This window comes from Manacus candei, unplaced genomic scaffold (assembly GCF_025592945.1).
Source record: "Manacus candei isolate 608988 ecotype Guabito, Panama unplaced genomic scaffold, ASM2559294v1 h1tg000092l, whole genome shotgun sequence".
Taxonomy (NCBI): Eukaryota; Metazoa; Chordata; class Aves; order Passeriformes; family Pipridae; genus Manacus; species Manacus candei.
The window spans coordinates 299,408-371,063 of record NW_026138140.1 but is presented as its reverse complement, the minus strand read 5'-3'; the positions used below and the strand labels follow the sequence as shown (position 1 = coordinate 371,063).

The window sequence follows — 71,656 nt, the reverse complement described above, 5'->3', positions numbered from 1 at the left end:
ACTAATGATACAACCTAATCACAGGATGCTGTTTTGCATGCATCACTGTCAAATGCTTTAATAGTTTTAGTCAGAAGGTATTTCAGTGATTACTGAAATCACAAGCTGCTTGTGATTAAAATTAGTACAATTACACTGAAGGAATGGGATTTGTGTAGTTCTCCAAAGGCACATTCTGAAAAATAGAAATAAATTTCTTATATAAACAAACCTAAGGCAAAGTTTATTTGAAGGCAGTGTTGTTCCTAGTGACCCATGTGTCACTGTCCCTGCCAGTTTGTTTACACCTCTTGTATGTTGTCAAAGAACATTTCCCTTTGAAATACAGACAGACTTCAAAACATAAAAATAGCGTGCCTGACAAAAAGAAAGATAAATTTTATTGGTAAAAATAACCGGAGAAGGATGTGGAGAAGAGATGTTCATTTTTCCCACTCTATTATTAAGCATGCACGTTTATGTTATTTTTTCTGGAAAAAGCAAAAAAAACTCAATATTTTTCCCCAAAACCCATGGTGTTTACTGAAAATTGACAAGTTAGTGGGGTGTGGACTGATTCAAACTAAGGCCACAGTGTTTAAGGGACAGTGTGATTCTGTTAACCCCTGCCTAGCTGACACTCTCCTGCCCAAATTCTAGTGGAGTTATTAGGTAGGAACCCCTGTCAGGTAGCAGCAGGGTATTAATTTTTGTAAGCCTGAGGTCAGGCGAGAAGTCTTTATAAGAACCTTGTCTGGTCTTTTTATCCGTGCTGATTTCTCACCATGTGTTCTTTTGAACATCAACACAGTGGTAATGGGCAGGGGTACAGAGGGAATGTCTCTCTTCTGTGTCTGATGAAGGGATGGTTGGGGGAGATGTCAAGGAAACAGCCTCCTAAATAGCAGGAAGCCTGGCAGAGAGGAGGAGAAAAGCTTCTTCTGCTACAGGAATGGGGACAGAGCAACCTGGGACTGTGTCAGATAGGGCTGTTTACAGAGAAGAACTCTGCAGAGCTTAGTTCTCTCCTTGCCCCTGTGTCTGTAGAAGGTTAATTTGCAGGACTATCAAGCTAAGCAAAACAAAGCACCCTATATATTTTCACTCAGTCCAGCTGAAGGCCAGAGTTTTTGTGTCAAATAATTGAGGACACAAGAGAGAAAAACAGATTCTGCTCCTCTGAGATTCCACTTAAAAAGACAAGATACGCAGTTCCTGGCCTCAGTTCTTTGCCTTGATGTTAAAGCAGTGCAGGTTCTTTTGACTTCAATTTGAATGTCCTGGTAACTTGCAATTTGCTGGAAATCTTAGCTCCTAGAACGATCTACTTACATGAGAATCTTAGTTTGCATGTTTGTTTTGTTTTTCTGAAGCAGGAAAGGCATTTAAAATCTCCAAACTATTAACTAGAAAGCCTCAAAAACACAAAGATTACTACATACATTTTTTAAAAATTGATTGGTAAGTAAAAAATTAAGACTTTTTTTTCCATTCAGGCTCCAGCTTTTGCATCTTGGGAATTCTCTTTTTTTTTTTTTTTTACTGGGTAAAGGTAGAAATGTTGTTTTAGTTCTAGCTTTCTTGTATTGAGGAATATTTAGTCTGTGTTTAGCTCTCTTTCTTTCAGACATTGCTGTTTCACAGGCAGTTTATCATAAGTTTCAACCCCTGAGGCTTTTCCATTTTTCAGAATCTGCTTTCCTTTTCAGTTTTGTTTTAACTTGCTGGGGATTCATCAGAACAGAGTCTCGCTTGCAGAAATAGTTAGGAAGTCAGCTGACTTCCCTCCCCAAAATATTTTGCTGAGCACAGGATTATGAGTTATGAATGATTATGAGTCTTTGAAAGGAGATTCTGAGATCCAAGCATGTTTATGTGGATAGGAGAAGGTGGCAGAGACACTGACTGGGAAGTTGAGATGCAGGGCAAGGGTGCATGCATTCATGTTTTGATTTAGGAATAATCTTCTAAACACTTTGCATTTTGGTAAATCTCATGCATGGGATAGTAATTAGAACCTTTCCACTGACTTCCACAAACTTCTGTTAATTCATACTAGTGGAAGACATGATTCAACAAGTGGAGAGCAAAATTGATCTTATTTAGCTAGATCAGCTGCTGAAAATAGCTCTTGTATGTTCATGTGTTCCACTAGCTATTTGGGTCTTGGTGTTTGTTAGTTTAGGGTTGTTCATTTGTTTGTTTTATGTTATTATGATTTCTCAAAAATATTTCATTGACATTATACCTGACATAAAGTTCAGTTCTCAAATGATGACAGTTGAGTGGGACATGTTTTGGGATAGACAGCATGCTCCTGAAGAACTTCCTGATCCAATTGTGTGTGAAATCTTACTTGGTTAAAAGTCCTGACAGTTCAAGTGCTGTCATGAAATTTTTTAATTGCACTTTTCTTAGGATAACAGATGTCCTTATTGTCCTGTGACTTGCATGCTTGTATGTACTGTCCCCAGTGAAGCTTCTGCTTTGTGGATTAAGGGAAAAGGGATAACACACTCTAATCCTCAAGATTTGGATTTAGAGCATAAGGTAAAACAACCTGGAGACTGCTCTTATTTAAGCCAGTGACTCTGTTACAAGTAAATATTCTCGATATGCGCAGCATAAGGGCACGGTTGGATAAAAGGTAATCCAGCACTGTTAGCTGGGCAGAGCTAAACTGAGATTGTTCTCTGCCATTTGTGATCTGCCTCACTGGTTTTGGTGGAGTTGCTCCTACCTCACATAGTAACATCAGGATGGTGCAAGGGGAGACCAAAATGTTCCTTGGGTGTCGTGTAACCTCACCTCTGTTACTTAAGCTGGGACAACTATTTGGCAGGAAAAGGCCTCATAGTGTTCTGCATCCACAGAAATTCAAGACTATGAGCAACCTATTGTGAAGGTCATTATTAATGTGACCTAATCAGAGTGACTTTTCAGTACTTGATGATGGAATCAATAAGACAAGCACAGGTTTTCTTCCCCTAGGAAGACACACACTCCATTTCATGGCAGCAGATCTTCAGTGGAATGAGCACAGCACTTTGGATCCATCAAGTACCTCAGCAGTAGCTCAAGAGCCTTTTATTAGTATTTTGTCTAACATAGGGCAAAATCACTACTTTACTCTCTTGTAAAACGAAAAATCAGTGCTGTTTGGGTGCTTAGAACTTTGCTGTAGTAAAAAATACAGAACAAATCAGCAAATAAAAGTTCAATGGTGGAAGCAATATGTGAGAAACCATTAGATTTTGTCTTTGCTACACAAACAGAATTGTCTGTGACATGAGAGATAACTAAGTGTAACCCAGTATCCCACTTTAGAAACTTTTAGCTGCTGGGCTAAATTCAGGACAACCCATACACCTTCATTTCTTGTGGTTTCTTATACTGCTTCAGATTTCTTCAGGTAGAGCTGCTGTTATTGTTATTAATCAGAACTTTATTTTCTGCATTTCTCTGTATCATGGTTTGTGACACGATGGTGCTCAGCACCATATGAACATGTAACAAGAACACAGCTCTTGTATCATAAGGGAACTTACGACCTGAATCGGTGAAGAATAAACTGATATGGTCAGAAAAGGAAGCTGGAGCACCAGGAGCTGGTGCAACCAATACCAGCTACAGGAGTCTGTGCACATCAGGGCACATCAGTGGCCTGTTCACTTCTGAATTTCCTTTACTCATCACTACAAAGGAAAGTTTTGAGATGTGTTTAAAGGAATGTAATACATTAGTTAGGAAAAATTCCAGAAAGAGCTTTTCCAGTACCTGAATTACAGCTCAGGAAATAACCTGTCTGTATGTTAAGAAAGGCAGAAGGAAAGAGATGGAAGTGGGCTGGACAGCAGGGCCTGGCGGTGACCTGGAAAAATGGAATGGTGCCAAGTCAGATTTCTTCAATGAAAATTATTTTTGTCTGTTTAGGGGCAAATAATTTTAATGGTTTATCATTATCCCTTTGCATATTATAAGTCATTATATTCTCAGTAAATAACACAGAAATATTACTTCCTCTACCTTACCTACCTGAGGGGAAAGGTTGTCATTTCAGCTCTCTCCCATGTCCCAGTAACATCCTTTACTTTCAAGCAGTAGATTGGAGGAAGGAGGTATTTGATGTGAAGATGAAGTAAGCTCCTATTTGCATTGAAGCTTTAAAAGCACACAGGCTTAAAAAAAAAAATCTTACATTTGTTTCTGCAATAATGTTAATCAGAAGGTGGATAGTGGTGGTGGGTATTTTGATACCATGTTCTCCAAGTCACCTAACCCAAAATAGCCAATCTAAATCTAGGAAGAAAAAAAATCATTTTATCCTTCAGCCACTTAAATAATTTTTAATGAGAAGTTTGATCTTGCTTGGAAAACAAAGAAGGAAGCAAACACGATCTGCAACAGTCTGCTCTCAATGTACCGTACAGTTTAGCAGCTGTTCTACTGGACAGCATAACCTTGAAACCATCATTTCTGAGGCAGAAAAAGTTGCAGTTTAGTTAAAAATATCAAGTTCAGGCATATCTGGTGGCTGTTGTATTGATAGTGTTGTGGGGTTCTGCGTAGATTGCTGTGAGTGCTGGATTAAATATGTGCAGTTGAGAAGTAAAAGGAATAGCTTTCAAATCTTCAGCCTTAAGAACTTAGTGTGCTCTTCCTGAAACACCAGATTAACTCCTTCCTGTCTCTCTGTCCGCATCACTAGTTACAGGGTTCTGAGTGCCAAGTCTTTGCCAGGGACAGTCTTCTGTGCCCTTGCTAAGTTCTTCATGGTGATGTAAACACACGCTCAAAACCTACCCACTAAGCATTTTGCCAAGTTTTCTTTGCAGAAGAAAATAGGTATGAAATAATTATTCAGAGTTTGTTAGCAAACCTACAGTGCTGCTGTATAATCTTCCTTAAATCCTGTGAGTTTGTGGGAGTGTGATATAGCCAAGCTGCCAGGCCTCCTCGTGTTCATATTTCAGCCATCCTGCCATCAGCACACCTCCATGAGAAGGTGGTTAGAAGAATGCATTAGCAATATCAGTTGTGGCATAACACTTGGCTGCCTTTGACTCCAGTTCATATCGAAGTTCTAGCAGACTCCAAAAGTCTAGGGGTTGACCTTGAGTCTACTCTGGTGCTTTCTGCCAGAGCCTCGGGGTAGGACCATTCTCCCCAGCTGTGCTGTAGAGGACATTTTTTACATTTTGCCCATCAGGACTGCAAGGTATGTATTCCATTGATGCATCTGCCCCTCAAGCCTCAGAACTGCCATTTGTATGATGTGGCTAGAATAAAAAGAAAGGGATTTTTTTTATCCCAATAGATACTGGTATTTGGACAAAGCTCTTCATTTGTTGTCAGAGTTTGTTCCAAGTACCAGCTTCCAAAAAACAAATATTCTTTTGGAGAAGAAGAAATTTCTTATGTTTAAACTGTGTTTGAGGAACTTCTATTGAAAGGAAAACAGATAAACTCTTTGCCTTTGTAATAAGGTTTTGTTTTCTCCTGTTTGCTGCCAATGTTATCCTTCAACATGTGGGTTTTATCTGTGACACATTTCTTCCCAGCTTTTGAGAGGCCTGGTCAATAACTGGGGCTGATGGAAGAGACTGTCATTGGGTCAATGAAAATTGTCTATGAATGATTATATGTATACCAACTTCCCTGCCACAGTAATTCTCAGAGTTACTACAGCATGAACAAGCTCTGTGCTCTCTGCACTGATAGGGAAGTGCCTGGGTACAGTGTTGGTTTGCAGTGTGGGATGCTCAATGCTGCTCTATTCTACCCTGTAGAAAAGAGAGTTGGTTGAACATCAGTTTGTCTCTCTCATAGTCATCAGTAACTTGACAAAAAGGGGTAGGAACTTGCATTGGGAAAAATTCAGCTTTTCCACCATAGCTACTCCACACTTATGTTGTGATCTCATGTGGATTTGAAGACAGTGATAGGTTGTGTTCCACCTAACTGAGGTTGCAATGTTTCAATAATGTGTTCAGATAACTTAGGAGTTACCCAGTGTATCAAGTCGTTTTTCTCTCTCAGAAGCCTATTCTGGAATTTTTATTACAGGGATATTACTGCAGCTCTTCAGCACTCCATGTAGGTATCCTTCCTTTGTAGAACGGTCTCATTGCCCCTGAGAAACTTTGTCTTATTTCCCAGGGGCTTCATACCAAAGCACATGTTATTCTCCTTTTATGAAATGTATCTGTGTTCCAGGCTCTGAAGATACACTCAGAGCATACCTATGCAAATCTTTTCCCTTCAGAAATTTGATCCTGAGCTCTCTGAAATAAGTGTGAATATAAAAGAAGTGCCTCTCAGATTTGGGATTTGAGAAGCAAGACCTGCTTGTGGGTGGAATTTGTGTGCTCAGTTTAGTTTTTGATACTCCAAGGAGTTTCCCAACCTGGTTTGTTTGGCTTTTTTTTTTTTTTTTTAATCCTAACGCTGCATACAGCTAAACTTGACTGTTATTTCTAAGTTCTGGTCTCCAAAATCTCCCAAGCTGTAGTAAAGCTTCTTACCTTTTGTCCACAAGCATTATTGTGGAACAACAAGCAGAGAACTCTGCAGGCTGTCTTCCTTGTTGGTACAGTTCCTCCCACATGCATGGGTATGTATACTGCAAGGATGTTGCTCTGAGCAATCTGAAGGTTGGTTGACAGTGCTTCTTTATTTCTTGCATAACAGTTCTAGATGTTATCAAATGCAAAACATATTTGAACTTTCTGGTAAACATTTGGCATCTCTTTGAAATGCAAAAAAACCCCCCAAACATAGCATGGCCCCATTCCATAAAAACTAGCAGCAGTGTTTTTAGATGCTTGGCGGCAAAATCATGTGGAAACATTTGGAATGTTCTCCTTCATTTCAACCACTGCAGAATAGTCTGCCAAATTCTATCCTTAAAGCGTATAATTAATGAAATCACATAAAGAAATTTAGAAACAGGTATTCCAATAGTCATGTGAAGTGCTGTAGCTACAGTCATGTTCTGAAAGGTGAAGGCTATAATCTTAAACCAACTGGGTGACTTCTGTTTGCATTTAAAAGTGTCAGAAATGTGAACGACTGACAAAACATTTCCAGTGGCTCGATTCTAAAAGGCTCAGCTCTGAGAGCTCCTCTGTGAGGAGCAGCTTCACCTGCCACCCATAAGATATGAACACAGGCCCACGGTGACTCTATATGCCAGCAGTTCTTTTCTTGGGAGGTTCTTATTGTGACTTGCAGTTCATTTACCCTTATGAGTAAGATGTTTTCATTCCAAGTTGTAATTGGTGATATGAGCTACAGAGATAAGGGTCTTTCCGTGCTGTCTTTTATGTGATTGTTCAAGGTACAGCAGACAACATAAAATGACAAATGATTTCCTGGTGAGGAGACTGATCCAGGACTTTTACCCCTGAAATTATTGGAGTGAACTCACTCTGATGAATTTGCCAATCACTGGACTGAACTGAATCTACTCAAGAAGGAAAATATGGACAGCACTGGACTGTATATATAGAGATGCTCTCTGATGAAAGTGGTAATGGAAAGAATGTCAGCATGTAGAGGAAGGGAAAAAGAAAAAAATATCTCTGTGGTTGAGGATACAGGATGTCATTTTTAAAGTTACATAACTTAGTTTATTTGGGAGTTTAGGCCACTCAATTTAAGTTTCTGATAAACTCTGCATAATTTGCAATCTGTTTAGTGGTCACTGCTTGGAGGCAAAAAAACCCAATCCTCTCCTCTCTTTTCCTTCCAAAGGCAGAAAAAGTGATACCTGCCTTTGAAATAACATACAGATGAAAGACTACCAGCCCAGCAGATGGGCTAGGAAAGACAGCCTGAGAACCAGAGTATAATCTTTCTAAACTCAGTATTTTTTATTTGATCTGTGGATTTACATGCCTGAAAGCTAGATGGATCTGACAGGATCAGATAGTCTGTAGCCCTGAGTTTCATTCATCAGGTTGTGCTCTCCCAGTTTGAAATTCTTTCTTGGAAGGTAAGAATCCATAATCCAATTGCCATCAGCTCACAGAAGATTTATGACACCTCCCCAGACGCTTATGTGCACTTTTGCTAAATCCCACTAGCTGTCAGAGTTGAACTCTGAAAAATAAATTGAAGAGTAAAGGGTATGAGAAGTTGTTTTCGTACCTCAGTCCTAAACAGCATTGGAAAGTTTAGGATGTATGCAAAGTGGGTAACTCCTGAATTTACTATTTATATTTCTGGAAGCCTTATTACACCTCAAGAGTCTTAGGGATCAATGAACCTACATCAACTTCAAAATAGGAGCTCTTGTCTGCACTGTAATAGTTACTGTCACAACAGTAGCTGCAGTACAAAACAAAGGGCACTTGAGAGTTGGCACTGGTGGGTTTCCCTATTATGTCCAACTGGACAAAGATAGAAGAGTAAGAATTGAAAACCCTGCTGAATTTTCTTTGAAGTTCAACATGAATTGAAGGGGCATTAGAAAGAACCACCTGTTCCTAGCTGGAGAACTTAGTAAAGCACCTTAAGCCTACTCATGGCAATCTGTATCCAGCTCACGTGTTGAAAGGTGTAGCTTTAAGCTTATGGGGGCAAATGAGGTTGCTGGGATGGAGGAGTTTCTCTGCCCAGTAAAATTTTGAAAGTTGCCTTTGTTCTGTCTAGCAAATTTTTCCCTTGCTTTCCACAGGGTAAGTGTATTTTGTAATCAGGGTACTGTTTCCTCAGTTCCTCTTTCTGCAGTGCGTAGAAGTAGCAGTTACTTGTGGCGAAGGCAGCTCGCGTGGGATTTACAGGGGTTACTGGGAGGCAAAAGCTGATGGAAGAGGAAAGCAGAGAAACTGAATTAGTACCTCAAGGGAAAGTACAGTTCATCTTAGTGCTGGCATATGTGCACTGTCACTAACAAAGCAGCTTGCCATGTCCACCCCCAAGCAGGGCTGGAAGGGGTAAGAGACAGAGCAAAACAGAACCCCTCAGAGATCACAGCTGTGGGCATGACTACTGCAAAAGCTGGTTCATCTCCCAGGTGTTGTTCCATTTCCTCATGTCCAGATTGGACCTTTGGCATTACTGAAGAAAACAGCTTAATCTGAAGGACTAAGGTTGAGGGTAAAGTCTATAAAGCATTAATTGACTTAGAGCCATTAAGCCTCACCCTGTCTCGTATCTTCAGAGCCAACATCCCTGTGGCAAGGACCCCTTGCAGCATCCCTGTGGCAAGGAGAGTGTGCTGTTCAGTCCAGACCTGGGTTGCAGAAATAAAACTTTCCCTTTGTGCCCAGAATGCAGACAAAGTTTGGGAGCTATTAAGCTGAAGGAAGTGAGCAACGGAGAGGGAGGCAGGCTTTCAAAGGAAGTGTGTGGTGGGGTGGTAAAACTCGAGCAAAGCAAGTATGTGATATCCAGAAGGGATGAAGACAGTGATTGGATCCACATGTCACAACAAAGGGTAAGAGAAAGAAATATGCTTAAATGTGGGCAGATAGGGAGACTCGGCATGTCTCTCAGACAGATCCTGAACCCCTAGAAGCAAGAATTCAGCTCCATCTCTCTAAGACCTCCCTCTAAGACTGCCTTCAGCAGTGTGTTCTGCAATACAGGCCATTTTAGTTGGGGAAAGATAACTGATGGTCACAGAATGTAAGCACCTCACTTCTAGTCAGGATTCAGCTACTTCCTATTGTTGTTTTTCCTTGCTTTTTCTCTTATTACATCTACAGGGCCACACGTGGTCTTAGGAAATGGCTGGAGAGCATGATCCTGTTAGAAGCAGAGAAGTCACCTTTTCTCTTCCGTGATTTGATTTTAGCCAGGAATTCCAGAGTTTTCTTCTTGCACACTGCAAATAATTGCACATGAAGATGTTCTGTTCTGGAGTACCTTATAGTTTTAGTTTAGCATTTTTTTGTAACTCTCTGAGTTAGCTTCAGAACACTCATCCCCGATTTTTTGTGCTTGAGGGATGGTTTGTCTGTCTGCTTCACAGCAGCAGTAATGACCTTGCAAGGCAGGAGGCAGAGAATGGTTGAAACTTTATTTCCCCTGTGGAGCTTTCTGAGAAAAACGCTACCTAACTCACTCTGCTGGTACTTGGCGAATCAGTGGGAAAATTTTATGTTGCTAGTTTATATTAATAGAAAATACATCCCAGACAACACTGTGTTTTACAAGCCTCTATGCATCTCTTTGCCTGGTTGCATATGCCACAGAAAACCAATTAGCTCCATTTAGAGCTACTGAGAAGTACAACAAAGGAACAGACTGCAGTGTTTGAAGTAGCGTCTATTACTCTGGAATAGTTTCATTTGTTCATGTGCTGCATGACTTTTGAACTCAGAAGCCTCTATGTAACTTGAAATTTCATTGTCCTTAATACCATTTTCACCAAGAAAAAATGCTGCAAATGAAAGCGTTTATAATTACAGTCAATTAAAGAAACCTTTGAAAAGTCTAAGCCAGATTATTTTTTCAATAATTTTTTTAAATTGCTTTTGAATAAGCTATTGTGTTTCAATTGATAATTCCATAGAAACTCTATCACATTATAGTTCTATATATTTTTTGCAGAATAATAAGATTTTTCCTATTTCTGAAACAGTAGCTGAGCAGTAATTATTCCACAGATATGTGGTAATAACACATGGTGGTGAAGGAAGGAGGGACGGGGAAGTGTATGCAGGGAATCCTGTTACCCAAGGCAGTGTGGTAAACTCTCATACTGGACACAAGCCAGATTTGGAAATGCACAAGAGGCAGAAGGAAAAGTTCCAGGAGTTATATCTGTCTTCTGTGAGCAATAAGTTACCCATCATCAGGCAGTGGGGTAGGAGGACCTCATGGGTCTTGTCTTGAGCTAAGCTATCGAGTTCAGCACTTTGTGGTCTGTGACCCTCTTGGCCTCTGGAAGGGAAGATGTCATTAGCAAGTCAGCCTCGGCATCAGAAGACTAGAGCTTAAAAGTGCTTAAATGATTCATGGGTAGGTGTTTTTCCAATACAAATAGCTAGTTCTGAGAGCTCCAGATAGTAGAGTGTCTTAACTGAGAAATGATGTCTTGAGTGGTGTGTTTCTGATGAAGCAACCGAGCACCCTCAGTTAGTGCTGCTGCCAGGACCTGAAGGAGAAGGATGCCACACCTGAAGGAGAAGGATGTGGGAGCCATGGGCTTTGTTCCCCTAACGATTATTTGTTTCTGACTGTGTTAATAGTGAATTGTAATCTCCAAAGAGTGTTTGGAGAGGTGGACTGATTAATGTGCTACATTAAACTTTAATTAAAATTTATCCCCTAATTCTCATTGTTTGAGTAGGGCAATTTGGGAACTATATCCCTCTGGGTAACACCCACCTGGGTATTTTTAGCTCCCCTTTAAAACAGATCAATTTGACAACTTCAGAAAATGTTTGTAAGGCCTTGACCAGAAGGGAAGTATTTGCGTACCATTACAGGACATTGTTTTAATATTCCTGGTAGACATTTGTGCTTACCTTTGTGTACAAATTTTGAACAATTTTTAAAACATGAATACGAGTTGCAGTGCCCCTTTTGAGCCTTTTCTTCCTTTGGATGAATGCAGCAAAACTCCTGAAGCTTTCCGGGTTACTTCTGCTGCGTCTGATCATTGTGTTTAAAGCTCATTGCTGCCTAATCCTATGGAGAGTCCAGCAGACTGGAATGATGCTTGTGAGCTGTAGGTGAAGGTAAAACCTCTTCCATTATGGGTGGTATTGGGAGCCTTTCCTTGTTCAATTTAGTTAAAAATAGGCACAGCTCTTTGATGAGACGTCGAGTATGGTTTTGGTTTTTCTGCCTTGCAAAGAAGAACACACAAGAAGTTTCATGGCAACTACAACCAGCTGCTGGAGCTATGAATTTTTATGAAGAGATTTCTGGCAACCACATTAAATAATGCCTTTAGCTGACATATCGGCTCTCTGAAGTAATTTTTATATCAACAGCACTGCAGATGGGGGATTTGTTGCAGCGCTGGCTGACATTTGAAGTTATGAGCTCCTACAACAAAAGACCCTTCTACTTGTCCATGTTTTCAAGTTTGCAGTTTCTCTTCCACTCTGGGCGATGGTAGTACATAGAAGAATTGTGGAAGGGAGAGGAGGAGAGAATATTATTTCACACCCCCCAGGACTCAGTTGGAATATCATTATTAATACCAGTTGAACTTCTTTCCATCTTACTACTGGTTCCACCTTCTAAGCTATTGGAATTCTTCACACCTGTGGCTTGTTTAAAATGGCCTCTAAAAATGACAGTCATCAAGAGTTCACCCCTCAGTGACTGATATCTCAGTCCAAATTAGCCCATATTATGTCATTCAGCAATACTAGAAGAAAAAGTTCTGTTTCCCCTTATAAGCATCACGTGCAAGCTTTCAAGACTCAGGATGGGAAAGTCTTCAGTGTTGTAGCAAAGGTTGTGTGCAGGCAGATGAAAACAGAATCTATTCTGTAGAGTGCAGGAGACACTTGTTGGTAAACGCTTCTGAAAAGACATGCCACAGGAAGCAAGCCAGTAGGTTCTTTTTATTACAGTCATTCTTCTCCATGTTGTTTATTGAAATATGAATTCTTTGATTTTGACTTCCAACTCCATGGCATTGAAAAATACCAGAATCCAGAGTAAGATTCTTCTTCTAGTTATAGATTTAAAACTATTGTAGTGATTATTCACCGAAGCTATAACCACCACCCCACTTTGCCAGCACTGTTTTTATTTCAAGGGGCTGTGTGCCATCAGTGTTCTGCAGCTCGTCCTAATGCTGTGAAGTGTTGTGGTTGCAGTTGTAAAGGATGCTCATAAATGTTCTGCTAACTGTTAAAACCTGGTTCAGGTGGTGGTTTTAATTTCTGGTTCTATTTGAAAGCACCCTGAACTCAGGGTGCATGATGATGCTCCTTACTTTGGAATTGTGGATTGTCTGATAGCTACATAGAAATAAGCTGGGTTTGCACTTAAAGGCTTATCCTGTGTGAAACTGAAAAAGGGAAACAGGGGCATAGAAGGGAAATGATGCACATGCAGCTACAGAAAGCACTGGTGACAGAACCAGGAAAAGAACTTCACACCTGGTTCTCTAGGTCATCAGTACCCACTGGCAACATTATCTTTCAAGGTTTCATGAAGCTGCTTTTCCTTTGACCATGTTTCCTGACAGACACACACCATTTGGTTGTGGTTTTCTGCAGGGTGGACCAAGCCTGTGATGTCTATAAAGCTGAAGTCCACTAATCTGTTATATACTCTAGGAGAACAGTATGTAATCACCTACCTGCCTTTGCTTTTGAAGCTGCTCAGTACAGGCTTGCGGTTTTTCTATGTGGGTGATCCAAAGAGTTTTAGCAGACTGTCAGGCACATGAATTTCACACTGTTCCTTGCTGGTGTTCTTCCTGTTTGATTACAGCACAGCTATACAGAGCTCAAACTGCAATAAAATGGTTTCACTGAAAACTGTACATAATGATCTCTGATTTCCTCTTAGGAACTGCAACCCTACTTAATTATTTTCTGCATCCTGGAGTTTTGTTATTACTTTATGCTTGGACTTCTCTTTTAGCCAGTTCTCCCTGTTTGTCCAAATGCCCTCACTCCTTCCCTTTTCGGAGGCATAATATTTGAGGGCATTTCTTAAGGAGTTGAAACCTTCCTGGAGCTTTGTGCTGCCTTAGTCAGAATACTTTTAAGGATAATCTCTGATCTGTGTGAGTGAGTAACTGAAACAAGGCCCATATGTCCCAAGGGAAGGAGAGCTTGGAAATGGGAGCCAGCATTGACTGTTCAGCAAATAACAAAACCCTTTTGGCTTTGTTCACATCAAACATTTGTGTTTGCCAAGAGAGGCAGAAACTTCTGCATGACTATTTAGAATGCCACCTGCTCATTTAGCACTATGAATTGCATCTAAGCCTACTCTTAAATTAATCCTGTCCTCAAACTATGGCTATTAATTTTGCAGGAGGAAGTGCTCTCTTACACAGATTATTCTCAGCAATCTGTACATAATTCTTAACTTCTTATTTCTCCCCTATGCTGGAAAAAGGAAGGTATAGGCTTGTCTCTTGATCAACACAATAATTAATGCTTATTTTTCATAAATAGAGAGGTATGCTAATATATAGTTGACTCTTTAACTAATGGGTAAAAATCAATGTTGTATTGAACCCCTCTAGCTGGAATCAAATGGAAATTGTTTTGCGCAAATATTTTATTTATTTTGAAATAATGAAATAGAAATCATTATAAAAATCACAAAATATTTTTCCTACGTGATCCTAAACAAACCAGAGTAGATGTGTTTTGCCAACTTTGCTTTCCTATGCCTAAACCAAGGCCAACTACACAGGCTGTGAGAGGTATGAAGGTGAAGTGGATAACACCTAATACCACACCCTCCCCTCCGCTCCCCATCTGTTCTTTCTCCCAGACAATTGACAGATGAGCTGAAATACCTTGATGTAAAAATAGGGTTATTTTTATGTGCCTTTTTCAGCCTTAAATATATATTTTGGTCATGTATACATGCTTCTTTCAATAACCATGAAACTTAGGTAAAACAAAATGAAGGAAATATTTGATTGTTTGCCTTATAAACTTTGTTTCAATGCAAGGGAGCAAATATTTTCATGCTATAACCTTTCTGATAAAATCTTTGGAGCTGGCAAATTGAACTGAATTGCTGAAAAATGGCAGGACAATTCCAGCTTTTGTTGCAATGGGAAAGGTGAGTACAGTGTTACTCCAAAATCCCAGAAACCTGGAAATTGTGGCACTGCTGAGTCCTGGAGTGCACCCCCTCTGTGGGGGCCAGGAGGTGGGGGCGGCTCCGGAAAGTTTTATTCTGCAGAGCTTTGTAATCCTCCTCTTCACTGGAAGCTGGAAAGGGACAGCTGGGGACACAGCAGGCAACCTTTCAATTAAGTGGAAAGACAAGGAAATTTTCTACTGACAGTTTTATCCCTTCTTGAACTGACAAATTTGAAAACCTGAAAACTGGTAGGAAAAGAAAAAAAGAGTTAGTTCTTGCAAAACCAAGCTGATAATCTTCTCCCATGGAGTGAATTGAAAAAGATTTGAGATTTTTCTACTTAATTATTTCTGAATATTAAAAATTGGGGCTTTTTTCCGAAGCCAACCTTTTTTTTTCCACACTTTGTTTAATTGGTTAAATAAGATCTTAAATAAAACAAAATTTTGGATTTGAAATTTATGCTTTTAAAAACTGTATGAATAAGAATTTCAGCCTGAAATATGTTTGGAATTGTGGGTTCATGAATATGCAATTTGGGGGCGATTTCAAATTTATGTTCTGATTTTGAAGGGATTTTCAACACCTTAGAAATACTTGTGGAATACAAAAGCCATTGCCCATGCAGCTGCTGGATGCTGTGGTGAGAGTTTGGAAAATGTGGATCCATTCCCTTAACTTGACAGAGGTTATCCACCAAATTCCTTTCACTGAGGCTGTCAAACTGCTTTCACAGTAATACATCTTCCTTTTTCTTCACTGACCAGCAACTGAACTAACACCTGAAACGTAGTAAAGTCTTAATTTGCTTAGATTTCAAGACGTCCTTTCTGTTGAAGTATAAAAGCCTATTTTGCAGCACATAAGGGTAGAAAACATCCCAGCTCCCTTCAGAAAATAGTATGCACAGAGAAATGTGTGTGTATACTCTAACCATACTTCAAAACAAAAGCCATGGTTTATGAAGTCTTTGAATCCTTTGTGCACTGGTTGTGGGCAGAGATGATTGAACTCTAGCCAAAGATTTTAAGAGGGCACTGTTAAGTTTATTAAACATCTGGGAGGCATACCAGGTTTCCTGCAACTCATCTGGCACAGAAGCTTCTTACTATTACCAGTGCCCTGAGGTTTGCAGTTACAGTTACTAAGAGCCCTCACTGCTGCAAGTTGAAAGGATTAATTTCCTCCATGACATGCTCTGACATGGTTGGTATGGTTGGAAGTGACAGAAGAGAATGTCTTTCAAGCTAATAAATCATCCATTCTATTAGAGGCCGTGCCTGGCTACATGCCAGGCACACACACGAGAGAAATAAACAGTGCCAGTAAAAACTTAGAGCAAATATAGCAGGATCAATTTCTCAGTTTGATAATCCATTAAAACAGAGGCTATTTTGTCCTTGTGATACTTGCAGTACAAGACTCTGCCCTCCAAAAGCAGTTTAGAGCTCTCCAAATGCTCTTCAGCAGCCCAGAGAGTGTTTATGAACATTCCAAAATTCTGAAGAAGGATTGGTTTTGGCTTTGGGAGAATTTGCTTTATTTGTTTTGATCCAGGGTTTGGGTTTGGGGGTGGTGGTGTTGGGTTTGTTTTGATTTGATTTGTTTTGATTTGCTTGTGCTTTTTTTCCTGAAGATTTCCTTTTTTTCCTCTTTGCTCTTTCCTGTTATTTTCCTAAACCAGCGAGTTTGTTCCTTACAACCCAGATCCCAATTATGTTGCAGTACAGGAAAAGATGTTCAAAGCTTCACTGGCCAGAGGTCAGGTCTCACTGCCTGGAATAGCAAAATGTGGCTGTTCATCCGTGCAGGATGAATCTGTAGCTGAAGTCACCCCTCCAGCAGCCTTTCCCAGCCCCTTGGATGGCAAAATTTAGTGCACAGGGGGGTCCTTTTGGCTGCCTGTGGGAGTGTATTGAGTCTGCATGACATTATTATTCAAACCCTTAAACCTCTGTCAGATCGTTAATGTCTTAATGCTTATGCAAGGGTCAGAGACTGCTGGCAGATGTCAGAGTAAATGGGAGGCTGTCAGTAGGAAAATGGCTTACCATTCACAGTGTGATTGCTGCAGTCTGTCAGGTGGCATATGAGAGGATGTCGGACTGAAAGAGGAAAGGACGGGGAGGCAGGAGAAGTTGCAAATGTTTCCTTATCTTGAGGAAGGGAGGGAGAAGCCTCCAGCAATAGCAAACATAAATCAGTAACTAAACAGAAATAAAGATCCCAATATCAAGCTTTGGAATAATGCTACTGAAGGAGAGGTCTTTTAAAGCTTGAGGCAGATGGCATTGACACATTCAGAGGCATTTGCAGTTATCCACCAGGAACAGAAGCCAGACTATGTTTGTCAGTACTCCCATTTCTCCTGTGTTTGTACATCATGTGTATAAAAGGAGACAAGGCCCTAAATGAGAGATTTTACCCATAGTTAAAGGCAGTAATTGTGCAAGAAATGTTATTTCTTCTAGATAACCTGCTTTACAGTCAGGGGTACTTCCCAGTCCATGAGGTTCTGACCCCCCAGGCCACAGAGGACTTGGGGATCAGGATTTAATTCTGCTCTTGGTGTTAGGTGTTTGTGTGCTGCAACACTGTGAGAAAATTCTCTTCTATCAATTTATAGAAACGGCAAAAAAAACTTTCGCAGGACAAGGAAACTTACAGAAAAGGATCCTTTATTTGCAGCGCTGGGTGCAGTCCCAAGCCGCCCGCCTGGAAAAGCACACCCCTCCCCGAGCCCGTGTCTTTCTTATACTCTTCAGTTACCCAATATCTTGAATATTCAGCAGGTAACAAGTATTTTACCTTAAAAGGGTACTTTTCAAACTGGCGGGTGGGTGTCACCCTCCCACCTGATTGGCTCCTCACTTGATTGGTCCCACCTGATTGGATCAGGGCATACCCCCTGTACAGTTTGATTGATTGGTGACGTACCCCTCTGTACATGTACAGGGGGACCCCCTTGTACAAAAAGACACGTGGCTGATATTGTATCCTACCTCGGCCGCAATATTCCCTTGGTGTACAGCCCTGACGGGGCCTTTCACCTTACAATCTTCGCGAGACGCCTGAAATAAAATTAAATGGGAGGTAAGAAGGAAGTCCCAACACCCCGTTTCCTACTTACATAACTTTACTTATAATAAAACCAGATTATTTTATTTCTCATAATCCCCCCTTTTTGTCTTTATTCATGGTTTTATTATAAGTCTGTTGTTTTGTTGATTGTCTTTAGGTTTTCCGTGTTCGTTCCCACTCAGTTAGTATATCTTGTGCCTTATTCATCTCTTTCGTTTGCTTGGCAAGTTCCCACTCCAGCAGTGCTTTCCGTGCTTTCTCCATGCCTTTCGTCTGTCTGGGGGTTGGTCGCAAGATCATGATTTTCTGGATTTCTGGGTCTCTAGCTGTAGTGGTTTTCGGGTCCATTGGCATGGCAGTTAATTGCATCCCTTGGACAACACTAGAAATTAATCTCATAAAACATGGGATTAGACAGGGTATGAACAACAGTCCAGAGACAGCACATAATAAAAAGAATCCCACTTTTTTCCACCATACCCCCCCAAAGAATTTAGCCCACCATTCTCCATCAACTATGGAGTTCCATTTTTGAACAGGGACATGGGTGATTTTTCGGATGTTGGAGGCTATTTCCATGACAGCTTCATAGTTATCATCAATTTGTAAGCAGCAGTCTGAGGTGTTGAATTTCCCACAGACTCCTCCTTCCTCTGCCAAAAGGTAGTCTAGGGCCAATCTGTTTTGGTATATGGCTGCTCTACTTTGGCGCTGTTGTTCAGCTATTAGTTCCAATCCCTTTGCGGTTTGATTTATAACTATTTCTACTACAGCTTGGAGTCGTATAATTCGGTTGAGCATATAAATGGGTGTACGGTAACCCCATGTACCATCTTGTGCCCATGTGGCTGGTCCATAATACTCAATAATTCTCTCAGGAGGCCATTCTTCCTCCCCCCATTTTTGGGTTCCCCCTATTGAGTGTTCTTTGATCCCAATGTAAGGTGTTCTCCCTTTTACTTCTCTTTTTTTTCGGTTAAGGGAGTCATATAACGGGACTCCCAATTCATCTCCACTCTCCAAGGGCAATAGGAAAAATCCAGGCAAAATTATTCCTATGGTACAACAACCGCTCCAATTTTCTGGTAGGACTGTATATGCCCTTTTTCCACAAATCCAAAAAAGTCCATTTGGTGCTTTCCAAAAATGTTTGGACAGGCTATCAGCATTTTCCCAAAATATTGATATTTCCGTTATTCCGGAAAAAGGGTTTACTTTGGTTTTATTACATTGATATAGTTTTTTGTTCGCATCCCACTCACAGTTGGGGCTCCTTTTTTCTGACCAATAGTTAGTTGGGGCTTGTGGGAAATACCCACTGTGAGTGGAGTTGGTTTTTAGGGTTCGCTTGCAAGGGGTTTCTCCGACTGGGTACGCAAAATGTGGTCCTGTTCTCCGTATACAATCTCTCCCTATTACTGTGGAGCTTAATATCCATCCTTCTGGCCTATTCACTTTATTATGAGAAAATGTGTAATTTCCTTTGAGTATTTCTTGGGCATCCAGACTAAAACCTCTCCAGGGCCATTCTTCTGCCATTAAAGGCCCTCCGCATACCCAACATCGACTTACTCTTAACCCTTTTGCAATTTTTTCTGCTAGATCAACAAATAGATTTTGTCCTATTGCCGGGAGCTCAAAATTTCCATCTATCTCCCCTGTCAGTTCAGAATATAGGCTGCTTAACTGTGACAGCGGGTGGTTCTTGGATTGTTTTCTCTCAGTATTTTCAATGATTTCTTCTATTATTATTTCAGGGGCCCCCCATTCACTAGTGATATCCCAGCAAATCCATGTTTCTTTTACGGGACAACTTCGTCCTAGTCGTGTCCCTTCTGGTCCTAAGTTTTGTGCTATCCCATAGCGTCTGTTGCCTATCACACAGGTTTCTAATTTTTCCTTGTCATAACAAACTTCGTTCACATACTCATGTGCCATAAAGATGGTTACCGCACCTGTTTCATAGTATGCCTTTTGGTAACATTTTTGGCAGTGGTCATTGGCAACAACCACTAGCAGGAGCGCAGCTAAGATAAGCAGAGGTCCAGTATAGCATATACCTCCACTGTCCATGCCTATCGGATTGCAGCCGACAGCAGGATGGGAAGATCTTCTTGTGGCAAGTATAGAGGCTAATCTGGTCTTGCCCTCTATTGCTCTCTATTGCTCTGTCTTTGCGCTCGAGTATAGCTTGGCACTTAATAGCACAAAAAAATTTTGTTGGTTGGTTATCTATTTCCTAATGCGCAGTCGTTCTCTAAGAACTATGGGTCTTAGTAGCGGTAGTCACTCCTTCGTGCTGGGTCTCTGATTTCGTTTGTTGGGAGTGGTGTTCCTTGGCTGTTGTCCTCTCCTGGAGACTGTAAAAACAAAATTTTACTTCCGGGTTATTTTCAGTTTTGGGTACTCTCCTTGGCATTTCCACTCGGGAGTGGAGGAAGGGGGTGTTATAGGCCCTTTGACTCTTGTACTATGGGTCCACCCCTTCTCTATAGTTCGTATTGCTGTTTCAGTGGTTAATACCACTTGGTATGGCCCCTCCCATTCTGCTTTGAGGGGCTCTTCTTTCCATGTTTTTATCAAAACCCAATCTCCCACTGAAATGTTGTGTATTTTCATCTCTAGTTTAACAGTTTGGGGAAGTAGTCCCTGTTGCCTGAGGTCGTCTAACCTCTTGGCTATTGTTGTGACATATTCTCTGAGGTATTTTTCGCCTAGTTCCAGAGTTGGACTTTGGTGGGTTTTATGGCACGATGGATAAGGCAGCCCAAATAACATCTCATAGGGAGATATATTTAGGTCTCTTCTGGGGGCTGTCCTGATCCGGAAGAGTGCTAAAGGTAAACATTTTGTCCATGGCAACCCTGTTTCCAGGGTGATTTTGGTTATGGTTCGTTTCAGAGTTTGGTTCATTCGTTCCACTCTCCCCGAACTCTGGGGGTGCCACGGGGTATGATGTTGCCACGAGACCTGTAGAGCCTCGCACGTTAATTTTAAAATTTTTGAAGTGAAATGTGATCCCCGGTCCGAATCTATGGTTTCGGGTAGTCCAAATCTGGGAACCACTTGCTCTAATAATGTTTTAACTACACTTTGGGCTTTTAAGACTGGAAATGCTTCTACCCAATGGGTTAAGTGATCTACAATTACCAATAAGTATTTCCATCTTTGTACAGGAGGAAATTCGGTGAAATCTACTTGCATTCTCTGAAAGGGTCTAGTTGCAAGTTCTCGCCCTCCAAGGGAGCGAGCTCTTTGTACCCTTTTGTTTACTTTCTGACAGATCATGCACTGGCTTGTTATTTGTTTAGCAACAGTATACACCCCCAGGTGCCCGTAAGCTCTCAAAAATGTTTCTACTAAGGCTTGGGTGCCCCAGTGTGTGCTGTTATGGAGTTCCTTTAGTACTTCTCGTGTAACTGCTTCTGATAGTATCTGTCTCCCATCTGAGAGAAACCACTTTCCCTCCTCGTCTTTCTTGGCTCCCATTTCAATCAGTTTTTGTTGTTCAACTTCAGTAAACACTGGCTGGGATACTTTTTTTGGAACTGGTATCAGGGCCATAATTTTTGCTTCAGGTGTCCTGAGGCTGAGAGCGGCCTCTTGGGCAGCCTGGTCAGCTCGAGCGTTTCCCTGACAGATCATATCTTTTCCCCTTTGGTGCCCCTTCACATGTACAATGGCAATCTCTTGTGGTTTTTGGATTTCTTCTAGCAAGGTTTCTAGAAGTTCACGATGACTTAAACCTTTCCCCTGGGAGGTTACCATTCCCCTCTCATGCCAGATTTTCCCAAATATATGTGCAACCCCCCAGGCATATCTAGAATCAGTATATATGGTTCCCATCCCACTGCCAATTATGCGTAGGGCACTGACCACTGCATAAACTTCACACGCTTGAGCAGACCAGTCCTTTGGCAGAGTCCCTGACTCCACCACTGTGAGATCTTCTCCATCAACTACTGCATAACCACTTTTTCGTTTCCCTTCTATGATTTTTGATGATCCATCTGTAAACAAATGTATTCCTCCCTCTATAGGGATGTCTAATAAGTCTTCTCTGATCTTTGTTTGGTAATCAATAATGTCTAAGCAATTGTGTGCAGTTATATCATTCTCGGTATTCCCTTGTCCATACAAAAATTGAGATGGATCTACACATGAGTTAGTTGTCAGGCTTAAGTCGTCTTTTTCCATTAATATAGTTTCATATTTTAGAATTCGAGAATCTGTCATCCACCTTCCAGATTTCTGACTTAAGACTGCTCTTACTGCATGTGGAGTGTGTACTTTAATCTTTCCTCCAAATGTTAATTTTCTTGCTTCCTCCACCAGTATGGCTGTAGCAGCCACCGCCTGGACACAGGTGGGCCATCCTCTGATTACTGGGTCTAATATTTTTGATAGGAAACCCACCGGCTTTCTGACTCCCCCCCAGTCCTGGGTGACCACCCCCTTGGCAGTCCCTTCTGAGGCATTCACGTAAAGATCGAAGGGTTTCTTTAGATCGGGCAAAGATAACACTGGGGCTTGGGTTAAAATTTCTTTCAATTTGTTAAATTCCTTCACCTCTTCTGGGGAGTATTCTGCTTGGTAGGCTTTTTCGGGTGCTGTGTCATTTGTCAACTTTTCGTACAGGAATTTTGTTTTACTGCTATAATCTAGAATCCATAGTCTGCAGAATCCTACTAATCCTAAAAATTGTCTGATCTCTTTCTTTGTTCTTGGGAGAGGGAGGTCTAAAATTCCCTTTATTCTTTCTGGGGTTAGCTTACGTCCTCCATTCTTTATAATGTGTCCTAAGTACTTTACTTCTTTTTCCACGAATTGAAGTTTATTCTTTGATACTCTCAATCCCTGTTCCCCCAAGAAATTTAACAGTCTTACTGTTTCCTTCTCTACTTCTTTTTGTGTTTTTCCGGCCACTAGTAAATCGTCTACATATTGTATGATGACGGTTCCTTCTTGTGTATCAAACTTGCTCATCACAGTTTCTAGGGCTTGTCCAAATAAGTTGGGTGCTTCTGAAAACCCCTGTGGAAGTACTGTCCACCTTAGTTGTTGTTTTCTTCCTGTTTCTGGATTTTCCCATTCAAAGGCAAAGATGTCTCGAGAATTTTCATCTAATGGACAGGTCCAAAATGCATCTTTCAAGTCAACTACTGAGAACCACTCATACTCGGGGGATATTCTACTCATTATGGTATAGGGGTTTGGAACAACTGGATGACGTACTCTAACTATTTTGTTGATTTCTCTCAAGTCTTGGACTAATCGGTAAGTTCCATCACTTTTCCTCACCGGTAAGATGGGGGTATTGTATGGTGACATACAGGGTTCTAATAGGTTGTCACGAATTAATTTCTCTATTACTGGTAGAAGACCCTTTTTCCCTTCTAGGGGAATGGGGTATTGTCTAATGCGAATGGGTATATTGGAATACAATTCTACTTTGAAGGGCGGTATTTCCAGTCTCCCTCGGTTCCCATCTTCAGCCCAGACTTGGGGATTTATCCCTAAGTCTTCACGCAACACAAAAAGTTTGACTGTCACCTCTTCCCCTTGGGGTACTATTCCCACCCCTAGAATGCCCATTAGGTCCCTTCCTAGTAGATTTACTCCAGCTTGTGATGTAATTAGTAAATCTGCTTCAATTATTTTCCCATTTCCTTTTATGGTTACAGCTGGGGCTATGGGTACTTCGAACGTTTCTCCTTTTGCTCCCATTACTGTAACTGTGCGTTTAGAAATCTTTACTCCTGGTGGAGGTTGAATTATGCAAGTTCTTTGGGCTCCTGAATCTACTAAAAAGGTAGTGTCTTTCTCCTGGGGTCCTATCTTTAAATTTATCAAGGGTTCTTTTCTTTCTTCTGACCCCAGGAGAAAGAACCCCTGACTTTCCTATTCTAAGTCTTCTTGTAATTGGTAGACTCGGATGTCTTTCCGTTTCTTATTGCATTCTTTTTGTATATGGCCTTCTTCCCCACAGTAGTAGCAACAAATTTGTCTTCTACCTTGCGTATTTGGGGTTCTTCCTTCTGTCTCCTTCCTGTCTGGCCGCTTAGTGAATTTGTTGACATATTGAGTCCTCTGTTTCCTTTGGTTTCTGGGTCCATGGCTATATCCTTTCTGGGGTTCTTCTTCTTCTTTTTGTTCTGTTGTTTGTTTATTCATCTCTTTAATTGTAGCCATCATTATTTCAATTTTATTCTTCTGTCTTTCCTCATCTCTTCGTACATACACCTTTTGGGCTTCTTTTAATAAGTCGTTCAATCCTTTCTCGTTCCAATCCTCTATCTTTTCTAATTTCTTCTTAATATCAGGCCAAGAATGTGTTACAAAACAGACCTTTAATAGTTCTTGTCCTGTTCGAGAGTCTAGTTGTACCCCTGAATATTGTTGTATATTTCTTTTTAGTCTTTCTAACCATTCTGACGGTGATTCATCTTTCTTTTGTCGATCATCAAAGGCTTTGGCTGAGTTCTGCCCTCGAGGGACCGCCTCTTTAATTCCTTTAATGATATAACTACGATAATCAATCATATTTTGCCTCCCTTCATCTGTGTTCTGATCCCAATTCGGGCGAGCTACGGGTATTTTCTGTTCCCCATTTTGACCATTTACTCCTTGGGGGTGTTCTCTGTTCCATACCCGGATTCCTGCAGTTTGAATCATTTCTCTTTCTTCTACAGTGAATAAACTCTTAATTATAGATTGCATTTCGTCCCACATGAATACATTTGGGCCTAAAAACTGGTCCAATTGTTCTGCTAACCCTAGTGGGTCCTCTAGTAACTTTTTCATTTCCTTTCGGAATTCCCTGACTTCTGTACTGGTAAGGGGAGCGTTTACATATCCTACCCCTCCTTGTGCTCCGTACATGGGAACTTCTCTGAGGGGATAGAGTTTTCCTGGTGTTTCTGACTCCTGTTCTTTTCTCCTCCTTCGTGTTTGAGGGGGACTAGGAGGAGGGCTAGGAGGGGGAGGAGGGAGAGGAGGGGGAGGAGGGGGAGGGGGAGGGGGAGGAGGGGGAGGAGAAGAAGGAGGAGGAGGAGTTCTGTTTAGATCTTGTGCTCCATTAGCTTGGTTTCTGTCTGGGTTGTATGGAGGGGGGTTATTTAAACACTCTTCTATTGGATCCCAATTTGGGCCTTTTTTCTTTTTCTCGTTTTTGTTTGTTTTACTGTTTACAGTAACTGGAAAGAGTTTCATGGGTTTTAACCAACATGCCGCATAAGCGCTTTCTTCTTGGTTCCATGGTTCCTTTTTATTGACATAGGTATTAAGGGCTTGACAAATCCAGTTGTCAAAAGAGCCAAATTGGGGCCAGATAAGGTAGTCTGATTTTATTGGTTCTTTTGTCCATTCATATATGCAATATTGTATCATAGTTGCCTTATTTTTTCTCCGAGTCCACCTGGCTTCGTCCCATGTCTCTAACATTCTGCCTAAGGGGGAGTCTTGGGGAATATTAGGTATTTTTTCTGATTTTTTCTTTCCCCTCTCCTTTACAGTTGTTTTACTTCCCGTAACTCCCATTGTAATTAATTGATAGGATTATACACACTTTGCCAAAACTAAACAAGAAATACCAAACTTGAAACTTGGGAAAGGAAATACTTATCCCAGAGGTAGCGGAAAAATCTGCAGGGATTCCTACCTAGGGGTTGGCCGGGGGAGGACCCCTGCGGGAATGCCCCGCCCAGGGGTTGGCCGGGGGAGGACCCCTGCGGGAATGCCCCGCCCAGGGGTTGGCCGGGGGAGGACCCCTGCGGGAATGCCCCGCCCAGGGGTTGGCCGGGGGAGGACCCCTGCGGGAATGCCCCGCCCAGGGGTTGGCCGGGGGAGGACCCCTGCGGGAATGCCCCGCCCAGGGGTTGGCCGGGGGAGGACCCCTGCGGGAATGCCCCGCCCAGGGGTTGGCCGGGGGAGGACCCCTGCGGGAATGCCCCGCCCAGGGGTTGGCCGGGGGAGGACCCCTGCGGGAATGCCCCGCCCAGGGGTTGGCCGGGGGAGGACCCCTGCGGGAATGCCCCGCCCAGGGGTTGGCCGGGGAGGACCCCTGCGGGAATACCCCGCCCAGGGGTTGGCCGGGGGAGGACCCCTGCGGGAATGCCCCGCCCAGGGGTTGGCCGGGGAGGACCCCTGCGGGAATGCCCCGCCCAGGGGTTGGCCGGGGGAGGACCCCTGCGGGAATGCCCCGCCCAGGGGTTGGCCGGGGGAGGACCCCTGCGGGAATGCCCCGCCCAGGGGTTGGCCGGGGGAGGACCCCTGCGGGAATGCCCCGCCCAGGGGTTGGCCGGGGGAGGACCCCTGCGGGAATGCCCCGCCCAGGGGTTGGCCGGGGGAGGACCCCTTTAAACAAAGATAGGGACAATATCACTGTCTCAGTCTTCACCTGGGACACACACAGCACAGCATGCCTCTCTGGCCCCTGCCAGACCACGCTTCACCCCCGTCTCCTCCGAGCACGTGCCACCCCTCCAAACAAAGGCCGCACGCTCAGGCACACACACAGCACACCGCTCTGCCCCTCCACCGGAGCGCACGCCGCCCCCGTCCCTCCGGAGCAGGCAGGCACCTCCTCAAACAAAAGCAGCTACGATATCGCTCTCCCACCCGGGACTCACACAGCACAGCACGCCTCTCCGGTCCCCAAAGGCCGCAACGCTCGGGTCTCCTCCGAGCACGTGTCACCCCTCCAAACAAAGACCGCAACGCTCGGGTCTCCTCCAAGCACGTGTCACCCCTCCAAACAAAGACCGCAACGCTCGGGTCTCCTCCGAGCACGTGTCACCCCTCCAAACAAAGACCGCAACGCTCGGGTCTCCTCCGAGCACGTGTCACCCCTCCAAACAAAGGCCGCAACGCTCGGGTCTCCTCCGAGCACGTGTCACCCCTCCAAACAAAGGCCGCAACGCTCGGGGACATACACAGCACGCCGCTCTGCCCCTCCACCGGAGCGCACGCCGCCCTGCCCCTCCGGAGCAGGCAGGCACCTCCTCAAACAAAAGCAGCTACAATATCGCTCTCCCACCTGGGACTTACACAGCACAGCACGCCTCTCTCGCTCCGGTTCTGCTGAAAACGTATCAAACCCCTACTACGAGTTACCCCAAACTAATCTTTTTTCAATTTTTATCCCCCCCACTGTGTTTTCTCCCCCGGGAGTTCTCAGTCTCACGTCTCACCAATCACTTCGTCTCTTCACTGGCCAGTCCTCTCGCGAGAGACGTGGAAACGCAGTTAGAAAGACTCCCTCTCGCTTCGCGCCTTTAGGCACGTCTCAGTCACTCTCACGCACTCTCCCGAAACCCAATTAGTCCCCCTCAGCCAAGGGACCCCAACTTGCCCCTCCGAGGGACTCCAATCCACCCCCTTAGGTTTAAATGACTCCCTTACCGGGTTCTTGTGATTCGTGTGTTGCCGCGGTCTTTTTAACCCTATATGCCGGCCGGCTCTTCTGTTTTCCTTGTTCTGCAGCCGTATTTCCTGGGTCCTTTTCCGCAGCCGCCCTGGACCGGGGGGTCTCGTCCTCGGGCCGCCAAGCTGGGCGGGGCGCGCGCCTCCCTGGATGTTGGCCCCCCAGCCCAAGGCTGCCAGGCGTTGGATCCCGGACGAGCCCCCAAATTGTGAGAAAATTCTCTTCTATCAATTTATAGAAACGGCAAAAAAAACTTTCGCAGGACAAGGAAACTTACAGAAAAGGATCCTTTATTTGCAGCGCTGGGTGCAGTCCCAAGCCGCCCGCCTGGAAAAGCACACCCCTCCCCGAGCCCGTGTCTTTCTTATACTCTTCAGTTACCCAATATCTTGAATATTCAGCAGGTAACAAGTATTTTACCTTAAAAGGGTACTTTTCAAACTGGCGGGTGGGTGTCACCCTCCCACCTGATTGGCTCCTCACTTGATTGGTCCCACCTGATTGGCTCAGGGCATACCCCCTGTACAGTTTGATTGATTGGTGACGTACCCCTCTGTACATGTACAGGGGGACCCCCTTGTACAAAAAGACACGTGGCTGATATTGTATCCTACCTCGGCCGCAATATTCCCTTGGTGTACAGCCCTGACGGGGCCTTTCACCTTACAATCTTCGCGAGACGCCTGAAATAAAATTAAATGGGAGGTAAGAAGGAAGTCCCAACACCCCGTTTCCTACTTACATAACTTTACTTATAATAAAACCAGATTATTTTATTTCTCATAACACCTAACTTTGAAAACACTTCAGTTTCTTTGTCTTTAAGACAAGGTGGAATATTTTTTCAAATTTGCATGTAGCTGTAAAGATTTATTACTTAAGATACTTTAGGGAGGTTTTATATAAATAAAAAGGAAACTGTTATTTCACTCTGGACAGTTTATTCCTTTGGGTGAATTAAATAGAGGTAATTGATAATGCAAGTGATTGCAATGAAAAAACAGTGTCTTTTAGAAATAAAAACTGGGATTAATCCATACTGAGTCAGGATCAACTTCGCCCACTTTCTGTATCTCCTAGCCTGTAGGAAACATCAGGGACTAGTGAAACATCAGAGAATCCTTTTGATTGGAAAAGATCTTTAAGATCTTAGAGTCCAACTGTTAACCTGCCAGGTTAACCTTGACACTGCCAAGTCCACCACTAAACCATGTTCCCAAGTGCCAGCATCTAGACATCTTTTAAACACCTTCAGGGATAGTGACCCACTTGCTCGATCACGCATTGAACTGCACTTCTTTTGGTGGTTTTGGTCTTGTAAAGAGTCCCAGTAGTACTGGCAAAGTTATGTTCACTCCAAAGTAAATCGAGCCATTTTCCTTTACACAGAATCTTGGTGCTAACATGGAGGGTATGGAGAATATAGAAGAATCTCTCTGTCTTCTTGGCTCTGATGCCCATCACACTGAAGAGGATCACTTCAGTGCAGGTCCAGCTCAGTCCCTGAAGCTTGGGACTGGTGTTGTCAGTTGTGAGAAGGTCTGTGAGAGTTATGCTGACCAATTCTCACCTATGCTTGTAGGGCAGGCAGAGAGTTTTCAGAAATTAGGAGCTTGTCTGAATTGGGCAGTTCTTGCATTAAAGCAAACCATTAAAGACAGGTTACAGGGAGCATATTCTTTTAATGTTCAAGACCTGTCCAAGGCTTTGTCACAGACTGTTTTCCTTCAGTAGGTAACAGTAAGAAATCAGAAAGCTGTAGTTAACACAAGAACAGTAATTTTTTTTGTCCACTACCTTTTCAGGAAAGCATAAATAATTTCATCTGAATTTTGCCCTAGCCTGAAGCAGGCGCCTGCCATCAACAGTTCTAGCTGATTGCTTGAATTCTGACAAAGTTGTAAACAGCTCAAATCAGTGTCTCATTACAAAAAATCTGTTACAGAAACTACTGTATGCCTACCATTCAAGTGCCCCGAGCGCTTCTACATATCTTAATGTTCACACACAACACTTGCACTGTCACACCACTCCATCTAAACATTGAAGACTGGGCTTGAATCCCTCTGTCAAACCACTGAAGTATGCACTTAATTTCAAACTTGAAACTGAGGCAAGGTTTAAGTGATCTGGTGGACTGAATTCCTCTGATCTACATTTTTACAATGTGAATTAAATTTGAAGCATTTTTTTTGAAAATTCAAAGTAGTCAAGATTTCTGGTATCTGGATCTGCAAATAATTTTATAGATGTCTCAGACTCTGCTGGTGACTTAATGATTTCAGTAGCAGTTCTGTGCACAGCTTTAAACATGTGCTACTATTGCCAGACTAATGTTTGCCTTTGAATTTCAGACAATTGTCTTCAGACTCTAAATCCTTCCCTTCCACCCATCTGCACCAAGAGTACTCTTTGTGTATGGGATTCCGCTGAGTACTTTTTGAAAGGTAAAATATGTTGTGCACTTTTTATGTAACACGACTTCTCTACAGTGACTTAAATACTACTTTTCATTTACTTTGACTTTCGTCTCATTTAAAACCACAAGCTAGTTTTGGCAAGCATTAAGAGCTCTTAAATGATTTGTAATCTGTTTTTAATATGATCTTAGTTCAAGTTCAAACTGAATAAACATAGGGCTTAACTGAAACCTGCTGTCTTTCTGCTTTATTTGGGAAACTGCTACAAACCACAGGGTAAGGGCTGATATATTTGTTAAGCAACAAGTATTACAATGAAAAAAAGATGGGCATTGACTGTTTTAATTATTATTCTTCAGTAACCTTTTGGAGTGACAGGAATCAGAAAGTAACTAGTTTAGCCAATTGTTTCACATTGCTCTGACAGAGAACTGTCCAGATAGTTACGTGCTGGAACAAGAGAGAATGTTCTCTCTTTATGTTTAAAATTCACCGTCATTTAACTGTTTTACAGACTGTGCTTCCATGACCAGTGAAAGATTACTGAGTAAACTGAGGGAAATGGTTTCTGATTTATCACTTGGAAATTATGAGTATTAGGCTGGGGCACATCAGGAAAAACCCAGAGATGGGGAGGGTGTCGATTCTTTTATCAGTACACAGGTTTTCAACTGCATAACAGAAGTTAGCCCACAACAGAGGTTGCATGGAGTTAACAACTCTATTTTCAGTATTCCCAGGCTTGGTGATTTTTCTAAAGCTTCATTTCCTCAAGTTATCTGATGCCATTAAATATGCTTCCTCCCCTCCGCCTTCTTTATGACTTCAAATTCTTGTGTCTTAGAGAGACACTTGATAGATGAATATATCGATTTGAAGCTTATTAGCTCAGCTATTAGTCACCAGAAAAGTAAACAGAAATGTGTTGAAAAAAATACATTTTCATTCTATATAAGTATTGAATTTTTAAAACTCCTCTTTTTCAGCAGTTGATACTGACATTGCTGTTTCAACTTGCCTTGTCTGGGGAGGGTCTGAAAGCCCAGGAGCCTGGTTACAATTAGCCAGAACTTTAGTTTGTTTGCCCAGAGATTTCACAAATCTAACAGATAGAAAAATCATTTCTCTCCTAAAATCCAGTTTGTTTTGAAGTAACACATTCCATTTTCACATGCAGACCAATAATATGTTTTTATAGTAATAATGGAGATAAGATGGGGCTGTGGATGAAATTTTCCACAGCTCAAATGCCCAAGCAAAGCAGAGGCCTGATCTGCAGTCCAAGCCCATAGCCTGTATTTCTGGCACGGTGGAGGGTCTCATGTTAAAGCCCAGCCTAGATGGGTTTCATGCCATCAGATCCAGCCATGAGACACAGGCCTGGATTTTAGGAGAACATTGCCTGCATAGAACTTGTTTAGTGGGCATTGATTTAATTGTTTAGATCATCCCCCATCTAGGTTTTTTTGGCTTTTTTTGTGCTTAATTCCCTTAATCTGCATTGCTGTTGTGAGGAGTACCATATCAAAATGGGAAGAATAAATAAGGAAAACATCTGAGCAATGAAGACCAGGCGTGTTCCGCACTTGAAGCGTTGGCTTATGACCGCGCTTCTTAACTCCTCACAATTTTTTTAAACCCCTCTCAACTCGTGCCAAATCATTCATAACCACTTGCACTACTGCAAATGTGGCCTGAGCAACACCAAGCACAGCAGACAAAATACCTCCTCCCTCGCTTAGACACACGGTGCCTGACTGCAGCCCACGCTGAGCTGCAGCGTTTGCCAGTCTCACAACAGCTCAGGGGTGCTGATTCACACACGGTGTCGTTCAGTGCACCACCAGTCGCTCCCCTGGGGGAGTCCTCTGTGCCAGCGAGCCCGCAGGCTGCCTTGGCTCTTGTCAGCTTGTACCAAAACAAACCAGGATAAATGCGTCTGTACATGCCATTACTCCGGTAAAATATTTCCACTTTAGTCCAAGATCTTGTGTGAGAACACAGGATACAAGGAGAGGGAAAAACAACCTTTTTCCTTGAAACTAAGAGGGGCAAAAAAAAAAAATAAAGGGAGAAAGCACTTTATCTGGATGAAGTCTAAATCTTTTTCCCCGTGGATTTCTCGTATGCATAGTAACAAGGGTTATCTGATGAAGAAAATTGTGGGAGTAAACAACAATAAGAAAGCTAAGTAGTTTATTGCATTGAGAAACCCATCACAGGGAGGAATTTGAGGTAGAAACACCACAGAGTAGAACCCAAGGAAAATATGTAGCACCGTCCTCTGACATATTCATCAAAATGGGAAAAGTACCAGGATATGTGAGAAAGTGTTGTGACCTCTGACTTGGCATTGTGTAATCTTCCTTCAGAAATAACATTGCAATGTCCTTTTGTTATGCTTCATATCATATGTGACAGTGTCCAAAGGGAAACAGCAGGTGTCTGTGTGAATCCAGAACTTGCAAGTAATTTCTAGGAACCACAGTGAGATCACATGCTCCTCTAAGAACCAATTTTAGAAAGAGATTTGTGTGCACAAAGGCCCTTTGTGTTGGGATTCCCTTTACTATTACTTATCTTGCCAGCACAATTACTTTAAAAGTAGTTTTTACAAGTATTTCTTTCTAGATACTGTATTTAAAGAAATGGAAATGCAGGTAGGCAGGATTGTGTGGCGGCCCACAAAATCCTCTGGCCAAAGGATGTCAGGTTTATGTGCTCCTTCTATGCTTGAATGTAGAAATAGTAGCTAGAGGCACTTGTCTTTCAAGCTTCAACTACCAGGGGCAGTTTTTTCTACAATTAGTGAAAGATCTGACATATGTAGCTAAGCCTCACATGCAAAGGAGGGGCTCTGACCTGGCTGCTGCCACTTGCTTGAAATATCTTGACTGGATTTTCTGAGGAGTAACTCCAGCTTGGTGCCCAGGTGCAGTCCAAAAAAGAAAATTGAGCGTAGATCAGGAAATGAGAGGAGGGATTGGAAAGCAGGGCAAGTTGGAGCACTGCTCCCTAAATCTGAGTTTCAATTGCACCTTGAACTGTGCATGTGCAGCTCATTTCCCTCACCTCAGAAGGTTTGGAAATATTGCATAAAAGTTGGTGAAGGGTAACAAGGATCGTCAGAGATTTGGACCCTGTTCATAGAGTGACTGGGTAAACCTGGACTTTTCAGCCTGGAAAAGTAAGCAGTGACTGAGAATGCTATGCATGAAGTGGAGAAAACTGAGTGCTCTGGAGAGAGCACACAGGAGCAAGGTGTTTGTCACTCCATGCATGAGCAATGGGATACCAGATCCAACCTTGTAAACTGAGTTGCAGCGAAAACAAGGAATCACAGAATCACAGAATATTCTGAGTTGGGAGGGACCTACAAGGACCGACAGTGGGTGGGGAGCTGTAGGGGATCTGTGAGAATCCTTTTCGAAGATTACTGTGGATGAGCTGCCAGGGGAACTAGACGAGTACTGGAAAGAGAGACCTCCTGAAGAAACAGCACCGAGCTGGGGAAATCCAAGGAAATCCAAAGTTTTCGGCTGTGCTGGAAATACATTATGGGAGACTGCTCAGGGGAGGCACTGTGCGTGTGTGTCCCGCTCCTGCCCATCTCTAAGCATCCTCTTCCGACCGCTACCAGCAGAGTGATGCAGGGCCGTCCGGGCAGCGGCCAGTCACACACCAGTTCAGGTCAAGCCTGCCACTAGGACCTCCGCCACCTGCCCGCCGTGGCACCCATCCCCTGCCTTCCCGAGGGCCGGCTCCAGGCGGGCCGGGACCGCGCTCCGCCTCCTCCGGCGGCACCGGCGCTGCGGCGCGGGCGGGGCGGGGGAGCGGTGCTTCCCGGCGCTCCGCCTGCCGCCGGGAGATTCCCGTGGGGAGCCGAGCCGCGCTGTGCTGTGCCGTGCCGTGGGCCATGAGTGCGTGAGAGCGATAGCGCAGCGTCTGGGAACGGGAGCGCCTGCGGCCGCTTCCAGGTACAGTCCGTGAGTCTGCGGTACCCGAACGTGAGTCTTGTCCGTCCATCCCTCCATCCGTCTGTCCTCTTGCCAGCCCCGGCAGGATGGTCTCTTTCTCCTGAGGTTTAATCTCCTTCCTGGCTACCCAGTTCTGTACACTCCGGGCTGCTCTTTTCTGGGGGATCAGCATATTGGGGAGGGGAGAGAGACTTTTACCCAGTGGAAAAAGCAGTCGGCGGTGCAGCGTTTGGGTCCTTCTCCCTGTCCTCTTCCCTGTAGTAAGGTGGGACAGGGTCCTAAAACTACGCGATGTGATCTTTCTGTGGCTATAATCCTCGGAGAAGCTTTCCCGGTTTTTCCTTAAGATCGTCAGTTCAATTGATGGCTGGTTTTCCTGGATGCGAAGGATGAAAAAGCACTAATTTACCAGATTGTGTTGTAGGGATGCGTTAAATGGGTGTGTGGGCAGGATGTGTGTGTGTGTGTGTGTGTATGGTGTCACCTAAGGATGTTAATGGGCTTGTCTTTTGCTGGGCATCTGCTGCGTGTGACTGTGGTAAAACTTCAGGTTCCTGTGCTGTGTGAGGTGGCAGCAGTTCAGGGGTAGAAGGAGAGTCGCGGATGTTAAATGACCCAAGACCAATGTGTTGCTTGTCAGCTACATCTCCTATGCTGTGCTTAGTGCGGACTGTAAACTAAGGCAGCCCTAACAACCAGTGCCTCCCTGTCTGCCTGTGCGTTAAGCTAAATATAGCACTGAGGGATGAGGAACTCTTTCAGCGGAGTTCCCCTGAATAGAGCGGAGGAGGGCTGACTCCTCTCAAAGGGCAAGAATGGCCTGAAAAAATCAAAAGAGCCAGGAACAAAGAAGCACTCTGTACCTCAGGCGGCTATCCGTCTAAGCGAGGAATGTTGAGGGGGTTGCTTTCAGTGAGATTACAGCCGTGGTGGGCTGAGATAACGTGCCATCTGTGGGAAGTTGGGACTTGGGCAGGCAGGACTGGATCTCCAGGTTGTCTCTGTATTTTGAAAGCTGACAATAGCTTTTTGAGGTATGGGTTCCCCACGCTTATCTTACAGCTTCCAAATGAGATGCCTTTGAGAGAAGCTGGTAATCAGCTGAAAATCAAAGCTGAATGTACTCAAGACAAATAGCTAACTGGTGAGATGTGCTGGAGAGAACTAATAGGTAAGACCCAGCACTGATTTTGGATAACGAAATGGGAATATCACTCCTTTAAACAGGCGGGACTGAAACAGGGCATTGTAGGTTTTGTTAAATCTTTGAAAAAGAGGAAAGGAAGTACTGGTTTAGCGAGGGTTTAGCTCACAGTGGTGCCACACATAGAGTAAACTGCTTTTTTTGTATGGTACAGTGAATCCCCGCTGGTTTACATTCTTCATGGTTTCTTTCTGCAGAGATTATTGGGGACAGCACACTGTGTTGATACCTGTGCTCCAGCTGTATGAGTTATCTAAACAGTCCTTAGGGAATGCAGAGTCACTGTACCTGTTCATGGTCTGCAGGGTAAGCTGTTGTCACACCGTGTCAGAAATGACAGGCACAATTCAACACTGGAGCATTATCGGTGAAGGAATAAGAACTGAAAAAGCTGAAACATGGAATTTTATTTTTGTAACTCAGTGTAGTTAAAAAGTGAGTTTTTCTTGGGGTGAAGACAGGAAGGAGCTATGTGTGGATCATATTGCCAGTTTGTGCTACATCACTGTAAGGGTCTGGTGTTATGACACGTACTAGAGCTGGGTGGAACAGGATGCCTGCATTTCAATGGAGGAGGCAGAATTTGTGATTGCACATACTTAAGCATTTTTTCCAAAATGTTAGTAGATATACAGGGGTATATGCAAGCACTGACAAGTGCCCTTTGCTTGGCATGAGGGACTGAGCCACGTTATTCGACAAACACTTTGCTAGAAAATGAGCTTGTAAACAAAAGTTCCAGAGAGCATTTTGCAGCTGCAGCAAGGACAATACAAAATATACAAACAGGAGGCAAAGACTAGCTGAAAGCTGTTGCTAATTTCTCCTCTATTCTAGCTGCTGTAAGAAGTACTATTAAAAAAACTAAATCACTACAGTGAGGAACATGAATGGATGGTATTTAGTATGACTGTATTTTTAACTGGAAAATGTGCAGGATCGTGTCAACAGTCCAGCTCACTCTTCCTAGGCGGTTCTAGAATAGCACTGCATGACTCAGATCCATGCATTCTGACTGTTTTGGTTTCAATTCGTTAAAATGCATCTTCTCCTCAGAGTAAAATGTTCCCCAGGTCACCTGCTCCTCCCATGGGGCCAGGTACTCTGCTTGTGTCTTGTCACATCTGGAAAATGGGGCAGAAATACCAGTAAACATGCCAGTAGAGAGATGAGCCTGGGAGCTGAGAGTCTGCATCAGCCAGCACAATGAAACATTCAGATTCATGAGGAATAAGACAGAGGATAAATATGCTTGAGTCAGACTGGGGAGTGGGGTGTTCTCTGAGATAATTGCTCTCATTGATACAAAGGCCAGGTGCTTTCTGCATGAGTGTAGTGTGCTGAACTGACAGTACTTGTCCATCAGGACTGCGAGTTGATCCTCCCTTAAACATCCTGCAGGGATTCAGACACTATTAGGCCATGTTTGTAAGGATCTTTTCACAACCCAAACTGGTGTACATTTGCTCAATAGCATACCTACTGCGTGTTGACTTAATAGGTGTAATTGTTTCGGGACAAGGAACCTTTGACCGTGGATTGCAGAGCCCAAGGGTCCACCCTCAGTCGAACATGGGAACTGCTGGGTGTTAAAGGTTGACACAAAGCAGCAGATGCAGTGTGTGACTGGAGATTTCTGCTATGGCCTGCCTAGACTAGGGAAAAAGCCCCTTTCAGTCATTTTGGCTATGAGTTTCTCTTTGATTTCCCGAGGAGTCAGTCAAGCTGATCGGAGACAACTGTTTTATGAGTCCTCTGTACCTCAGACCCAGCTCTGGTCTAGAAACCTGATGGATACTCACTGACTGATACTCAGCCTAGATATAAATGGCTGTGAGCCAAGTATAACTGATGCAGATACAGACTTGTATTTCCTTTCTTAGCTGTCAGAGTGGGACCATCCAGTTTTATCTTCAACCTAAACAGTGGAAAGTGTATTTTTTTGTTGTGGTGCGTTTTTAAATGAAGTAAGTCTATTGCAGAAAATGTAAATATACTGCTTTCAAACTGCTGTATGTTTAAATATCAGTAAAAATTCTGTACTGTTTATGTAAACATAAAGTCTCAGCAAATAGAATAACAAAAATTATGTGAGTTTTTTGCCCTTAAAACCAGCATTTTTGCTGCATCATCTAAGTAGAAAAGAGACATTTGGCAATGAGGTTGTAGGTAGAACCAATTAAATTAAATTAAGTACTGTTAGTTAACACTACTGCAACTTGCTGTTGTAAATTATAACTTGGCTGCCTGTTATGATTTCAAAAGGGAACGGTGCTTTCTTCTGAAACATACTGTAGGTTTCACCAAAAGGCCAAACATGGGTGTCTGCAAGGAGCAACAGTTTTGGGATTCAGAAGGTGTCTTGCTTTGATGGGGTTGAAGAAGGAACTGTATCAAGAAAGCTTCATGCTTAAGGCTATTACTGTGCTTCTGGCATTAATATAATGTGATACACCTTCTGTACCCCCTTTGAAAAAAGATCTTGGTGCTTAATGAAAGGAAACAACCCCACACTTATCCCTCTTTGTACTGTCAAACAGAGGAATGTGGTAATGAGAAACTGAGTGACTTGACTAAAGCCACGTGAGGAGCTTGTAGCAGAGTCAGAAGCAGATCCAAACTACAAGCTGCCAGGTGTAAGCACTGAAATAATGCTTTCTCTGCTGACTGTGAATGGATATGTGAGAAGTTCTCGATGAAGCTGGTTATCACTCTGAGATAGTTCAGATCCACACTTAGCTACTGACCATGCAGATAGAGAAAGGTGTATCTTTTGGCCTTGATCTCCTGAGATGGATTAGGATTACAGAGATTCACACATTCGTGTCACTGAAAATGGATCATATTCCCCAAGGTTAGTGAAAGTCCAATACCACAATGTGATACTCTTCTGATGATGGTGTTGAGAAAACTGCTCCCATTTCTGTTGACAACATCAAATTTCTGTTTCTTTGGTTTGAAGTATGCAGGAAGCACGAAACATGCTTCAGAAATGATGCAGAGTACAGAACTCTGTAGATACAGAGCTACAGAGCTCATGTCAGAGTTCTGATTCACCAGTGGGGATAGCATAGCATGGGTGTCATCACAGGTCTCATCTGTCCACCTCACCTCACGCCCCATTCCTGGACATCTAAGCCACCCTGGGTCAGCTGCTGAATCACTCGATTTACAGTGTGATGTTTTGAAGTAAATCTTCACTGATGTTCACTTGCCTTGTAACTCCTGACCTCAAAACTGCAGCAATTCATCAGCTGATGGATGAGCAGGATCTCAGTAGCGTGGGAGGCTGGGATGGTGTCCTCCTCGAGTCTGTAGAGCTCTGCACCTTGCTGCTGGATGGAAGCCCTGACAAGCCAGTCTGCACCTGAGTCTGGCTGAGTAGAGAGGTGGGATTTTAGTCTTTTATGACTGTAATGCTTAAGAACCCTCTGTTCCCAAAAGAGCAAATGGCAAAACTGTTCTCTACTGCATTGGGAGCAATGAGGGAAATGCTGTGTGCTTCTGAAATCCCCATGCTGCCTCAGTAAGTTAAAGAAGTGTAAGGCTTTAGTAGCATTCTTGTGGGTTTTTTGCATTTAATATACTTGTACTCTTATGTTAAAGCTCTCAATTTTGCCATCAGCAGTTGTGGCCAGTTCCTTAACACTTTGTGCTGGCCAGCCAGTAGATTTTCTGCCTTTCCTGATGGTATTTGATTTTGAACAAAATTTAACACACAGACTGAGGAGATCATACTCAGCTTGTGCATAAGTTTGATTTTAAACAAATTTTAAACATTTATGAATTTTCTAAAGGAAATAGATCTTGGGATGAGGAGAAGAAATTGTTTCTTAATACAATCTCACTATTGATTGTCTATCAAAACTTCCTTGCTTTCAGTCCAGCTGTTTGCTCAAAAGTTGAGTAGAAATGAGTAGCTCTATGTGTTATCTGTTGTTTAAGTTGGGTGATGCTTCATTGCATCCTTTGTCTGGCCTGAGACTTTCATGCATCTTTTTCCATTTCATTCGTTCTGTAAATCTCTCACGTTTTGCAGGAGTCACTATGGAACATGCAATGGACTCCACTTTTCTAGATTCTCTTCTGCCCTCTGACATATAATTACTGCTGTGCTACTCCATCATGTCACTTAAAATAGATACTTATCCTATATGGTTCGTGTTTTGAACTTCTCTTCTGAAACCAGGGGTAAAAAAAATATGGGATTATCAAAAAGATGTGCAAGGCTAAAAAAAAGCCCACACTTAGAGGAGAACAGGAGAATTTGAACTCAAATACTAAAAGCATGCCATCCAGATGAAGAAATTATCCATAAAATTAAAAATAACTTACAAATGAACTTAATAAAAAGATTAATCAGTCAGTGATGAAGCACACTTCATGTAGTGTCTTTTTAAATAATTGTGGCCTCCTCAGTTTTAACCTACAGATAGAAATCTCAGCTGTGTTGAGATTGTGGTAAGAGACAAGTGCATTGCAAAAGGCAGTATTTATATGTGTGGTCTTCGTTTCGTGCTCTGTGTTTCAAGGCTGCTGCTTTTGTGTGTCCAGCAACACAGACAAATTGCTTCATGTGTTTTGGCTGGGAGGAATATATGTCCTGTCCTCTCCCTGGACTGGGTAATTTTCCTGCATTTGGGATTTTTACCATGATGTAGTTTGCCTGCAAGTGCTTGTCTGGCACTGCAGCAGTGCTGTAGCACATCCACCCTCAACATCATTATGCTCACATCGCTCTTCCTGCCCCACGGAAGAAGAGCGTGGGGAAAGGGTAGAAGGGGTGTTGGTTCTTGGTGCTTCAGCAGGGGACATGGATTTACAGCACATCAGCAACAATGAGGAACTTGTTTACGTTTCCTTCCCTTTTTCGACCCTTGCAGAGTCTGAGAAATTCAAGACGTTCTCAAATCCCCACACACTTTTCCTAATGCTCCCAAGCACACACAGGAATATATTCATACCCATCACACTTTTGCAGTTCAGTATCCAAGGACTTTAATTTCAAGTCATTCGGGATTCACTTAATTATAGTGCCAAAGTTCTCATACGTGAGTGATCAGTCAGCAGTGCTGCATCTGACCTTCCCACGTCATCAGATGGATCTATTTATAGATCCAAGAAAGATGCACATTCAGGAGGAAAATATTTCTAATTGAAATTCAGTTCCTGGTTTATTCTTTGCCTACTGGGGTTTTTCTTATTTGTTTGCAGCTTATTGTTGCCATGGTAATATTTTTAAAACTTTAGAAAATTGTTCATTCTCTGCTGTTTTAGTGGAAATGAAAAAGTACTTTAAGGCTCAGTCAGGTTTCTTGTGTCTGCCTCAGGTCTTCCCTTGCCCTACCAGCAACTGTGCAAGACGTATTTCTACTGTTATGTCACTGTCCAGCAGTATCCCCTGTGGATAGTTTGCTCTGAGGTGGATTCCTTCTGAGTTGTCCTTAATCTTGCTCTTGATTTCAGACAGGAAAAAGCCAATATCACTCCTCTTTTCATCTCCTATGTGAGTATGAAATAATATTTTTTACTCTGCCTCTTACAAGATACAGTTAAGAAGTAGTATTTCTAGGAAGGAATTATAAATCAAAGTTGGTGCTGAAGTCACACTCAGAAGATTGTATGGGAAGTGCTTCATAAGGAATGGAAGCAGGAAGACTTGAGCTGGCACATGAAACACTGATCTGGGGAGTTTTTCAGGTTTCTTGCCTTCTCAATAGCTTGGGCTGTAGAATTTCACTTTACCTTTCATTGGGAAAAACAAAAGCTTTGTAAGCAAAGCACACACACACACAAAGCTGTATGGAATGGGACCAGTGGCCTCTGTGTCTGGTGTGCTTTTGTTTTGGGTAGCCTGGGTGGATGCCCAGAGCAGTGCAAAGGTATTCCAGCTGCTCCAGGCAGCGAGTCAGCTTTATCAAGGACCTGGCTCATATACCTCTGCACAAACACAGGTAGTATGGGGAACAAAGAAGAGGAATTAGAGACGTACACGTGCCTGTATGGATGTGATATCACTGGCATCACAGAGATGTGGTGGGATGGCTGCTATGGCTGGAGTATTGGAATGGAAGGTTATAGGCTTTTTAGGAAAGAGGATAGGGAGGCAAGGAGGGGGGGTAGTCCTCTATATCAGTGACGAGCCAGAGTACATGGAAATCTGCCTGGGAATGGATGAAGAGCCAACTGAAAGCTTTTTGGCCAAGATTAAAGGGAAGGCAGAGACAGGGGATGTTATAGTGGGTGTCTGCTACTGTCCACCCAATCAGGAGGAGGATGTGGATGAAGCCCTCTATAGGCCTCACAGTCACAAACCCTGGTCTTAATGGGGGTCTTCAACCTCCCCAGTATCTCTTGGAGGGACAACACAGCAGGGCACAAGCAATCCCAGAGGTTCCTGGAATGTGTTGATGACAACTTCCTTGTACAAGTGATAAAGGAGGCAACAAGGGGAGGTGCAATGCTGGATTTTGTGCTCACTGACAGGGAGGATCTGGTGGGGGATGTGGTGCTCCAAGGCAGCCTTCCCAGGGTCTGCAAAAAGGGAAATATAACCCCGATTTTTAAAAAGGGGAAAGTGGAAGACCCAGGGAACTGCACAGCCATCAGTCTCACCTCTGTGCCAGGCAGAATCATGGAGCACATTCTCCTGAGAACTATGCTAAGGCACACAGAAAACAAAGAGTTGATTGGTGACAACCAACATGGCTTTGCTAAGGGCACATCATGCCTGACAAATCTGGTGGCGTTCTATGACAGAGCTATGGCATTGGAGTGCAAGATCCTGTACCTGGGTCAGGGCAATCCCAGGCACACCTACAGGTTGAGTGGAGAAGTGATTGAGGGCATCCCTGCAGAGAAAGACTACTCTGCTCTGGTGAGACTTCACCTGGAATACTGTGTACAGTTCTGGTGTCCCCAGCATAAGAAGGGCATGGAACTGTTGGAGCAAGTCCAGAGGAGGCCATGAAGTTGATAAGAGGACTAAAGCACCTCCCCTACAAAGACAGGCTGAGAAAAGTGGGGCTGTTCAGCCTGAAGAAGAGAAGGTTGCGTGGAGACCTCTCAGCAACCTTTCAGCATCTGAAAGGGCCTACAAGGAAACTGGAGAGGGACTCTTCATCGGGAACTGTAGTGATAGGACAAGGGGGAATGGGTTCAAACTGAAAGAAGGGAAATTTAGGTTAGATATATGGGATAAATTCTTTATTGTGAGGATGGGGAGGCACTGGAACAGGTTTCCCAGAGAAGTTGTGGATGCCTCATCCTGGACAGCGTTCATGTCCACATTGGATGGGGCATTGAGCAAACTGGTCTAGTGGAAGGTCTCCCTGCCCGTGGCAGTGGGGTGGGAACTAGATGAACTTTAAGGTCCCTTCCAACCCAAACTATTCTATGATTCTGTGATCGCCTAAAATTCTCCACACTTTTCAGAAACACTTAAGAGAAAGCTGGATGTTGCTGGCAAGCACCTATTCCTTATTTCCTTTCTATGTATTAAAGCTGAGGTTTATTCTGACTTGCTCAGACTCTCCCAGGTTGGTGCAAGCTGATAGTATTAGTAGTCCTTTCCCCATCAGAATTTTTTTTTCCATACCTCAATTTTATGATGCCATCCATAAAAACAATGATGGATGATAATCATCTGCTGAATGTGGGTAGGGGTTTCTGACTGTATAGGGAAGCAGCTCTGAGGGGATTTAATTGCCTTGGGACTTATAAAAAATTCAGGCACCATTCTTCTGGTTGAGGATATAGTGTGGGAGATGACTGTACATAACAAAGGAGCTGAAAATGTTTGACAGTGGCTTTAAAAGCACCTTTTGTGTCTACTACTGAACTCATCAGTGGGTACATCTATAAAGGCTACAAGCTGTTCACATTGTTGGTTTTGTTTTATACATCTGATGTGCAGCCTGAGCTCTTTAATATAAATGAAGACAAACCAATGCAACCTTCCACGTTTATAGTAGAAAACAGATTTTTTTTTTTTTTCTGTTGCTAAACATGGAGGTTTAGACAAGCACTTGGCAGCCTGGAAGCTGCGTCTGATTCCTTTAGTTTTGCCAAACTGGAACTCGGCTCCTGCAGGAAATGGGAGGGTTTTGAGCACATCATCTTTGGCTCTGACTTTCGATTTACACCGTGTTTAGTGGGCAGGTTGAGACTTCTTTCTTGTCAAAGGCTGCTCAGAGTCAGAATTTGGACCTTAATGCCAAGGTCTCACGTTCTCCATAATGATACTAACTGCAGAAAAAATGTTGTATTCCTCTTTCCATTGCAGAGAATTACCGACTTTCCTCTGTCACAGGAGTACATCACTGGTAAAGCCAGGAAATTATTTCATTGTTTTTTTCCTTCAAGTCAGATCTTTGCACACAGAAAAAAAAAAAAAAGAAAGAAAAGAAAGGAGAAATAAATGGGTTTCCATGTGATTACTAGCTAAATGTTTCCAAAGCCCAGTTAAAAAGCTTCAGTTCTTATCTCTTGGGATGTTTTTCGCTAGAGTCATATTTCCTGACTTTTTGTCTAATTCCTGCTTGACACATGCTGTATTGCTGTTTTTCAACAATATTTTTAGGTCCGAAGATACTTCTGCTCCAAATGCCACGTTTTTGTGGACCATTCTCTGCTCTGTTACCAAATTTCAGTTCCACTCAAGTTAGTCTGAAGGCAGGGTTTGGGTGAAGCTTTAGCTAAAGAAGCTTCTAATTAGAACTAAGCATGCTGCTTTGTGTCTCTACCTCCATATAAAATACAGCAGAAGAGTCAAGGTCAAGGTAGTAGAGGAGTCATGCTGGAAAAGCACATGTGTTGTATGAATCATCCCGTTGGCTATGCTATATTTATCTCTGTCACACTTTGATATCATCCCTTTTCATCGTGTGGAAAACGTGTCCTGTCCTGTTCACTTAGAAGTGAAATCCAGTGTCTGAAAGCAGAGCACACACAACATCTCTTGGCTACTACAACTTGGTGCCTCACTGAAGCAGAACTGAGCCCTCTCTATCAAGCAGCTTGCAGAAATAGATAGCAAACAAATGAGCTAATATGTACCTTTTGGCAATTTTATTTTATTGTTATGAATCAGTACATCTGTTAATGACCTGATGATTTTTTCTTTCCTCCTGGTGAGACACTAGGAGGCTGTGTCTCCAATTTATTTTTGTCTGAAGAAGGATCCACGTGGTTCTGGGACTAATAAGTTATGCAGAGAGTTAGGGGCTGCAAACTTAAGAAAGGTCTCATTTCGTTTGGGAGTTAGTTATTAGAATTTAAGCACCACTTGATGACCTTCAAAAAAGTCTTATATTTTATTGGACAGTAATATATAGTGTGCATATGTAAAATATGTCAGAGAAAAGCCCTTTGGGGATTCACAGCTGCTTCAGTTCTTCTCGTACGAGAAGTTAGTGATATGGTGGAACTGGAGGTTTTTCCAATGGATTAAGACACTCCCTGTCTGGTTTGGGTGGTGAGGGTTGTATGAAATCACAACTAATTGCTGGCTAGGCTGGCTAAATGCCCTGCAGATTCTAGTCTCACCCTAAATTAGGCTGTTTTGGTTAATACGAGATCTGGATTGAAACTAGTGTCCTTGGGTTTTTTATAGTGACAATATTTGTTTCAAGATGTTTTGCAGATGCAAACCAGCCTTTCTCACTTTCCCTGTGGAGTATTACCTTGGAATCAGACTGCTACAAATGTTTGGTGGGTGGCAGTGTTAACACTGTTCACTACCACTTGCATTTTGACTGAATAAACTTCGCTACAGTAGCTGAAAAGAATCATGATTTTTGGTGCAAAACAGGACATCTTTCAGTGCTTGTGGGCTGAAAAGTAGTTTGTTCAAGTCTGTGGCCTTACATACACAGTATGAAAACCTAGGAAATGCTACAGAAGGTGCCTGTCAGCTCCTCAATAATTTTTGTTTCTTAAACTGTGTTAGCCTTGAAAAGAACCTGAAAGTTCAGGAGTCTTTATGCATCAGAATGCTTTATTGTTGCAGAGCATGACTGTGGTTGGGTTGCACCTCACCTGCACCTCACCTCTTTGGTCAGTCCTGAACTTCCTGCTCTCATGCTGTGGCACGTGTATTTACTTTATTCTTCTCTTCTCCCAGTTCATTGGTCTGAATGGAACTGAATCACTGGTTGAACAGCTGCACTGTGTCTAATGTCACTTTTCAGACATGTGGACTCCTTACTCTTTCCATTTTGATGCAGATATCTTTTGGCGCCTCGGAAGGTGGGACTAGCACAGGTCATGTAAGCCAGGAGGCTCTCTTCACTGTCTTTCTCTGTTTTTGCAACCATTTTTGGCTTTCTTTTACTGTTTACTTACTGAACCACTCAGTCTTATGCTAGTTTGAATGTCTCCATTGTCCAGACGTGCTGCCAGCAGCAGCAAGTCTGTGGCTCTCTGTGTGGTGCTTCAGGTCCTTGCTAAGGAATCTAGCTAATAACTTATTAGCTTCTCATCTCCAGTGGGTTCACTATGAAAAGTGCTTTATTGTGAATCGTGGAGCACACAGATGGCAGCGCACTATTTATCTCCAGGCTGTCACATCACTAGTTGTTCTCAAAATGGAGTGCCTTCACAGACTGGTGTCTGCTGAGGTCTGGGGCTTTAAAAGAGCCTTTTGCCGAATAGGATTTGATACAATGGGGAGAAAAGGAACAGCATCTGCACTTACAATGATGGCTCAGGGACATTAATGCTTTTCTCATGCACACGCACATGCTCTGTCAACACAGAGCACAGCAGCCTGTGGATATTGTCTTCTCAGTTTGACCTCCTTTGGACTGCAGTTGTGGGGAGGATGGGAGGCGATGTGCAATACTTTTTTGCAGTTTATCTGTCCGCTCCCTGAATGCCCATTAGCACCCACAGCCCAGGAACTGCTGTAGTAGAGTTAAAAACAGCACATATTTGGGGTTAAAACCGGGCATGAACTTAGCTCGCTGCAGAGGCTATAAAACCTATGTTCCTTCAACTGACGAGAACTGCTACTCCCAGAAGGCAGGGGAGAGGGAAGGAGAAGGAAGGAGTTTTTAACTCAACACTCAAGCAATCAGAGAGATTTTATCTTTTGGTCTTTTCACATACTGCATCACCAGAAGAGATCTTGGATGGTCATAAGTCCCATTGCTGCCCACCCACTACTCTGGATGACTGAACAGCCTGTAGCACTGACTGATCTTTTCCTTGGTAAGACATTTTTGTTCCACAGGCACTGAGATGCAGACTGATGAGTAACTGCTTTATTTTTCCTTAAACTGGAAAACATAGGGCTGGATTTTTCACATTTTCACAGAATTTGGGGAGAAGATTTAGCAGATCTCTGAGTCTGCTCTTGGCTTTTATATCATTGGTGAACGTGGACAACGTTGGTAAGCAACCTATACACAGGCATATTTTTCCAAATGTCTGTAGAGCCACTCACAGGGTAGGTGGAGCAGATGTGCTGAAGCGTCAGGCTTAGCCTGGGTCACACTTGTCACAGTGTAATTGGAAAAACCCAGCAGTGATTTACCAGGGTGGAGTTGGGAAATGGGAGTTTTTGATTGCAATTACAAGGCTGTCATGTTGCATAAGGAGGCTCTCCTCTCACATAACCTCTGTGGGGCTTCACTTCAGTCTTTCTCCCTCTGCACTGGCTGGGGGTGTGTCAGCCTGTGACATGCTTCCCCATCAGACGGGTGCTCTTAGGTAGTAGCTATTTCCGTGATTTGCCCAGAGTTGTTGGTGAACATTATGCCAAAAGCTTTATAGAAAGTCTGAGTTCCCACAACCTGTCAGGATTCTTGTGCACTCCTTCTAACTCTTAACCCTGGTGCCTTACCTGTCATTTAATGAATAAACAACAAGTTATAAAAGAAGCACCTGGCAATTGTGATGGGCCCTTTCCTGAGAAACGTGCACAGGCTTGAAAACAGTACAGTCTTTACTACTGTGTGCAAGCAACCCACGGTGTGACACTGCGTTTCCTTCCTCTCGCAGTACTATCTCTGGAGAGTGGAAAGCCTCTTACATTGTACCTTCTGTGAATTATCCTTTATCTCTCCTGTGTGTCTCCTCAGGGAAAGATGCCACAGACACCTCCCTTTGCAGCTATGTTTGACAGCAGCGGCTACAACAGGAACCTGTATCAGTCAAAAGAGGACAACTGTGGAGGGCTCTGTTATCATGACAACAACCTCCTGTCTGGCTCTCTGGAAGCTCTGATCCAGCACTTAGTACCCAATGTCGATTACTACCCTGATGTAAGTCTATACACCCAGCTAACTATATGGCTTGGCCTGATGCGTCTCCTAAAGGGGAACTGTCACACGTGCAGGAAAAGCAGAGTGTGTCACATCAAATTGCTAAGGAAGGGGTTCAAGTGACTGATCAGCAACAACAGCATAAACGTGTGCTTTATGTCAGTGCAGCATGCAATAACTCACCTCACCTAGCAAGTCTAATTCTTTATTACTCCTGTTATAAGGTGCACAACTCTGGTGAGCCACTTATAATTTTTATTATTATAATTTATTGTATTTATATGTCTATATAAAAATTATAATATTTAGTATTATAATAATTTATATAATATAAGTCTAGACTGGCTTACTGTTTAATGGATTTTATGTACCATTGACCCTTAAAAATCTGTCAGGTAAGGTGAGGAGGAGGCATGACCACCAGCATGACAGGATGAAAGTATTTATTCCAAAACCAAACAGTTCTTAATGCATATTTCCCATTGCTCATCTGAGATCCACATGTATCTTGAAATGGAGATGTTGAACTAGTACCACACTGTTTGGAATCAGCAGAGGCTGGATGTGAGAGCAGGATGTTTGTCATATGAGAATTTTTGGCCTGTCTAGACACATCCGTGCATTGAGATGTTTTATATAATTATTAGAAATGGAGACAAAAAACAATAATATCAAAAGGTGACAGGGGGGCAGTTAGTTATGTCTGAGGGATGATGAAACTGCACCTTTGCTTGTTGAAAGGCTCCTTCTGAAGACATAAGCCTGCTTATATTCAGCCTCTATCGTTTATTTATGTTTCCAAGACAGTGCCTTTTTTAACTTGGGTCAGAATAAACAGCAGTACAGGACTGTGCTTAAGCTAGTGCTTGTGCACTAATGCTTAATATAAACTTTAAACATGTAGCAATTTAGACACTGATTGGTCAAATATCATTTATTCCAAGTTCCTAGGTCCGGAACATTGTAGAATCTTTCTTGTGGGTGCCATAGATATTTAACTATGGCACCTGGAGATATTTAACTGACAATCTGGAGAGTGGAATGGATATTTTGAATATCTGTCTCACAATGAGTTAGATGTATGACATATGGAAACTGAAGAAAAATAAAAATAGTCTTTTCTTGTAACTTCAGGAAGAGTTACTAGTTTTAATTCTGTAAAATTAAGCTATGTGGTTCTATCCACTTTCACCAAGGAGAAAAGGAATGCCATGAGAAATGAGCAGTATTTGGGGATTCTTAAAGGAAGTACAAGCTCATGGTGTGCAGTTTACTGAGGTTAGACAGGCAAACACAGCATAGTAAAGATGGTGTGTATGTCAAAATTGAGTCAGTTGAACAATCTGGTCAACTGGCACCTTTTTTTGTTCTTTTTTGAAGAGTATTTACTTTCACTTGCAGTGTGGAAGCAGACAAGATTTCTCTGTTGATGTTCCAAGTAGCTTGGACTTGCAGCATGAATGTTATTCCATCATCAGGCTAGAAAGAGTTATGTAATCTGGTAATGGCTTTCACAAAGGTTTACTGTAGAGCAAGAGAAGATGAGTTGAAATTTTATTCTGAGTAATTTCACCTAATGAGCTTGCAATAAGGCTGTGTGCAATAGGAGAGCTAACCTACCTCTGCCCTGCCTTGTTTTGGTTAAATCTTGTGTAACTTGGCTCAAGCACAAGTTTATAACACTGATTCTGGAGCAGTGCTAAGTACTTACTTCTGTAGTAATTGCTTTTGGCACAACCACATGCAGAACTTTCTTCTGCAGGTGGTAAAGTACTGGGAAAAGATTTGTTAGGAACACATTTTGGGAAAGTATCAAAATGCTGGTAATTTATCCCTTTCTCTGTCTTCCTCTTGTTTGCAGAGGACGTACATCTTCACCTTCCTTCTCAGTTCACGTCTGTTCATGCATCCATATGAGCTCATGGCCAAAGTCTGCCACCTGTGCATTGAGCAGCAGAGACTAAGTGAGCCTGGCCTGGACAAGGTAAGATCTCAGGGGCTCCTGTCAGTGCCAGTCAAATGTCTCTGCCCTGCCCAAAGCAAAATGTTCTTACTCAAGAGAGTCCTTGGCAGGATTAAACAGATTGAAAATATGACACAAGCAACTAGAATTTGTCCCTTTGTTCACTGACATTCACGTGAAATTTCCACGCTCCTCAACCTGAACTCCATGAAGACTGTTGCTTCTGCTGCACTGTTTGTTTTACCAATACATGAGCTAGAAACAAAAGTGCTTCCAGTTTATGAAGTATCCTGTACTGGCCCTGCAGTGGTTGCTTTTCTGTCAGGGTTCTGAATGTCTCGACATATAAATCCAAAATGTTGGAAAGATGAGCTAAGCACATCGATGGGAATTACACTGACATGTCTTGCATGCTTAAGCTACGCTTCTTGCTACACTTTTTGCAGAGTGGCTTAGATTGCTGGCCCCTTTGCAGGGGAATGCATGGGGTTTTGTCTGTCACTTCCACCCCAGCAGAAAATTACACAAATGAAAAGAAGATACTTGAATAATTCATAGAATCGTAGAATCATTAAGTTTGGAAAAGACCTCCAAGATCAGCAATTCCAGCCTTTGACTGAACACCACCTTGTCTACTAAACCAGAGCACTAAGTGCTGCATCCAGTCATGTCTTGAACACGTCCAGGCATGGTGGAGTCGCCACTTCCCTCAGCAGGCCCTTCCAATGCTTAGCCAGCCTGTGAAGAAATTCTTCCTGATGTCCAACCTGAACCTCCCCTGGCACATCTTGAGGCCATTTGCTCTCATCCTGTCACTCATTGCCTGGGAGAAGAGGCCAGCCTCCACATTGCTACAACCTCCTCTCAGGTAGTTGTAGAGAATGATAAGGTCTCGCTTGAGCCTCCTTTTCTCCAAACTAAACAGCCCCAGCTCCCTCAGTTGCTCTTCATAGGACATATCCTCTAGACCCTTCACCAGCTCCATTGCCCTTCTCTGGACTTGCTCCAGCACCTCAATGTCTTTCTTGTAATGAGGTCCAAGAACTGGACACAGCACTCGAGGTGTGGCCTCACCAGTGCTGAGGAGAGGGGGACCATCACTGCCCTGGTCCTGCTGGCCAAACTGGTTTTGTTACAGGCCAGGATGCCCTTGGCCTTCTTGACCACCTGGGCACACGCTGGCTCGTGTTCAGCTGCTGTCGACCAGCACCCCCAGGTCCTTTTCCTGGGCTGCGAGTGCACTCAATCCCCTCATGCAGATTATCAATAAAGATACTAAACAGGACTGGGCACAGAACTGGGCCCTGGAGAACACCACTGGTGACCAGACACCAACTGGATGTGGCACATTCACCACCACTCTCTGAGCCCAACCATCCAGCTAGTTTTTAACCCAGCAAAAAGTGCATCTGTTTAAGCCATGGGCTGCCAGCTTTTCCAGGAGAATACTGTGGGACAGTATAAAAGGCTTACTGAAGTCCAGATCAGCTACATCCACAGCGTTCCCCTCATCCACCAAGCGAGTCACCTGGTCGTAAAAGAAAGTCAGGTTGGTCAGACAGGACTTGCTTTTCCTAAACCCATGCTGGCTGGGCCTGTTTCCCAGGTTGTCTTGTATATGTCATGTGATCACACTCAGGATAATCTGTTCCATAACCTTCCCCAGCTCCAAGGCCAAGCTGACAAACCTGTAGTTCCTCAGATCTTCCTTCTGACCCTTCTTGCAGATGGTATCACTCTGGCCAGCCTCCAGTCATCTTGGACCTCCCTGGTGAATCAGGACTGATAATAAATGATGGAGAGTGGCTTGGTGAGCTCTTCCACCAGCTCCCTCAGTACCCTTGGATGAATCCCATCCAGTCCCATAGACTTGTGAGTGTCTAAGTGGCACACAAGGTCACTCCTTCCTCCTGGATTGCAGGGGGTCTATTCTGCTCCCTATATCTCTCTACCAGCTCAGGAGGTGGCTGTGGCTGCCCTGGGGATAACCAGTATTTCTGTTGAAGACTGAGGCAAAGAAGGCATCAAGTACCTCAACCTTTTCCTCATCCTTGGTGACAGTGTTCCCTTCTGCATCCAATAAAGGATGTAGATTTTCCTTGGCCCTCCTTTTGTTGTTAATGTATTCATAAAAACACTTTTTATTATCTTTCACAGCAATGACCAGATTGAGTTCTAGCTGAGCTTTCACCTTTCTGATTTTTTTTCTACATGACTTGACGACATCCTTGTACTCTTCCTGAGTTACCTGCACTTTCTTCCAAACATCATACACCCTCTTTTTTTTTCCCTGAGTTCCAGCAAAAGCTCCCTGTTGAGCCAGGTTGGTCTTCTTCCTCGCCAGCTCATCTTTCAGCACATAGGGACTGCTCCTGTGCCTTTAAGATTTCCTTTTTAAAGTATGTCCCTCCTTCCCAGACCCGTTTGTTTTTAAGGACTGTTTCCCAGGCACTCTCTGAAGCAGTGTCCTGGACAAGCTCAAGTCCAAGGTACAGGTTTTGTTACTCCTTACTTCATTGAGAATCAAAAATCATTTTGTGGTCACTATGCCTAAGACAACCCCCGACCACCACATCTCCCACCAGCCCTTCCCTGTTCCTAAACGGCTTCCTCAGTGTATGGTGCAGTGTGTGCATAAGTCTTGGCAGAACTGGAAGGGATCACTTTCATTGTTGACAGTTAGTCATAAGTTATTGAAAGACTAATAAATGTCTTGCACTGAGACACTCCTGATAATGAAGGGAGTCATCCTAAGGTTTCCACCTACGTGAGGCCTAATTTCCAGGTCAGTTAATCTAATGAGACTCTCTTCATTGGCTTCCATGGCTATTGACTCTGGCCTGTGATCCAATGCTGAATTAAATTAAGCCTAAAAATTTAACTAACGTTCATAACCTTATGCTCCACAGTATCCTACAGAACAGAATTCTGTTTCCTTTGAGTTAGCTATTTGCTGTACTGCTGTTACATGTAACATTCCTCACTACTGTTTTCAAATAGAACTGGACGCAAAAAATTGCACCGAAAATCCTACAGTTATTGACTGAATGGACGGAGACTTTTCCTTACGATTTCCGAGATGAAAGAATGATGAGGAACTTAAAGGAGTTGGCACAAAGAATAGCCAGTGGGGATGAGGTAAGTTGTCTGCACACAGTTATTGGATAAAAAGGCATTCCTTTTACTGCTTTGATATTGCAGGTTTGTTGCTGTTAGTAGCATGGTATGGCCCTGGGTGGTTAAGCTAACTTACTGTGAAGGTGCTGGTAGGCAAAAAGTTCTATCTGGCACCTAGGCCTAGGAAGAAACCACACAGCATAAACAGATCTCTTTCGAAGTGTGGGCAAGGTTCTCCTCGTTCCTAAGCCCATAACATAATTCCATATTTTGCAGATTGGCACAATTTGGTGGATGTTAGCATTTGTCGTTTTAGTGATTCTGCCTGGAAGAAGCCAGCTAAAAAACCTGGAAGCCTTGCTTATCTGAGAAATCCCTATCCATGGTGATAATTTCTTCTATTTAGTTGGAATTAGTTTTGTTGGAATTGGGCCTTTGACCTGTAGGTCAATGGAAAAGTTAATAACAGGTTAGGGGGAAAGTTTCTAAAAGAAGACTAGACCAGGAAGAATTGTCTTGAGCTTACAGCATCAGCTATGGACTCAGAGGAGAGCTGTCACATCCCTTCCCTTAGGTGAAGCACACAAGGAAATCACTTGACCTTTTTCTAAGTCCCACTTTTCAGATGAAAGTTCCATGGAGGTATTATGAAATATTTTGATGCTTAACCGATGATTGTCTTTTAACTACTGAAACAAACTCAGCCAAAAGCCAAGGCTTATATTTACTTAGTGGAAAGGCAATTAGCAAGGTTTCAATAAAGCAGATCCTGTGTAGCTGGCATAATAGTAAGATTACAAAGGACACTGGAGTGGCATTTGGAAGAACTATAAACACAAAGAGCGATTGCTAAATGGCATCGTGTCTCCAGTGTTCCTCAGGGGCTGGTGTTCCTTATGTAAACTTTTGAATAAAGATATGGATGAGGCAGCAAACAGCACATTAACAAGCATGTAGGTAAGAGCTGGGAGGAGTTGAGTGCTGCCAAAGGCCTAGGAAGATCTTGAGAGGCTGTAAACAAGGATGGAAGAGAACAAACCTAAAGGGAATTTGAAAGCTGAAATACATTTTGATGTTGTGAAAGTGGGGAGGGATGAAAGAGGATGAGACAAGAGAGTGAGATGCAGTATGAAATACAAATGAAGAAGAGACTGAATTTGATGGGCAAGCTGAGAGCTGCTGCAAGATAGCTAGAGGGAGCTTTGGACAGTGAAGAGGCAATAGGTTTGCCTTCACTGTGGGGGTGCCAGGAGGCCTCTTTCCCTGTACAGTGCTCCTGTACTGTTGCTTTTTTTATAGGTACTCTTAATGGGAAGGTAGGAAACTGAAGTTCACTTCAAGAAAAAGTAGTAAGATTGAGGACTCACACCCACTTGAAAAATACCCATTGGCACGAAAAGAAAGAACTGTTTAGCCTGGAGGAAGTTGAGTTGGTGGATGCAAGAGTGAAATGAGATGAGTGAAGGGCTGCCTTCAGTGAAGTTTCTGGCTATACAGACAGTTTAAACAGTGAAATCATATACGGAGGGGAAAGACAGATGTACAAAACTGCTGCAAAATGAGCGCCAGAGAGCAATCTTACTCTGACAGAGAACTATAAATCTTTTCTAGTCTAGCTTTGAGGGGGTTTTGACTTTGAAGTTTCCTTCAGAAAGACAAAGAGAAAGCAAGCGCTGCAGTAAATTGATTTGTTTTATTGTGAACTGCTTGGAACAGTAAATGGCAATTTCCTTGACCTTGCTTTTCTACAGATTGCTTGGATTTGTGTGAGTCATAACCTTAAAGGATCCAAAGGAATCAATGTTTCCTATTCCTGTTCTCTATTGCTCTTCTACTTGTAGCTTCTTATTCCACTTCCTGAATTAGTGAACTCTGGTACTATTAAGAGCTGTCAGTAAGAGTCCACCTAAAATGGCTCACCATGCTAACATATTGCTCCTTCAAAAAAACATTTTTGGAAAAAGCTTGGGAGGGAAATGGCAAGTTCATCAGAATAAAGGAAACATTGCTGCCTTGGGCTGATCACACTGTAGTGTGCTGCCAATAGATTTTGGGTGATCCTTTTTGCAGCCACTGAGATGTTGCTTTAGTGGCTTTAGGGTGGTATGTGGAATGTGGGAGAGTAACCACCTTGGTTACACAGATCTGTCTGCTTAAGATTTGAGTCCTGCCTCTCCTTTGTCACTCCTGTTAACTTAAACTGCTACATGAAAAGGCCTGCAAAGGAGAGATAACAGAGAGATGGTTTTATCTTCTCCTTTTTCTCAGATTCACTGCAAGTTTTAACTCTGACTTTGGTGAAACTGGTCTTGATTTGCTCCAGAGAGAAGCAGGCCCTTTATTAATCACTGAATGGCCACATACTTTTTTCCTGTGGTCTTAAGCAGGAGAAGATGGAGCATTTTCATGTCTTGTGTTTTTTTCCTCCACTGGTTGGTGACACTTTTCAGGAAGTGGATTGTGCACATCTTTTCTGCTGTTCCTTGAGCTAACTGATTCAGTATTGAACCTGTGAGACAATCACTGTTTAAATCCTCACCTGGATTCCTTTGGGTCTGATGAAATGCTAATATTACAAATTCACACAGCAGAGCTTATCTTAAGTTGACAACAGGCATCGGCATCCATCTGTTTTGGTGTCATGCAGACTTTAATACTGTATTCTCACATTGTGAAAATGTCTCCTGATTGTTCAATGTCATGACAGATGTATCGGAAGAACGTTCAGCAGCTGCTCCAGAACCTGATCCGGAAGCTTGCTGCTGTCAGCCAGTATGAGGAAGTGCTTGCAAAAATTGATGCCACATCCACAGATCGCCTCACGGTTCTGAAGACCAAGCCCCAGTCCATCCAGAGGGACATAATCACAGTCTGCAACGATCCCTACGTGTTAGCTCAGCAGCTGACACACATAGAGCTTGTGAGTTGTTATGCTTCTAAGTATGATTTCATCCTTCCCCTCTGTTTGAAGTGCAGGTTAACGTGGGATATGACTTGGCTGCTTCTGTGCTTTGTTTAGGAGAGACTCAATTATATTGGACCAGAAGAATTTATCCAGGCGTTTGTGCAGAAGGATCCTTTGAATAATGACAAGGTAATTGGAACAGATCTGGAGCAACTCTGAAATACAGCATTTAACATCATGGAGCTCACTCAGGTGCACCATGAGCTGGAAGTGAGGTCCACCAATAAATGAGGACCAGTAGAATCAAGCTTTATAATGAAAAGGCTTTAGTATTCCTCTTAAACATTATGTTAACGCTTTTTTCTTTCTGGAGCTCCAGAACTCAGCCAAGAAATTGATTTTTTGAAAGAAAACCCACAAAACCACATTTGCCGCAGTCTACAGCTGGAAGAGGCTGAGTTTGGCTTTGGCATTACTCAGTTTCAACATCTGTTCTTCCTTTTAGTAAGCTGAACTCTTTGCAGCAAATTGGCAAGTGGGGCACTTTGCAGGTAGGGCATACATCACAAAAAGGGGACAGTGAGCTCTAGATCTATGTGAGATGAAGGGCAAAGATGCAGTGGTTTTAACTGACCGTGATAGAGTTGTCATCTCCTTGAGTGCTATTTGCAAGATGACTTTTTTTTTATGTTTTTCAAGTTGACATATGCTCTGTAAGTGAACTGTGCCAAAGTCAGTCTGTTAAAACTTGAATTAACTGTCCTCCTTAAAACTGACAAACAGAATAGAATGACACAGGTTTACAATTTGATGTTCAGTCAGATGGTCTCTGACAATGATTTTGTAGATAGAGGTCATTAAAACTGCTGTCTACCCCTTTTTAGGCAACCCTGAGTTGTGGTATGGGAATCATTGCAAGATGCTACAGAATAGCACTGGTCAGGAAAGGGAAAATCCAATCAAAATGATAGAGCTAATCTCCCAAAGTTAGGATGCAGTATGTCAACTTGTCATCCACAGCTGAACATAATGTGCCTGTGGATTGGCCTGGCCTCTGCTTTCTTTCTGCATGTGCAGAGAGCATAATGTTATGTTTCTGTATATTCCTGTGTGGAACAGGAGTAAGGACTGAAACAGTGTTCATATTCAAGAAAGCTTTAAGCAGATACTTGGCTTTGATTGTTTGCATAAGTCTATTCTAAGTCCTTAAAGCATCCTGGTAGGACTTTAAGCACGTGATGGGTTCCACGTGCCTGCTCAAGTGCTTTACTGGGCCAACAGCTCAGAAAGAATTTATACATGCTCACATGCTATCACTGCTGCTTTCCCTCCAAGGTTTTTGTCACTTTGGGTAAATGACTTATTCCCGGTTGTTTGACAATGTCTGGGAATGGCAAGGTAGAAAGCCAAAAGGTCTCTCAGGGAAAAGACAAAAACTGCACTAAAAGTTGCTATTTTTGTTCTGTCTGTAGAGCTGCTATGGAGATCAAAAGAAGACTCGGAATCTCGAAGCCTATGTGGAATGGTTTAACAGGCTCAGTTACTTGGTTGCAACAGAAATCTGTATGGTGAGCAAGGACTTGTGCTGAAAGATTTTGTTTAGTCTAGTTATCTAAAACCGTGAAGCCTTTTCAGGATTGGTACCTTTTGGACTTTTCATTCTCTCATCTCTGTACTTTTTCACATTTGGATGAAGTCAGCACACGTCTGAAGAGGAAATAAGTTCAGTGTTTTCAGCACTGTACTGGTGTCTCAGCCTTGTTCCTGTGGCACAGTGGCCATGTTATGCTGGGTTAGCCCTTCTTGGTACAGGAGTGCATCTGGCCTGCAGTTCTCTCCCTTGTGAATGGACCCTCTTCCCTGTTCTTCTGTTCTTCATATCCTTCTTCTTAGCAGAGCCTCTTTGCCTCTTGTCCTTGCTCTCTACCTGGCTGGCATCTGGATTGTCTTTGCTGTCCAGAATGCTTTTGAACACAATAGTGTGAGTTCCTCTACATGTAAAGAATAGTGTGAGGCTGTGGCACATGTGGAAAAGACTTTTAACAGGGGTGTTGTTTCTTTTGGGGATGTGTCAGAGTGCTCTGTTTCCTGCTGAGCATAACACTGTAATGGCATCTCTTGCAGCATGTGAAGAAGAAGCACAGAGCAAGAGTGATAGAATATTTCATCGATGTGGCACGGGAATGTTTCAACATTGGCAACTTTAACTCCTTAATGGCTATTATTTGTAAGTATGTGTACTGAGATATTGTGTCCCTGTTTGAATCTGGATAAAGGAAGCACAGTGCTTTACACAAAAGTCTGCTGCTTGGCTTGGTCAGCAGCGTGAAGTTGGGAGGGAAAGTGGTGGAGAATTGCTCAACACTGATGTAATGCCATGTAGTATAAATTACTCAAAACCAAAGTTTTCATTGCAACTGTTGAGAGATCTAAATCCCCACTTTTTAAAATCAACTTCAGGGCTAAATTGCAATGGTAACTTTTCCTGTAATATGGAAAATTGATTTCTTCCATAATTTCTATCATACCATAAATATCCTAGTGGTTTAAAAATTTCACAGCTCTTTACATCTAATAGGAAAATATTGGGAATATTTGTTTTAATTTGAAATGCAAAAACTTCATAGTTATGTGTCATTTTCAATGAAGCATGTAAGAGATAGTGTTTTGAACACTCATTTGAATTTGCCTACTGTATATTCATGTTTTATCAAATCCATATTAAATAATATCATAGCATTTTTTCATATCTTTCATTCTATAAAAGGTGTAGATTTTGTTTCCAAGCTTGTTTTGGAATCTAAAGAAAACAATGAGTTCAATTTCTTGAGTAGCTCTGTTAAATATTTGTTATTGTTAATAGGTCCTCTGCTTTAGAAATACCTGCTAGTCCTAGCTACTTGAAAGATTTTTTTTCCAATAATACTCCAACAATCTTTTTCTCTTACATCAAGCTGGGATGAATATGAGTCCTGTGTCTCGATTAAAGAAAACCTGGGCTAAAGTGAAGACTGCCAAATTTGATATTCTTGAGGTAAGTTTGGACAGGGGACTATTAATAGCATTTTACTTTTAACTGCTCTAAAATACAAGTTTGGCTTCATTATGACGTTTAATTCTGTATATTTGTGCTGTTAATGGAAGTTCTAGAAGACATAATAAGAATTGTCCAGATGACTTCTGCTGTGTTGATTTGGAAGAAAGAAATTGAAGTTTGTTTGTTTAGGTTTTTTAATTTCCAAACCCACCTCCTAAGAATTATGAAAAAAAAAAAAAAAATAGGTAAGCCCTTTAAAGGGAGATATATTTGAGAGAGATTGTGTAGACTGACCTTATGCAGTTCTGCCTTTGAAAATCAAGTTGAGCTGTAAGGCAGCTGCCTTGCACTTTCAGAGGGATTTGTCCTGAATTAATCGATTGACACTTACCTTCAGGTGGTAGAGAACTCGGTCAAAGATCATGTAGGTGCAGCACTGTACGTGTTTGTGATTTACCCAAGAGATTATTTGCCAGCTACCTAATTATCCTGCTGTAAATGACAATCAGTTAATTCAGGTTATTTATTAGTAAGGTAATGTAATGTTTTGTACTTGACGCAAGCATGAAATATTTATTAATATCATCAGGAGATCGGACTTGTGTTCTGGCAACAGATTAAAACTGGGTCACTGCAGCCACCTCACGCTCCCTTCCCCCACCCTTGGGTGGAAAATAACCTTCCTTGCTTGTTAAGGGTGGCTGCACAGCTCAGGGTTACAGCCCTATTTCCTTTGACCTGATTATGCAGGTTGGACTTTGCTGGTTAGGGTCATGCTTTGTGAGCCATGTAGTCATCCCAGTCATCAAGGTGAGCAGTGGAGCAGTGAGGTGGGGGCACTACCAGCTTTAGGTGTCTGATCTTGTTTTGCCATTGCAAATGGATCAGCTCTGAGAAACCTGCATATTAGGAAGAAGAGAATATTCATGCTCTAACCCATTGTTTTCTTTATTTCATCGTTTTGACTTTTGAATTAGAATTGGGCTACCTTCTTTTTTGAGAGAGAGAGAAAGGAGGTCCATGAAGCTGCCTTTTCTTTCCTGCCCCTGACTTGTACTGGATCCCTTGTTGTGCTGAGTGAATATTTTTTAAAATAAAATTCTCTTCTGATCAAATGAACAGATAAAGAGATACCATAGTCCTCCAAAAAGCTGTACTGGGGGTGCTGTTCAGAAGACCTTTCCCTTTTTTTAAAATAGTTGCTCAATTGAAAAAGGATTGTCTGTGGTGATACCACTATCTCATTATTTAAATTCCTTCATGCCTTGTAGCATCAGATGGACCCTTCCAGCAATTTTTATAATTACCGAACTGCTCTGCGTGGAGCCACTCAGAGGTCCCTGACAGCTCATAGCAACAGAGAGAAGGTATGTTTACAAAGGACTTGGCAGGAGGAAAAATAAAAGGTGCTTGCTACGTTGTGTGGTAAACTTTTATCCTGGAAATCTGACTTTAAACGACTCTGCCTCTGGTGGGGTTGTAAAAAGCCTCTTAGGGCTGCCAGTCCAGTTCAGTGCTGACAGAGCTGCAGACATTAAATGGTTGCTTTGATTGTTTAAATAAAGTAAGTATAGTGCCTCAGCTCTTTTTTTTTCTTTTTGACAGAGAACTGTATCTCACAAACCAGTAAAACAGATGGAAAGGCTAAGGACTGAAATGAGGTTGCTAGCAATTTGTTCTTATATAGCTGCTACTTGTGCTAAATTTTAAGCGATTTATGGTTTAGGGTGGAAAATACTTTAAAACTTGCTCAGAAAAGGTTTTCTGAAACTCAAATCTAGACAGAGCTGTGGAATCCCCTTCCTGTGTTACAGTCTTCAGATGAACTTTAAATATACTCTGGAGTTTTTTAGTGAGAATGGTGACATTAATCTGGTGTTTGTGCAATGCACTGGGTTAAAATCCACCTTCCAGATTCAAGGGTGACTGTGAACTATACATTAATAGAGGTGGTACTTTTTTTTAGTCTTAAAATGAATTAGCTTTTGAGAAATAAACTCTATTTTGTCATACATTAATGCAGAATCTCAGCTGTAGTTCTTATGGAAAGGAACCAAATAGCTTCCTAGCTGCTCTCCACTTAGAAGCAGTTGCTCATCAACTGCTTATCATATTAGGACTGTTTTTAATAAATCTGATCTTATTGCTCATAGAGTGAACTACCAGGGAGATGAAGCAAATCCATGTGCTCTCAGCTATAGTGCTATAGTGTTGTTATACAGGGAATTTTTTTCTGACTCCTAAGGATCTGTTCAAATATCACTCAAAGTACCAGAAGTTTAAGATGCTTACTTCTTTTCAGAGAAAAGTGAGTTTTAAGGCTTCAAAGAAAGAACTTACAGCTATTGACAAACTGCAGTGAAGTCTTCCATGGAAATAGTGATAAGGGGTATTTGTTTTTTCCTCAGTTGTAAGAAGGAGGTGCAGCTGTGAAAATTTTAGTAGGATGAAAATTAAAATAGAACCACTTTAAGAATGTGAGAATGTTCCAGCGTTCTCCAAAGAAAAACACTTTGATTTATTCAGTTGGCAGGAAATGCTTCATTTTAAGCCAATGAGTACCAAAGTTCAATTTCTTGCATGAGCTCAGGGAGTTGTAGTTCAAAAACCATTTGTGCTGCTAGCCCCATATTTTCCCTGCTGTGCTTTAATGCATCTTCCCTCGTTTACCAAGCACATCCTGTCAAGAGGGAAAGCTACACTACGAGATACCCTGCGGGGATTACATGTCAGAAGTAGGCACCTCTGAGCATTTATCTGCTGGAATCTGCAAGGAAGAATGAAAAAATGAAAGCAAGAGGGACGTGACATAGAAACAAAATGTTAGGCATATTGTTGTTGTAAACACGTCTCATAGCCACAGCTGACAAGCAGTGAAGTGCTAACGGGTGCTTTGGTTGTGATCTTGAGGGAGCCACGTTGCCAAGAGGAGTTCAAGTTAATGGAAGCAGTTTGGCACAGAGATGAAAGTAAAACTATAGGGATTAGCTTGCCATTTAAGGGAGGACTTTGTGAAGAGACATCATGTATTTTAAAATGTAGTGAATGCAAAATTTTTATGTGGTGAGAGAGAGATATATCGCAGAGATCTTAGTCCTTTGGTATTTTGCTTATCTTTTGTACCACCCGGCTTCCTTTTGTTTTTCTCTGTAGAGCATTCATTATGTCTTGTTTCAGGACCAGACTGAGAATAACACTGTTCTTTCCTTAGATCGTGATACCTTTCTTCAGCCTCTTGATCAAAGATATTTACTTCCTCAATGAGGGTTGTGCCAATCGTCTTCCAAATGGTCATGTCAATTTTGAAGTAAGTAGAGCACTGGGTGGGGTATTGATAGAGGGCCAGCCCCTTTAACAGAAAACTGAATCATACCACGGTCCAACTTCTGCTGGATTCTGGGAAGAGCAAAATTAGACTGGAATTTGAGTATATCTGTTATTTCTCAGAGGAGCTGGGACATAAGTCAGAAAGAAGCAGGGTTTTTTGAAGATTGTCTATAGAAACTTTCAATATTCATTAATTTTTAGTGGAGAAAAGAGTCAGAACTTTTTCCCAGTGCTCAAATTCATCTCAATGTTTCAATTCACAAGTTTATTATGCTTAATGACAAAATCATTCAAATTAGTATTTTAGAGCTTATTTTTTAAATGCTCATATAAAAGGTGAGTTCTTTCTTTGACAGGATATGTAGGCAGTATTTTCATACATGTAAGTCAGAGATTGTCTCTGAAGAAACATGTGATAGAGCAGCAGTGAAGGAGTCTCTTGTCTTCCAGTAGATCTGCCTCTGATTTCATGCTTGTTACCCAACAGTGTGGATTACCCAGTGCTTTGTTTTCTGGTACTTTCAGTTTTTAAGAAGCCTGGATCATTCAAACAAAATTACAGTGCATTTGACTTGTAGTCATTGACCTGAATTATCCTGATTCTAAAGCTTGGCTGTGCGATAATCTGGAATGTCCTTTTGCTCAAGGAATCCATGTGCACTTGAGGCATGTTAAACTTAAATTGAAAGAGTTTATCAATGAATGACATCAACACACTACATGGAGAGGGTTTATTTTTGGCATAAATTTCCAGCAAGAAAATAGAGCATTTCAGATTAGCTAAGTAACAAAAAGCATCTGGATTTTGAAATGTCAGTATTAAGCGTCTAGAGACTTCTGATGTGAAAATCACTAAGTATTTTATTGCAAAACATAAAGCATGAGCATCATCGAAGTTAAAGGTTGGCATAAGAAGTGTTACCAGCTCCTTGAAAAGAAACTAAGTGCAGTTCCTGATCTGCTATATTTGTATTCATAAATAACAGCAATTTTACCAAGGTGAAAGAGTGGGAAGTTAGAGCAGTTTGAAACATGAACACAAAAGTTAGAAACTGAGTTGTTGAGTCAGATCATTTTCAATTCTATCTTAAAACCTGGGGACAGTCCAAGGCTTAGACTCAAAACCAAGATCTCTCTCTCTTTTTGAAAAAGTGTTCAAAGCAGTTCAACATATAGCACCTCTTCTGTTTTCTATTCCGACAGAAATTTTGGGAGTTGGCAAAACAAGTCAGTGAATTTATGACATGGAAGCAGGTGGAGTGTCCTTTTGAAAGGGATTGGAAGATTCTGCAGTACTTGCTTACTGTCCCAGTCTTCAGTGATGATGGTAAGGAGCTCTGGACTTCCTGCAGGTCTGATGTCACTGGCCACTGCTTAATCTCTTTCCACGTTAAGTTGTGGCTTCCTCACAGTAAAGAGTTTGTCCTGAGACATCTCTGTCTGGCAAGTAAACAACCCTTCCCCCTTACAAATGGGAGAGAAGATAAGATTTTTCTTTTATATGCATGTGGTCTGTGATAGCCAACATTGTCCTTTTCTCTGAAATGGAATGAAAAAAAATAGTGTGGTCCCTCTAAATGCCATATGAAATGTATTTATATGAATTTTCAGGATATTTTGCACTAAAGAGTGCTGCTTGAGAAAGAAAAGAGGGACTTCACTGGTTACTTACAAAGCAACGTGTCCCTGGGCTCAATTTTTTTTTCCATTTGAGTGCTTTCTTCTACTCATGCATTTGAGTTTTCACTAGTTGTTTTTTTGCCCCCTCAGGGTAGTCTTTGTTGTCATGCACAGTTTGTTAGTATCGTCTGGGCGCAATTATAGGCAATGCTGTACTTCCTAATGGGATTCTGGAGCCCTAATCTGGGAGATGGATAATACATGCCTGCTTCATTTAACTCAGTCCACTTTTCAGGGAGAGCAAATTTTAAAATGCCAGTAGGCCTAACATAATGTATTTGCTTCTGATTGCAGCACTTTACTTGGCTTCCTACGAAAGCGAAAGTCCCGAGAATCACATTGAAAAGGACAGATGGAAGACACTGAGGTTTGTGTCAGAGGTTACCCGGATCAATAAACAAACAGAATGGGATACAGAGCAAGCATCAAACAGTTAAAACCAAATGGCACACTACGTGTTTCAACAGATGGAGCACAGTATCATTGTAAATCCCCCCCTCCAATCTGGGACTCTTGGAAAAATATAGAACAATCGGTCTTTATCTTAAACCCTCTCAGTCCTCCTTTCCCTCAGGAAATGGGAATTTGAATAAGCAATTTTGTGTCTTAATTTCTTGTGTTACTCAGTGTAGGAAAAAAATATTTTCTAAACTCCAAGAAACCTCCACCCCCTTACAAGTACAATACAGAGCACTCTGGTTTCCAAGCAGATGTTTTCGCAGCAACTGCCTCCCTTTATGCACCAGCCTTTCAGACAGGGCTGAGGTTTGCACAAAGATCACTCTGGGCCAAATGCATTCATAAAACCACTTAACAATTTAGAGTCCAGGCCGGGAAAAACAAATTTCATCAAAATCTTATTTATGGCTTTTCTTCTACTGCCGGTTGAATATAGCCTCATCACATCTTTCATTTTTACTAGCTATGGAAGGATGCATGAACCATTATGACATTGTTTTAGACCATGCTTTGCCATTTGAATTTTAATTTCTCCTTTTTTTCTTTAAGTTGAATTCATGGCAGCAGAGAAAACTAATCAGGTGCACAAATAGATGCAGAATTAAGCAGGTGTAGGAACAGTCTGTGTTTTCCCCCCTAAGCCATACCTCCACTTTACTCTTAAGACTGATGATGTGCCAAGGAACTGGCCGTTAGTCAGGTGTTCTTGTCACCGTTGCAGGCAGCTGGTGTGTGAACATCTAGAGGTACCCATGGATATAACATCCCAACTCTTACATTCTGCAACACTGCAAAGAGACACCACACACCACAACCCTAAGGATTCTCCTTAGGCCATGTTGGTTTTTCCTGGAATATCACGAGGGGACGTAACGATTGCATTTGATTAATTCCACTTATTTTGAGGAGGAGACAGAAAGTTACTCACATCAGGGCACAGACAACTCCATGTTACACAAGGTGGCAAGGTGAAAATCTGCAGTAACACAAATCTTGGCTTCACAGGATCCTTTTCGTAGGCACTCCGAAGCTGTCTGAGAGGATTTACATCATTCTGATGATTGTCTTTACCTATTTACATTTCCCTCTCCCTTTCAGGTCAGCGCTTCTGGGCAGAGTCTAGTGCACAAGATGTCTGGTGTTGCTGCATTATGTGGATTACCAAGGGGCATGGCTTGGTTTATTCTTCTGTGTGCTGAGTGGCATTCGAAGTGATGAACAATGTGCAGTCAGTTGCGATGTTGTGTCAGCAACGGTGAAAGAAGTTTACTCAAGAACAAACAGGCAGCTTCTCACATCTGACAGATGAGATAAAATCACAGCCCCCTCAGCTGTGATTCAGGCTTAAGTATTGATTGAGAACAGTGCTGACAGAATCCTTTGAAGATCTCAGACGCCGCCTATGAATCATTTCACACCTGGATGAAATATTCTTCCTTTTTTGCTGCAGCTTGCTGCTATGAGGACTCTGCAGAGTTTGCAGCAGATTACAAAGGGGAAATAGTCACCATTCCTTTCAGTGAAACCCAAGCCTGCATTCAAAAGCTCCCATTCCTAATAAGCTGAATATAGCCCAGAAGTTTGCCTGATTGGGATTGCTGAGAAGGAAAAGGACTGGACACAACAAATTGGCTGCTGAGGAGAGTTTCTCTCCACCACTATAATAGTGGCTGTGGTTTTTTTCTTTTACCAATATGTTTTTGAGTTGGCTGCTGGTAGGCAAACTCATTATTATTGTAAGTTATTTAAAAAAATATATAGTAATAAAAATCAAGGCTGTGGTAGAAAATACACCTGCTATAAAAATATAGGACCTATGTAGCTCTACAACTTCTAGAGAGGTTTTTACTTTTGTTCACTTCTTTACAACTAACCACTACATGTTACAGACATTCTTATTTTTACTGTATGGTTTTGTTACTCTAATTTTCCATACTTGACCTTCTTCTTGTATTAGGTTGAACAAACTTGACTTTTCTAGAATAGTCTTTGAGAAACTGGTGTACAAACTGCATTGAAATATGAAAGTATGTTTTTATTAAGTAATTTTTGTAACTGCTTTTTTTCGGAAAGGCTAACAATGGAGAACACAATCCACTTTGACTGAAAGAGCAAGATGCCAAAAAGAAAAAAAGAGGCTTTTTCTCAAATACAGCTATGAACAAAAGAGTATTCCTGTGTATTTGCTTTAGGGATTATGTTTATGACTGTGAATTAGTCCACTGTGTTACACACCTAATAAGTTTTTAGTAGCTCTGAATACTTGGTCACTCTATCTATCCTAGGAGGAACTGATGGGAAAAAAACCCCAAACATGTAGCTGTTGATCACCCTGGATGCCAAATCAATAAGCAAGAGTACATACTTGGCAAAAAAAAAAATATTTGCAATTATTCTGCCACAGTTATTTAAAAGAAAAAAAAGAATAAATATATATATTTGTTGCACTGCATCTCTTGAGTTTTCAGATAAGCTGGTTTTTATGTTCTGTCCCTGACTTTTCAGGCAAGTATTTTAATTCTGAGTTCTGTAAGAACTGCTGAAGCAGCCTTCATCAACGAGGATACTGTCCTTAACTACGGCCTGTTTGCTGGTACAAGGTGCTGGAAGTTACATATTCCATAGGGACCATCACCAGGGCCTCGAGCCCTGCCAGTGGAGAAGGATTCCTTTCCTTCTCTCCCATTCATGGAGTTAGGGTGAAGGAGAAAGAAGAAGCTAACTCTTTGAAAGGAGAAGACTGCTTCTGCAGTTCACAGACTGGCCTCCCAGCTTCCATCAGGTGAGGTCTTTCCCATCTTCCCCTCTACGTCCTTCCCCTCTTGTTGAGGCTTATAGACAAGGCTTAGTTTATGTACAAATGTGGGGAAAATCAAGGCTGTGGTAGAAAATACACCTGCTATAAAAATATAGGACCTGTTTAGCTCTACAGCTTCTAGGGAGGTTTTTACTTTTGTTCACTTCTTTACAACTAACCACTACATGTTACGGATGTTCTTATTTTTACTGTATGGTTTTGTTACTCTAATTTTCCATACTTGACCTTATTTATGCAGTTGGATTGAAGCCCTTGTAAATAAAAGGAGAAATAGCACTACTCAGCCTCCGTCCAGAGAGTGGGCTTTGTGTTTTTTGTGGGCCAGAAAAGGGAGCACAAAGAGGAGCTTTGGTACAGAGAGAGCTCAAGGTATGGAAAGGTGGCTGCTGCCATGGCACAGAAGATCAGCAGCAGGTGCAGGAGCCTGTGACTGGTGCTTGAAAGGGGAATGCCTCAGGCAAGCCTGTAGCCATTATTGAACTCTGTGTTTGATGTTAAAATCACTGTGCCCTCTGCTACATCATTGGATGCAGCCACTGTGCTGAGTTTTAATTTTGAACATCCAGAGCTACTGTCAGACTGTTTAACCACTGGCTTGGAAACAGCCATTCCCATCTGTCTATAGCAAATAAGAGAAAAAATGACTGATTCTTCTGTGGTCAACCAGCTCCTAAAAGAAACATCACAAACTCTCTGAAATGAGGAGTTCCAAGAACTCATTAATTCTACAAGCTGAGTGTTCAGACACAACTGAAAATCCCAGCTCAACGCTGACAGATGCTCAGTGCTTCATGGGGACTAAAGCAACATCAATGTCTCCTGTATAAATGGCTCAAACTTTACTTATTTCTTTGTGGTGCACTTTTTTCTTTTTTGGTGCAGAGACAAAAACTCTGTTTTATGGATCCTTGTGAACCAATGTGTTCCAAAGTGTCTAGATGTCTGACTGAGCCTGCAAGAATAGTACCTGTCATTATCATCCAGCTATTTCCCTTTTCTCCTATTTGGAAAAATCTTCGTGGCATTATCAGGGAAAGAATAATCAGTTGCATGCAAAAATGTGCAAAAGCCTATTTACAACTGTCATCTCTAAAAGAGCAAGCAAGAACCTATGCCTCAACGAGGGTATTTTGTGTTTGGCATGGTGGTTTTTGTGAACCTTCCCAGACAGACTTCTTGACAGAGCCGAAACTGGCTCTTGATCGAGCACTAAAAAGAACTTTTTTTTTTGGCTAATAGGCAAAATGTTGTTCACTACAAGACTTCTGTTATTCTAGGGAATATTCCCTGTCATTCTGGGAGGCTTTCCTTGTACTAGTTGTGTGTAGCAGGCTCCTTTGTGGGCTTCTTGCAGTATTTCTGCTGGAAAAGAACAGACTTTTTGTAGTGCACCAGTGTCTGTTTTTTCTCTCAGCTCCTCTGTCTCATCTTGGTCATGCTGAGCAGATTTTTCCCACATAAAGGGGAAAGTTAATCCCTTAGAGATGCATTCCCTCACAGCTGCCTCTGTTCTGCTGCTGTCAGTCAGATCCAGATAGGCTGCTTCTACCAAGCAGCTGTATCCTGTGCTTGATGCTCGTGGGGTCCTGTGTCATCAGTTGTTTTTTTATCTTGAGAACATGGCTGGAAAGGATATTTACAACTTTACTGTGGTTAGTCATGTGCTAAGCTGACACTTCACACTCAAAAATTGATCAGTGAGCTTAGAAGTGAGAGTTTAGCACCAGAAAGGGTGACACCAACTGACACTTTGTCATTATGCTGCATTAAGTTCTTGTGGAATATGGTTTTTTCTTTCTCCTTTATTAGAAAGTTTTAGCTATAGTGTGACCCAAAAAGATGTCTCATCATAAGCCAAGTACACTGTCCTTCCTTCATGGAGATTGCTTTTCAGGAAGAAAAATGTAAAAGATAATGTGAGTAAAGCAGCTGTTTTTCATCAGTTATTTATGTGGCCAAAGTGGTCTAAGTGCCAGTGATGCTCTGAGGCAGGATTTCCTGCTTTCTGGTAGTGTTTTTCTCCCCTATCTTGTGAAGTCCAGAAGTTGGAAGGGGAAGTGGTTGTTAGGTGCTCCAGAGAGCAATAAACCAAACAAAATGGTGTTACAGCAGGATCCTCTGCAGGCCCCAAAATTGGGTCAAGTGGTCAAAAGATTAAATAACTTTCCTTGGAAAGAACCAGCAAGCCATTAACCAGTCCTTATTGTCTGATAACTCAGTAGCATTGACATGTAGAATGCCTCACTGATTTTCAAATGTGTTCTTCTTGGGTGAATGTTGTATATAGAAGACCATCACAAAGAGCTGTGTTTGAAGGTTCAAGGTTACTAGTGATCCAGAACAGTGTGAATGATGGGGGCAAAGTTGTTCAAAGCAGCTCATCATGTCAGTCAAACAGATCGACCCCATTTTTATGATGATCCATCTATTGATAATGCTGCTTTTAGTGACAGAATTATGTTTTGAAGCTACTGTGGGAGGCATTAAAGCTACCACCATGATACTTTGTTTTCTGTTTAACCATAAAGGTATTGACACACTGGGACAGCTTTTTTATTTCTATTTATGTGTACAACTGTGATAGTAGGATAGAAGGTTTACTATTTTTTCAGTAATAGAGAAACATGTTTTCTTTGCTGCATCTTTCAGAAACCGTTTTCCACATTTAAGTGTATTAAAGTCCGTATTTACTCATGTCTATACAAATTTCCATAGAAGCATAATTAATTGGATTATTTAAGTGCTGCTTTTCTTCACAAAGAATAAAACTCTTTCCTTTTTATTAAATGCCTCGCAAAATAATAGTTACATAATATTTTGTGAAGAGTATCAGTTTTATATTTAGCTGGTTTTCAGTAATTATTTGTGAATATAGTAATGAAATTAATGTATCAGAGGCCTGGTTTGTTTTAAACAACTGCTTCAGTGATATCTGAGGTTGGTATCCCAGGGGTGTACTTCAGTTGCCTGCAGGCAGAGCAGGAGTTCAGGTGTCTTGGGGTGTTAGGTACTCTTGTGATGGGTAGGCTTGGCCCAGGAGCTACAGGAGACCCAGATCCTTCCAGGGGAGCTACAGGGAGAAACCCTCTATATGTCTTGAAGAGGCAAAAGGGGCCTAGAGGGCAAAGTCTGGTCATGGGCAATTACAGGCACCTACTGGCAGCACACAGAATATTTCAGGCAAGATTCTCATTGGGAGCCTGGGACCTTGTTGGCAGTGGAGAAAGCTAAGCAGTTGACAGCCAAAATGGTGCTGTTTCCACAACCTGTCAAAATAGTTTTAAAATTGCTTTGGCTGCTGGTTTGCTTGGAGGTCTGAATAGTTAACAGTGAAGGAAAGAAAGGAAGAGTTGCATTTCAACTAGCTCCAGCATAACTGAGTTTTCAGTGAAGAGTGTTACACAGTTGTTTGGTTTACATGGCTTATTTTTTAGTCTGCTACCTTTGAGTTCAGTTTTAAAAACTGCAGGAGTCTTCTTCCTGCTGAAGAAAAAGGAGAGTGAATGTTCATCCCTCTCGCCCAAGGAGAGGGCACTGACATTGCAGGTGCAACTGGCTGTTGCCTTGTGGCTCCTTCTTCACTGTCCCTGTCCCTGTAAGCCCATTTAATTCCAAGGACTTTCCTGTTTTCAATATGTGGATGGCAAACTGCAGTCTGAGGCAGGGTGCCCTCTTGTGATATAAATGAAACAAATCTGGGAGGACTTGAAATAAGAATGAAGGTCCACAAGAAGAGATGTGTTCAGATTGTGACCATACCCAGCAGCCTGCAACTGCTCTATTTGCATATGCTTCGACTTCTACCAACATGTTTTAACTTAGCCCATATTGCAGCTGATTTCACTGAATGGGCACGGGACTGGCACACCACAGAAGGAGTTTCTGGGTTTCTTCCATGGGATAGAGAAGTCTCCAGCTGCGTATGGACCGGGTGAGAGCTGGAACAACTTGACCATCATGTAATGGTTGTCCCAGGGAAAGTCCCCTCAGCACATGACAGATGTTATCTTGCTTAATGCCCTGCTGAAAAGTGTTCAGATATTCTGAGTGGGAGACAAAGTAAAATGCAAAATGAAAGAAACAAAAGCATCAAGATCATGGTCAGAGATTTCTCCCTGTAATTTTACAACCTACTGAGCCAAAATTGAACTCGTTGAAATGTCTCTCTCGAGATTGACTATGTGGGGCATATGATTCAACATATATTTTCTCTTGTAATTCCTTTATTTCCTCTAACTGCAGAAGGAGAGGTGGAAACCCCAAAAGAACTTTAACTTTGTGTGGAGAAAAAAGCAACAAGCCTGCTGTCACACACATATATACTCAAGTACTTGAGGAATTAACCCAATGAGTATACAAAAATATTTTTAGATAAATTTGTTCTCCCTCTCTCCCCTTCCCCCTGCCCCATCAATGGTCAAATGCAAAAATGTTAGTTGTAATTACTGCCTCTCACCATTTGTTTTCAATCACATTCTTGCAGCTTTTGTAGTCCATTCATGTATCAGTTTGGTATCGCATTGCTTCCACAACCTCCTGTAATCAGACAAGTAATCTAATTTACAATTTTGAATTTACATGGTTGTAGAATAAATTGTATAGTGTGAGCTAATATCAGCAGGCTGGCTCTGGCTTTTCCAGCTACAAATATCTGAAAACAAAATGGCATTAAAATAATTGTCTGAAGTTGAAGAAATTACTTGTCTTGGAAACACACTAAGTCTCAAAGAAACACTGAACAGAGATAGAGAGAGACCACAGCTAGAGGTTGGGATTATCTGCTTATTCTTCAGATTAGTCTTTTGTATCAAATTACATTTGTATTTGGCTCTTCAGGCAAAAGAGCTTTGCACACTGTTTCACCTGATGTCACACTTAGAGCCAGGGTGTTGCACATGTAATTTAAGACACTGGAGAGAACCAGGCACCTCCAGAACTTGATTCATCTCATCCAAGGTGAATTGATCTCTTTCTCTGCTGCACTTCCTGGAAAAGCTAAAAATAGGGTTGATCCTACCTTTAGCAGATGGAGTATGGAATAGTCCTTCACCCTACATATTTCTATATTTCTACTCTCTATGTGTGTTCTACCTGCATGGTATCTCTGTGGGAGAGCCTGAAGACCCGTCCAAATATATCATACACTGGAGGATCTGTGTTTCACATAAAGCAGGTCTTCAGCACGTACTAAAACAAAGTGATGTGTAACTCTTTTCCCCCATTGCACTGCACAGCCAAAGCAGAG

At 42.3% G+C, this 71,656-nt stretch overlaps 1 protein-coding gene across 3 annotated transcripts; it reads left to right on the top strand.

Moving 5' to 3' along the window:
* Positions 1 to 33,493: 33,493 nt before the first annotated feature.
* On the top strand, positions 33,494 to 66,694 carry RASGEF1B (RasGEF domain family member 1B). 3 transcript variants are annotated; one of them, XM_051768072.1, is made up of 14 exons: positions 33,494 to 33,635; positions 46,923 to 47,105; positions 48,967 to 49,089; positions 52,069 to 52,206; positions 54,893 to 55,105; positions 55,205 to 55,279; positions 56,563 to 56,658; positions 57,215 to 57,317; positions 58,045 to 58,124; positions 59,399 to 59,494; positions 61,339 to 61,434; positions 62,658 to 62,781; positions 63,429 to 63,501; positions 64,692 to 66,694. In XM_051768072.1, exons 2-14 carry the CDS (start codon positions 46,929 to 46,931, stop codon positions 64,714 to 64,716), a joined length of 1,419 nt encoding a protein of 472 aa, XP_051624032.1. In that variant the 5' UTR covers positions 33,494 to 33,635; positions 46,923 to 46,928; the 3' UTR covers positions 64,717 to 66,694. The 3 variants fall into 3 exon arrangements, with proteins under 3 accessions (XP_051624032.1, XP_051624030.1, XP_051624031.1); XM_051768070.1 differs by lacking the exon at positions 64,692 to 66,694 and having other exon boundaries at positions 63,429 to 64,685; XM_051768071.1 differs by lacking the exon at positions 64,692 to 66,694 and having other exon boundaries at positions 33,506 to 33,665; positions 63,429 to 64,685.
* Positions 66,695 to 71,656: the final 4,962 nt, after the last annotated feature.

Coding starts and splice junctions, on each gene's coding strand:
- RASGEF1B (XM_051768070.1), top strand. CDS start 46,929: ATGCCACAGACACCTCCCTTTGCAGCTATGTTTGACAGCAGCGGCTAC. Junction 57,318..58,044: donor CTCCTTAATGGCTATTATTT/GTAAGTATGTGT, acceptor TCTTACATCAAG/CTGGGATGAATATGAGTCCT. Junction 61,435..62,657: donor ATGGTCATGTCAATTTTGAA/GTAAGTAGAGCA, acceptor CTATTCCGACAG/AAATTTTGGGAGTTGGCAAA.